Consider the following 57,695-nt stretch of genomic DNA (forward strand, 5'->3'; position numbering starts at 1 on the left):
ACGGGACAAGCCCGAGCTCTCCCCCTCCCTTTTCTTTTTCTTTCGCCGCCAGCCCTCTTCCACCAAAAATTGACGTCGTCCGGCCACCTCCGTGCACACCGCTCACCATGGCATGATCCTCCCTCCCTCCTTTACCTAGATATGTAAGTTTTTCACCTTGGGTATCATTAGTTTTTGAGTTTTGAAGAGAATTTGCAGAAAAGGGGAAAACCGGAGTTTGGCTCCGATCTCGGTTTTCCGGCGGTTTCCGGCCGAATTTCCTTGGGTTTTGGTTGTTGGTGAGTTGCTGAACATGTTGCTAACCTTGTTGCAGCTTGTTTTGAGCTGTGGAGGAAGAATTCAAGGTGATTGGGGACGTGAACAGTAGCATGAACAGTTGCATCCGCGTTCTTGAGTTTGGGTTTGAAATTCCGGCTTTTTCTGCTTGTGTTGGTTGTTGTTGCAGGTATAGAATTGTTGGGTGTGTTGTGGAGATGATTTTGAGCTAAATAGGTTGACCGGAATTGGATTTCACTTTTGAGTTGTGTGTTAAACTTGAGGTTGTTTGGTTTGAGATTTCTTGGAATTTTGGTGTGGTTATTGTTATTTTGGATATTATGGTTTATAAATTTTATGGGTAAATATCTTGATAAACTATTATTAAGGTTATTGTGGAATTGTTCTATTTTGTTGAGGTATTTGGAGTTGAGATTATGATTTGGAAAAGAAAATTTAGAGAGGAGTTGAGATTTAGAGTTGGAATTGTGAATGGGAAATAGGGAAAGTTGGGAAAGAATTTGGAAATTTTGGAGAGGATATTACGTTAGAATTTGGTGATTTAATATGGTTAAGGAATTGTAATTTAATTAGTTAAGTTATCGGAGCGATCCTTGTAAAGGTTAAAGATTAAATGAGGGCGTTGAATTGTAAGAAGATTTCCGTATTCAAGAATTTTAATCCCAAATTGAAGTGTGGGAGTTTTATAACAATTTGTGAATAACGGATGATTATTCCGAGGGAAATGAGTTGTTGTTGAGAGTATTTCGTTATTATGGTTAATTATATCCTATGCAATTGTGACAGGACGTACTGAGCCCTCGAGCGAGGAGGACACAGGCAGGCAGCAGGGTTAGCTGCGGGACTCACTTGTGAGTGGACCTTTATTTTTATTTAAATAATGCATGCAGCATGGTATTATGTTTTGAAATGTGATTTATGGAAAGAAAAGGATTAAAAATGAAACAGTTGATAAGGAGGCCAGTTTGGCACATGCGTATCTTACCTAGTTGGCAGTCCCTTCTAGGTAATAGTCTAGTCGGCAGTCCCGTCCAGACTACAGCTCTGTTGGCAGTCCCATCCGATGCGTCATCTGGTTGGCAGTCCCTTCCAGATGACTTGAGGTAGTTAGTCGGCAGTCCCGTCTACTACCTGTGGCTAGTTGGCAGTCCCAACTAATCACCGCCTCCTACTCCGGTTGGCAGTCCCTTCAGATGCGTCATTGGGTGGCAGTCCCTCCCCGATGGCATGAGATGCCTAGGAAGCATTCCTTCCTAGTCATCAAATGAGTTTCTTGGAAAAGGATTGAGTTGGAAATTTTTCATGAAGTCTCGCTGCATGATGGTTTTGTTAAAAAGAGAAATGGGGAAGCATACCATAAATTGTTTTGAATCTAGTTTCGGTTTTGTCCACTCACTCTAATGGATTTTATATGTTTTCCCCTGGGCCCTTCGTTTTCAAATGCCCAGATTTCAGATTAGCCGAGATTGCGTCCAGGCTCAAGGACTTTGGAAATCAGCGCTTCCGTTTTTGTCCGTAGGTTATTACTTAACCTACCTTGTATGATATCGGCTTAGTTTTAGTGTTGCTCTGATAAACCTTTTCTTTTAAGTTTGATGGATGTTGTCGCTTACGGAGGATTATGTTGGGATTTGAACTTTCCGGATGTAATATATATGCTTGGGTTGTAAATATGATATTGTAGGTTGAGTAGAAGTTAATGTTGTAATCATATCCAGGTTTGTGAAATTTTTTTTGGGTAGCCCATATTTAGGGGAGGTTCTGCCGAATTTTCGGTAGGATTTCGCTTAACGTGGGCCCCGCAGGCTCGTATCCAGGTAATTGGGGTGATTCCTGGGTCGGGTCCTGTCATAAAGCACCTGGAAAATGAAAGTAAGAATTAGATTTTATGAAATCCAAGCCAAATCTAGCTGAGGTAGATTTTGTTATCATTCATCGCTACCCAATCTCATCGCTTCCGTCGCCACAACTAAATCCAATTTGATTAAGCCCTCAAAAGAGATTGATAAGCAATCATTAAAGGAATAGCAGCAAACTGAAGCTGTGGAGAGCACTACAAAGGGGAGCGATTTCAAATGCTACAGTGATGGGAAATTAAATAAAACCAATCTAATTCCAAGTCAAAAATCATGAAATTTTGAAGGCATGGGTGAATTGAGAGAGGCTGAGGGCTTTGACCGCATTATTAATGAGTGATAAATTTGATCACATTCAATCTCTACCCATCAAGTATCTCATTGTTCATGATGAATTAATGCAAAAGAACATGACAAATTGGTATACAAATTACTATGATAGGTTCTACACAGCAACTTTGCCTTGGTATACATTTAACAACTGAGGTATTTGGCTGAGATTAGTGGTCAGAAACCTATTCAAGAAGTAGTTCTCTTGAGTCGCAACAACAGTAGCCAAACTCAACTTTTCCTCTTCTATCAGTCCTTCCACATCAAAACTTTAACGATCGAAAACCTTGGGATGAGTCTCTTCTTAAAACTGTAACACAATTTGTGGATTGAGACGAGTTTGGTAAATTGGGTTCGTTGGAAAACTGGTTTGGTAAATTGGGAGTCGCCGAAAAAGTGCAAGATTGAAACGTTGTGGCGCTTTTTTTTTTTTTTTTTTTTTTGAAAATAAGGGCCGGTGCAGCTGCCATCAAGCTTTCATTAATGAAACTGCTGAATACAATGGGGGGGACGTGAAGCCTAAACCCCGAACAATTAGTAACAAGAGAACATCCCGAATACCAAGAGGAGCCTCCACTAATCCTATGTATTCAAACATGCACCAACTAGCAAGAGTTGACATACCAGACATCTGGGCAACTCCATTTGCTTCACAACGGTGACATACCGGAAAGATAAAGCTCATACAAAGCCATAAAACAATTAAACCTGCTTTCCCACTATGCTGCCGACCAGAACAACCTCCGGCGACACTTCATTTCATCCTATCACTAGGGGGTTGCGTCCATTTGATTATAGATCGTCGTCGCTCCAAGACAGACAAAGCACTTTGAGTGCATACATAGGCATTCAGCCAGACCCTCCCTATAATACCTTGATAGGGACTTATTTTAAGCAAAACTGAAAATAAACTTAAACCAAAACACGTAAAAAATAAAACCCAGAACTGAAAATGAAAGGCAGCCCAACAAGGGCCCAAATATGTAGCCTAGGACCACCAACCAGCCCAACCCAGAAGCTCCCACCAGCCTGCAAGCCTCCAACCCGAGTGCCGCCGGCCCCGTGTCTCCCCCACACCACCGCTACCTCGTCGGCATCTACGACGACTACCGCCCAGAAATTTGAAACGCACTGGACTAGGATAGATTTTGGTTGAGATCGCTTTAACACCAGATCAACGATCGCAGTCCCTTCCATCGCCGCATGCGCATTAGGCTGCCATAAACACCGCCACTCACCGCCCATGTTCCACTAACCCACTCCGAACCACCGGGCACCACCACCTGCAAAGTCGCTCGCCATACAGCAACCCAGATCGAATTCGATCTGAATCGGATCCCCACACCTTCATACCATCATCCTGTTCCTGGTTTCTTCCACCCTCTTTGGACCCAGCGCTCAGCCATTGAGCCGCCCCTTGGCACGAGTCCCGTCCGACCACGCTCATCACCCTCTGTCGAGGCCCACAGGCATGGAGGTGCAACCACGTTGTGGCGCTTTTTTGGAGGAATGGAATTGTAACGTTTTGATTTTGAGAGAGAGGAAATATATGTGGGAAGGAGAGAGATTGATTAATTGCAATTCGTCTGATAAGGAGGGAAGAACGTAAAGAAAAGAACATAAGAAAGAGAAAGGGGAGGAAAAGAAGAATTAGGGGTGGGTTCAGTTTATTTCGGTTCGGTTTTGAGCCAAAATTGAGAACCGAACCAAACTTAAACTTCAGTTCGGTTCGGTTTCGCATTTTTCAGAGTTCCAAACTGAAAACCGAATCAGACCAATAGGTTCGGTTCAGTTCGGTCTAATTTCGTTTTTTTTTAATAAAAATTATTTAAAACTTATGTTCTTTTTTGTTTTGTTTTTTGTTTTTTTTTTTTTCAGCCATGTTTGATAGTTACTATGAGAGACTCACATTAGTTAGTTCTCTTTCTATTTTGACTGGCCATTTAGGCCCCTTGCTCACCAATCCACTTACAAAAATTATTCTGAAAACTAGGAATTTAGAAATCAAGGCCATTGGAGCCTTTTCAACATGGAAAAAAAATCAAGGCCAGGAGCCTTTTCAATATGGAAAAAATCCAGGCCATTGGAGCCTTTTTAATATGGTAAAAAAAAAAAAGGCAAAATAGTCAAATTACCCCCTAACTTTTCTCATAGCTGCCATTTTACCCCCTGACATTTCAATTTTGATTTTTCACACCCTAACTTTTCTAACTCTTGCCGATTCACACCCTACCGTTAATTTTTAGATTTTTCATCCAATTTCTCCGTTAACTTGTTGGGCATTTTCGTCTTTCCAATTGACACCCAAAAAAAAAATATTTAAGCATACGTTAAGTAAGAGTATGAGACTCTTTTTTTTTTCTTTTCTTGTCAAGAGAAATCAAACGACAAAAGCGAAGACATGAAGCTTTCATTGTAGAGATGAAGCGGTCTTTTCTTTTCTTTTCTGAATATGGAATGGAGAAGGTGAAGCTAAGGAATAATGGAGATGTTCCAAACTACTGTAAGTGACTAACCTCTAGATTTTTCCATGTCTTTGAGTTCTAGAGAATTTTAAATTAGGGTTCTCTGAAGACGTTGATTTAGGTGGACTGGTGTATGGATCCAAAACTCTATTCTTTTGTTTGGTTTGTTCAATATCAATTAGGGTTTCTCAATTGTCTTTTGTGTTGATCAAACAATTCAGACCAAAAAAAAAAAAAAATCAAACAGTTATACGAAAGAATATAGAGTTGAGAGTTGTTTATGTAAATTTGTGTGTTTCTTAATCTAAAATATGCATAGGCTTGCAGTCAATAATGCAGGAGAAGACTTGAAGTCGTAAGTGAACTTTGTCATTCAGTTTCCTACTTCAATTGATTTTAGGGCCAGTCAACAACAACTAGACTACTTTATTTTAGGGTTCTGTTCATGCTTTAACAGTTAACTCCTTGGATTACAATTTTATGTTATCTAGGTCATTTAACCATTCAAACTTACCCATAATGTGGGTTGATCAGCATTGCATTCTTGTTCTGCATATATATATAGTCATTCATTGTTATTTAATTAACTAATTAATTTTTTTTTTTTCCTTTTTTGTGTGTGTTTTCTACAGCTGATCCAGACAATTTTACTCTTGAAATTAGACATGGGGGTGTATTTTCTAGTGGAGAGTATGTGGGTGGTTCTGTATGTTGGGCAGACAACTATGACGTTAACTTATTTAGCAAGTGGGACTTGGCAGTAATTGCTAGAAATCTTGGATATGATATTGAGAGAATTCAATACTTTTTCTACCATAAAACTGATGGTTTGGTAGAGATAGATAGTGACATAAGGGTTCTAGAGTGTTCACTAAACCAATCCACTAGATAAGTTTCTGTTGCCTATATTAGTGATTGCATAGTTTTGGATGAAACTCTTGCATTTAATGAAGAATCACAAGTTACTCATCATGTTCAAGCTGACAATGGAGCGGGTGCATATGGGGATGATAAAGCGGATTATGATATAGGACTTGATGTTAATGTCTTGGCAGATAATGATTCGGACGGAGATTCCAGCAATGATGAAGATGTACTAGATCCTGAAGATGCACAGTGGTTTGTGGATGAAGAATATGTTCAGAGCGATGAAGATATGAGGCAGTTCAAGAGTTGTGTTGTAGATGAAATTGAAGTTGATCATCATGTGGAACCTGGAGAGGAGTCTGATGATTGGGCTATGGACAGCGATGATCTTGAGAGCCTTGATGAGAGTTCAAGTGATGAGGAGGTTAATGAGACTGTTAAGTACATGAAGCCTAAGAAAAAGCAACCAAAGTTCAAGCAATATAGAAGAGATACTGACTTACAAGATCCATACTTCAAACTGGGTCTGGAGTTTCCAACTATGACACAATGTAGGGAGGCCATAAGAGAATTGTCTATCAAATCTGGAAGGCCACTAAGTTTTGACAAAAATGATTCTGACAAGGTTATAGTGAAATGTAAAGGACAATGTAAGGGAAGTTGTCCATTCAAAATATATGCATCTATGGTTGGGAATGGTCCTACTGTGAGGGTCAAGACTTATGAGCCATTGCATCACTGCGGGAGGTCAAAAAAAATAAAGCATGCTACTTCTACTTGGATAGCAGACAGGTTTGATGAGGTCTTCAGATCCAATCCCAAAATAAAACCTAGAGACTTTATTCGAATGGTGGCTAAGCAGTACGGGATTGATGTTACACTTGATCAGTTTTATAAGGCCAAGGAAAAAGCTAAGAGGAGGATACAAGGTGGCATTCAGGAGCAATATGCGGTACTAAGAGATTATGGTGAAGAATTAAAGAGACTTAACCCGGGCAGCACTGTTAAAATTAAAACTGAAATGACTGAAGAAGGGCCTGTATTTAAGAGAATATATATTTGTTATGCAGCTCTAAAGAAGGGTTTCATTGAAGGTTGTAGAAAAGTAGTAGGATGTGATGGGTGTCACATTAAGGGTCCATACAAAGGGCAGCTTCTAAGTGCTGTAGGGGTCGATGCAAATAATGGTATGTACCCGATAGCATTTGCCATCGTTGAAGTTGAAAATAGAGAGACTTGGATGTGGTTTCTGGAATACTTTATTAATGATGTGGAGATTTTAAATGCGGGAAATGGTTGGGTCTTTATTAGTGACAAGCAAAAAGGTCTACTTGATGCTATTGAAGAGTTGATGCCTCAAGCGGAACATAGGCATTGTGTTAGACACCTCTACAATAATTTTAAAGGTGCTGGTCACACAGGACTTGCATTGAAGCAAGGTATGTGGGCAGCTTCGAAGTCCACTACTGTTCCTTGGTTTGAAGAAGAAATGGACAAGGTATTAAGGCTGTGTAAAGATGCTCATGACTGGTTGAGAAAAAGGGCTGCAATTCATTGGAGTAGGTCGCATTTTAAAACTGAGGCCAAATGTGATATACTCCTTAACAATCTTTGTGAAGCATTCAATTCTGCCATATTGGAAGCAAGAGATAAACCTATCCTAACAATGCTGGAGAGGTTGAGAATGTACTTAATGCTGAGGATGGCAAAGCAAAGGGAGTTGAATTGGACACAACCTGTTGGACCAAGAATATTTGGTATTATCGAGAAAAACAGAGAACTGAGTAATAATTGCTATGCTGAATCTTCCATTGGAGGCCATTTCGAGGTCACTCATCTTCATGGAAGAAAATTTTATGTTAATATGGAGGATAGAACTTGTTCATGTAGAAAGTGGGACCTTTGTGGTATTCCATGTTCTCATGCAATGACTTGTCTTGGTTGGATGGATGCAAGTCCATATGATTTTGTACATAACCATTACAAGAGGGAGGCTTATGACCGAGCCTATGGTTACTTCTTTTGCCCAATGTCCAGTCAAGACTTGTGGCCTAAAACTGGTGGCATGCCGATTCTTCCACCACTCTATCACAAACAACCAGGAAGGCCCAAAAAGAGAAGAATTTTAGAACCAAATGAGATTCCCAAAGGTGCAAAAAAGCTACAGAGATATCATGCCCCATCTAAGTGCACACTTTGTAAAAATGAAGGTCATAATAAGAGGACATGTCCTCAGGTATGTATTCTAACCTTTCATTTGTAGTATTGTACTATAACTTCAATATTAAATAAAATTTTCATGTAGCTTGTTCAACATTAAATTCCTTATGTTCTCAGAGAGGACAAGCACTAGAACCTCCTCCTCATGTTCCAGCGAGCGAAAATATGTACAAGGCAAGTGGAACAGCAAGAGGAAGGGCTAGAGGAACCGTAAGTTTAAAAGCCTCTTTGTTTAGTTTAATGTAAGTAATGGCTTTGGTGAATGATTTGAGAAATTGTAGTATCCTTACAGGGCACAAATAGAGGAAGAGGTATTGGAAATTCAATTATGATGGAAGAAGCACAATTTGGACAAGGAACAAGAGGACAAGTTAGTCAATTAAGTCTATATACTAGCATACTTAACTTATGTTTGTTTGTTTAAATTTTTTATTTATTAATATTTTTTTAATTTTCACTTTTAAATTTGCAATGTACTGTAGGGAAGACATGGTGTTCAATATGTTAGAGTTGGGGGGACTAGAGGAGGAAGAGGCCAATTTGTTGCTCCAACAAGAGAAAGAGGACAGTTTGAAAGCTTTATTGGAAGGTCACAATCTACAAGTTTCGGTACTAGAGGAGGAGGACAAACATTTGCAAGTGCCGGAAGAGGAAGAAGCCAATTCATTGCTCCAACAAGAGGAAAAGGGCAACCTACAAGCTTTGGTAATGGTGGAGGACAAGCTCTCCCAGGTATTGAAAGAAGAAGGGGACAATATGTAAGTTCATTTAATTATTCAAAGAACTTTTATTTTGCGTTGGATTATGAGTATGACAAGTTTTGGGTTAACATTGTATGTCAAAAATAAGCTAGTCTTTTTTTTTTTTTGGTTACAAAATAAGCTAGTCTTTTGCATTGCGGTATATGCTATGAATCATCCTTAAATTTATGTGGAAACTCTTTTTATTTATTTATTTATTTTTCATTTTTAATACTGTCAAATAACAATATACTGAATTTTACTTTTATTGTCATACTTTGTTTTCTAGGTCAATCGTGCCACTCGTATAACTCAAGTGACAATGCATTCTACAATCAGTACTGAAGCTACCGCATCTCAACCAATTTCTAAAGCTAGTGACAATGCATTCTAATGCATTCTACACTCGTATTACTCCTGCCAACAACAACACACATTGGAAGCTATAGAATATAAATTAGTGGTCTTTGTTAAAATTTCAAGTACGTGGTGAATCTATTAGGATATATAGTTTAACTGATGAAAGAACAGAACATTGTTTTAGTATTTGTCTTACTATTAGTTGAAGTGTTGATTATGCCTTCATTATGGAAAACCAATGTGCTATCAAATTTAGCTCTTTAATTTAAGTGAAGGGATTATGTAAAAATTCTAGCATTGTTTTGTGTGAAAGTTAATCATGACTTGAATATTTGGATTTTAGACTTGATTATTTTGGCTGAGATAGCTCTAATTGTAATGAACTATTGAATGACTTATTATTCAATTGCGTTGAGGAACCAACAATTATGGTTTTGGTGAGAGGGAGTATGATTTACAGTTTTAGGGTTGATATCTTTTTTGTTGGTGTTAAGAGTTAAAAAAAAAATAAAAAAAATAATAAAAAAACCCTCATTTGTATGTATTGATATTCTTGAACAATTGGTTTGTTTAGTGTTTTTTTTTTTTTGGATGATGATTGGAAAGACGAAAACGCCCAGCAAGTTAACAGAAAAATTGGATGGAAAATCTAAAAGTTAACGGTAGGGTGTGAATCGGCAAGAGTTAGAAAAGTTAGGGTGTGAAAAATCAAAATTAAAATGTCAGGGGGTAAAATGACAGCTATGAGAAAAGTTAGGGGGTAATTTGACTATTTTGCCAAAAAAAAAACTAAATACGTTACTAGAAAAAGATGATTCTATTTAGACCTCTAGACTCCACTAATTTTTGTAACGATTTAATTCCTAATTTATAGAAAACTAAATAACAAAAACAAATATAGAAAATCCACAACCAATTTTGTCTCCATCTTCTTCTCCCTCACCCTTTCTCTCACCTGGGTTTCTTATTAGCTATCAAATTAATGGTATGCCTATTCTTATATATATTCATAATCAAGACCCAATTGTTAGAATTTAATTATTGATTAGTAATTTGATATATATGTGACTGATAACTCTTCCCCTGCGTTTGCACCGTTCTTGAAAGTTTCAGCTCTAAGAACCAAGCTTCTTATTGAGGTTTGTGATCTTGTCTTGATTTTTCTCTTTATCTCTGCCACCATTCAAATTCAAGGAATACCCTTCATTTAGACAGTTGGTCATTAGTCCATTGCAATTGAGTTTCAAAAAAAATCATATTCCCATTGAACTTCATACCCAAAGCATGAATTAAATATCTAAACTTGGATTCTTGGAATATAGTACTATATGTCCTTCCTCCAAACGATTAAACAATAGGCTTAGGCTATAAGGATGTAACTAAGGATGTAGCCAGAACCCAGAGAAGTGGTGTGGAGGTCGACAAGAATAAAATAAAATATAAGGGGACAAGACTGGACGACTAAGGGAGAAATATTGAAGAGGATTTCCAAATAGTAAATGAGGAGGTCTAACTAAAACTACCCTACTACAATTATATCCTCTAAACAGCTGCAGATAGAATATAAATTTTGATAATTGGTTCTTGTTGCCTGCAAAGTGAGACAGAAAAATGCTTCAGCCCAAATACATCAGACAAATAGGAAGTTGATACCTGACATGCTTTGAGAGCTATAAGAGCTTGGTACAAAATTGCTTCTTGAAAACCAAGAACATAAATAATTAAAGGAGGGAAACATTACCTCAGAAACTTTATGATTGAGATGGTCCAAATCAACATCATCAGAGTAGGATAGTCTTGCTCCTGCAACTGCACTCCACTTCTGCACATTCAATATATAAATACAATGCTACCATAACCAAACAAATGAAAAGAAAGTTAAGTACCATTATGCGACCAATAAAGCAATTATGTATCCAATTTACTCACAGCACTCATCCATCCAATTCCAACAGCATTGCTTCCAAAATATATGAAGAACTAAAGAAAATGCTAAGCAGCAAGTACACAAGTGAAGACTTACAGTTTTCCAACCATCTCGGTTAAGAAAAAGCTAAGCAACAAGCACTTTTGTATACATCATCAGTTTCAACAGCAATCTGGGATTGATAGATAAGTATTAGAAAGGCAGAAATTTCGTATAAAACAAAACTTCTTTCAGAATAATCTGAGAGCATATAACAAAAATATTGAATGACCTGAACATATAACAAGATGGTTATGGTGTACTGTAAAATGTATCCACCAAGAAAAATTGGGCTATGAACATATAACAACATATTGCAAGTACCATTAGCATCAATACTCCAAATAGCAGAACCCTCAAAATTGAAAACATAATTGAGATCAAATGATTCATAAATCTGAATCAAAGGATATCTGAATCAACACATGAACATAGGTAGAATTCATACCCAGAAATACAACTGAAATACTCAGATCTGGTCCTTAGCCATCTATCTGGTCTTCATTATCTTGGCTATCTCGATAACGTCATCAAGGCAGATGTAATAGATGAGAGCGTGTAAGCAAAATTACACCTGTAATGATGGGCACTATCAATTTTCCAGATTTGTTATTCAAATTGATAGTTCCTTTACCAATAAAAAATTGCAGGGCCAAGCAAATATGATAAAAATGGGACGTTATGAACTCTCAAGAATTATGCTTCAAGAGCTCATCATAATTCCAACAATCAAGCTTAGCAGCAATTGAATACAAAGAGATTACCTGGCTGAAAAGAATATCATAGGTGACAAAGTAAATCAACTCGTCTCTGCAACATTTCCTTCCTTTGATATCACAAACTTGCTCTTAGTTCTTTGGGCCAGAAACAGACTGAACATTGAATACAGACCACTGAAGTACCAGGGTACATTGATGAAAATCTGAACCCAAAAACAAAAAACCCACATCATAAACATCTCAAAAATCAGAGTCCCACAACATAATTAACAACCCAGGGATTTAAACTAGTAGACAAAAAGAAAGAAACTTACAACTGGCACCTCAGTGGCATCATGAAGAATAGGAGTGATAGTCCATTCACCCTTGCCCTAGAGATTAACAAAACACAAAAAAACGTCAATTTCGAACAACAAAGTCAGAGAATCAAACCGTCAAACAAGTAATCTGGGTTATGAAACGGTACTGAATCATGGTCAAGGATAACAGCAAAATCTAAGGACGAGAGCATGATAAAATTAACACACATATGATCTAAAACATCAAAATAACAAAGTAATTCCAAAACATTTCAGATCTGAAACAGAAAATCAATGCAAGCCAGATCTAAGAGGCATACCTAGCTCGAGGTCCGCAGCCACCGGAACAGAGAGCTTCAGTGCGACGGACACTGACACCATGCTGGTGGAGATCAGCACGATCTTCAGAGAGAGTAACCAGTTGTTGCACGAACTCAGTCACATTTTTAGCGGTTGATAGGATCAAGAGCACGACATTTTCCGGCGAGAGTTTTGTTTTGAGAGGTTGGGGATTTGGGAGGCAAAGAGAGAGCGTGGGATTTGAATGAAATTGGAGCTGATGGACCAAGAGGTAGGCTCTGGAGTATGATGAAGAAACTGAACAAAAAAGCTGTGAGAAACTATTTATATCGTGATATTAGAGTTTGGTATCTGACCTAAAGCAAAAACGACGTTGTTTTTACAGGTTCGGTTCGGTTTGGCTCAACTCGGTTTTTGACACCCTAAAACCGAAAACAGAAACGAACCAGTTCGGTTCAGTTCGGTTTTTTTTATTTCGGTGCGGTTTCTTTTCGGCTTATTTTTTTTCGGCTTCGGTTCGACTTTCAGCTCTGTTTTTTTCGGTTTTCGGCTTCGCGAACTCACCCCTAAGAACAGGAGAGAGAAACCAAAGAAACAAAGTGGATGTGAAGGAAAAGAGATCGACCATTAGATCTGAGAAAAACACGTGTCGTCATCTTGTAAAAAACTTAAAAGGTTAGGAGGGGAATTTACTAAGGAGAGGATCCTCTCCCAATTTGATCAGATGGTGGTAGGCTTGAGGGTGCAGTGGAAGACATATGACATGTATGGTCACCTCTGTATATTACTTCAAATGTTAAGGGATCATTGTCAAGCCTCTGAACTTCCTTCTTGGCTGGGCAATTGTATAAGTTTTGGTGGGTACACCTATAGTAGCCCCTAAATTCATTGAAACACATCATACAGTTAATTAATTTTACGCTTTGATAAATTATTCTTTGTGAATTGCGTATATGAAATTAAAAAAATTTACTAAGTAGATGATACTTAAATTTCAAGATTACAAATACATAATTTAACATCAAGTTGACGAATACGTGGAAAGAACTAAACACAATGTATCAAATTGGCTAAGTGCTAAAGAGATCAAAGGCAAGGGACCAAAATGCATGTTACTATCCATTGATCAATTATAAGTTTGGCTATAACCCGGCCAATTGAAGATTTAGATTAAAGAATACATATGATCGACTATGATATTGAGGTAGACATTGTCATTTGACCAATAGAACATTCTCAGGTCAATGCCCATCCTTGGCAGAAGTCTGCCCATTTACCAAGTATCTTGCAACTTTTGGGAATTAAAGATCATTTGACAATTAAGTTCCGGTACAAACTAATTGATGTTGCTGACCAAGTCAATTTCTGGTCAACTCTTGAATATTTCATAAGGTAAAACCTAGCAGGAATAATATGACACTCACCAACTTGAATCAAATTGGTAAGAGCTTAATCTTCTAGGTAATCACTGAAGCTATAGCTAGCACACATAGCTTTCCTGGTAAAACCCAAAAAGTTCTTTGTAAAATGTAGAAGCTTGCTTACTTTTCAATTGAAAATGTCAAATTAATTTTCCATTTTTCAAACCAATACAATAGATGAAAACATAAATATAATCTTCGTTACAAAGTGAATTACATACCTTGGGAAACTGCAGCCCATGATCTCCTTCTGGCCGTATTTTCGCCAAGTGAAGCCATCATCCGGTGGGATTTCAGTACTCCCGATCTGAGGTGCCGGCACGGTCAATTTACGAATTTCCCCACGGTCCCTCCTACATGTTTAAGTAATTAGATGAATGTAAGAACACTAATCCACAGTAGCTCAAACTATAGCCACAAATACAATACATGCACACATGAAGTTGCTAAGCAATTTACAGCTATCTAGCTCGTCTTGTACAGTAAAAGACATATGAACGTAGAAAAATGCATTCTATGTTTAAAGTCGCTATCCCAGAAGCAGAGCTAGCATGGTAATGCTACTCTACTTACCCAACATTTTTCCTCAATTCTTCTTCGCAAAACATACCATGAAACCAGCCAGATATGATTTTTGTATCATAGCAAATGTCAATGCAACTTTGTGGGTGATAATTGAATTCATATCAAAGTAAGCTTTTATATTTAATAAGAAGCTTTTATATATTTATTTATTATGATAACTCTATATTTCCTTGGGGTACTAATACATCTGTAATAACTAACCTTTTATATTTGTTTATTATGGCATGGCCACAATTATATACAAGATCCAAGAAAACCAACATGACTCAGGTGGCGACCCATGTTGATCAGCTTTTCATACTTTGTTAAATAAAAAAGCAAAAGAAGAATGGTCTGTACAGACATACCTTCTCTTTACAATGTCCAATTGTTGTGGATGATTGAATTGGACTTTGTTCCTGCTATGGAAGCCAGACATTGAAAACTGGGGGAACCTCTCCACAGTTTGATCAGATGGTGGTAGGCTTGAGGGTGCAGTGGACGACATATGACATGTATGGTCACCTCTGTTTATTACTTCAAATGTTAAGTGATCATTGTCAAGCCTCTGAACTTGCTTCGTGGCTGGGCAATTGTATGAATTTCGGTGGTTACACCTATAGTAGGCCCTAAATTCATTGAAACACGTCATATAGTTAATTATAGGGTTTGATAAATTATTCTTTGTGAATTACGTAGATGAAATAAAAAAAAATTACTAAATAGATGATACTTAAATTTCAAGATTACAAATACATAATTTAACATCAAGTTGACGAATACGTGGAAAGAACTAAACACAATGTATCAAATTGGCTAAGTGCTAAAGAGATCAAAGGCAAGGGACCAAAATGCATGTTACTATCCATTGATCAATTATAATTTTGGCTATAACCCGGCCAATTGAAGATTTAGACTAAAGAATACATATGATCGACTATGATATTGAGGTAGACATTGTCATTTGACCAATAGAACATTCTCAGGTCAATGCCCATCCTTGGCAGAAGTCTGCCCATTTACCAAGTATCTGCAACTTGTGATCATGGGAATTAAAGATCATTTGCCAATTAAGTTCCGGTCAAAACAATTGATGTTGCTGACCAAGTCAATTTCTGGTCAACTCTTGAATATTTCATAAGGTAAAACCTAGCAGGAATAATATGACACTCACCAACTTGAATCAAATTGGTAACAGCTTAATCTTCTAGGTAATCACTGAAGCTATAGCTAGCACACATAGCTTTCCTGGTAAAACCCAAAAAGTTCTTTGTAAAATGTAGAAGCTTGCTGACTTTTCAATTGAAAATGTCAAATTAATTTTCCATTTTTCAAACCAATACAATAGATGAAAACATAAATATAATCTTCGTTACAAAGTGAATTACGTACCTTGGGAACCTGCAGCCCATGATCTCCTTCTGGCCGTATTTTCGCCAAGTGAAGCCATCATCCGGTGGGATTTCAGTATTCCCGATCTGAGGTGCCGGCACGGTCAATTTACGAATTTCCCCATGGTCCCTCCTACATGTTTAAGTAATTAGATGAATGTAAGAACACTAATCCACAGTAGCTCAAACTATAGCCACAAATACAATACATGCACACATGAAGTTGCTAAGCAATTTACAGCTAGTTAGCTCGTCTTGTACAGTAAAAGACATATGAACGTAGAAAATGCATTCTATGTTTAAAGTCGCTATCCCAGAAACAGAGCTAGCATGGTAATGCTACTCTACGTACCCAACATTTTCCTCAATTCTTCTTCGCAAAACATACCATGAAACCAGCCAGATATGATTTTTGTATCATAGCAAATGTCAATGCAACTTTGTGGGTGATAATTGAATTCATATCAAAGTAAGCTTTTATATTTAATAAGAAGCTTTTATATATTTATTTATTATGATAACTCTATATTTCCTTGGGGTACTAATACATCTGTAATAACTAACCTTTTATATTTGTTTATTATGGCATGGCCACAATTATATACAAGATCTAAGAAAACCAACATGACTCAGGTGGCGACCCATGTTGATCAGCATTTCATACTTTGTTAAATAAAAAAGCAAAAGAAGAATGGTCTGTACAGACATACCTTCTCTGTACAATGTCCAATTGTTGTGGGTGATTGAATTGGACTTTGTTCCTGCTATGGAAGTCAGACGTTGAAAACTGGGGGCACCTCTCCACATACAAGTATTCCAGTAAAGGGCACTCAATAGCATTTCCAGTACTACCACAGAACCTTGTGAACCTTGTGAGTTGTGGAAGCTTTATCAAAGTTAAGTTCTTCAATTCTGGAAAAACAATCATATTGTCTACTGTGTCCTTACTTGCTTCAATAATGCTGTCCAACATTGGGCAAAGCTCGACTGAAAGATCTCCCAAGTGCAAAAAACATTGAGCTACATCAGCTGTGAAGAGAGTCTCCAGTTCAAAGCACCTGGAAACTACCAAACTCTGAAGATTCCGGAAGACTGCACAATGAGCAGGACCATTCCATATCTTTATTAGTTTCCCTAGATTCTCCAATCTCATTTCTATCAATTCGGTCAAAATCAACTGTTTTGGCTCAAGCTCTTCACATCCAAAAATATATTTTAATTCATCCATCTCTTCACAAATCAGTTCTTTCAGATTTTGTAATCTCTGCAGCAACTGTGACGGGAGGAGTGCATCCACCAATTCATAGCAATGTTTCACCTTCAGTAACCTAAGATTGCATAGAGACCCAGGTGGCAATTCACCAACACATAACTCCTTCAGGCAATCCACTTGAATGAGATGCAACTCTTCCAAGTTTTGAAACACTGGTTCATTCCGAAAGCGTGTCACTGTGTTCATCAACACTTTCAAGTTCTCATTGGGCCCAATAACAGATAAATACTTCAGTGCATGTAATCTCCCGCAGTCAAATTCCACAAGAATGTTATCTAATCCCCAACACATTATGTACTGTAGTTTCTCTGCTTTCATTGTCACCACATTGATAAACCAACCCGGTAAGGCATTGATGCTTGTATCAAGAGTCAAGGCTCTTACAAAAGCGGGTGAAGAACTTGAAACCAAGGACCCTTTTCTGATTGATGGGTCTCTGCTGATACAAATATCAAACTTTACCCAGTTTGGCTCAACCTCCACATCTCTAGGCAAACATTTAGCATCAGATATGAAGACCTTCAAAACGTTTAGATATGACAAGCCAGTTAACTCATCAAACGCAACAATAATTTCTTCTCCTGCTCCCTCAACTTTACTCCTCCAGTCTGCAAAATTACACTGCATGTATAGTTCCTCTAACGAAGTAAGGTTGCATATCACTTCAGATGGAACATTATCAACATAATCACCAGTGATGTCTAACATCCTTAGATGGTTCAAATCTCCAATTTCTTTTGGCAGTTCCACAAGAGGAAGTTCTTTCATACTAAGAATCTCAAGTTTTTTCAAGTTTCCGAGTATGGATATGTTATCTATGGTTGACAAGCAACCATCTAGATACAAGGTCTGGAGGTTGATCAAGATATTGAATGATGTGGGTAGTAAAGAAATTCTGGTTTGGCTTAGATCTAATACCCTCAACACATTCAGACTCTGAAAGAAACATTCTGGGATCACATTCAACCAAACATTACTTTGCAGAAACAAAATCAGGAGTTTCGGACATACCAACTCTTCAGGAAGCTTGCAAATTTTATTCCTAATTAGTGAGATAGCAGAGTAGCCGTCATGTGCACTAATACTTGGCCATTCCTTTAACTGACAATCAGCTTGTACAAAAAACAGTGGGCCATCCTCGGATGACGAAACCCGTATGGCCACATCCCGAATGACATCATGCATCTTTACACATCCGTCCCGTTCAGATTTCAAAAGTAAGCCACAATCTTTAAGGTACTTGACCACTGAATATGCACTAGCTCTGGCATCATGCATTGTGCTGGAATCTTGAAACAATCCTTTCCCCATCCCATATTTTAGCAAGTCTTCAATTTGGATATCATAGTCTTCTGGGAATAGGCAACAAAGCAAAAAGCATGACCTGGCATCATCAGATATTAAGTAATCATAGCTTAATTTTATACAATTGAACGCTACTTTCCCATCTTCAAGGTTGGCAGGTTGAGAAGCCTCTAGTCGTCGAGCTGCTTCTGTCCAGTCATCCAAACACTTATCACCAAGTGCCTTCGCAACTGCTATCAACGCAACTGGAAGACCAGCACATGCTCTAGCTACCTTCTTTGCAACATCACAAAAATTGGTTGATTCAAAAGACATTCTTGCTTTGTTCACAAATAAGGTCCAAGAATCTTCTTCTGATAAGACATCAAGAGAAATGTTTGACTGGCACTTCATGGCACAACAGACATTCTGTGTCCTTGTGGTGAGTAGGACTTTGGAATTGCATCTTTGAAGCTCGTGGTAGCTGGGAATTCCAATGTTGGACAAATCTATTCTCTCCCAAATGTCGTCCAAGATTATAAGGATCCTATTTCCTCTCCTTATATTCTGCATCAATCTACGGGATCTTCCAATTTCTGTCTCCTCCTCGAACATAAAACCCAACATATCTGCCAATGTGCCTTGAATTTTTCTCAAGTTGGGGATTTTGGATACAACAGCCGTGATCACATGCTGGAACATCCCATTATTCTGAACTGCTTCACTAACATGTTCAACCATGGTTGTTTTTCCAACACCTCCGATTCCGTAGACCCCAACGGCAGTGACCTTATCATCTGTAAGCGCCTTCATAACCTCATTCATGGCTGTTCTTCTTGATTCAAATGCTTCAAAATCTCCGGTGGACATTGTAAACTCAATTTCAATAGGGTGTACTTTACTGCACACAAAATCCACAATATTGTCCACAAGTTCTCTATCAGTCCTACAAGGAAGGAAGAATCAAAGGTCAAATAATCATCCATTATGAAAATTAATAATATATCTAAAACCTGTAGTCTCATCATGATACTTACTTGTAAAGCTTTGCATGCCACCCAAAGAGACTGGCTACATGGTTTAAAACATCTATCAAGCGCTTCACCTTGTCTGATGTGTGTCGCCTAGAGCTTTCATGCTTATCGAAAGCTTCTCCAAAACTCCTCTTCCGGTACCGTACATCAGAGGGTTCCACATTATAAAAAACTGGAAGAATTCTGCCCTGGTCTTCCATGCACTCACAGATTTTTGTAAGTTCATGCAAACACCAAGTAGAAGAAACGTAGTCTTGCGAGAGAACAACGATTGCAAACCTTGATTTTTCAATTGCCTTTATGGAAGCGCCAGAAATACTATCCCATACTTGAAGATCTAGTTCATCCATGAATGCATTGATTCCTCTCTTTTTTAGACAATCGTATAAATGGGAAGTAAAACCCCTTCCAATATCTACACCCCTGAAACTCAAATACACATCATACTTCCACTCAACAGCTGATGATGAAGAAGACTCCAACGGGTTTTTCAGGGTTATCTTGCCTCCGCCTCCCATCCCGTAGACCCCAACGGCACTGACCTCATCATCATCTGTAAGCCTATCCATGGCTTGTGTTGTTTCTTCAATTACTTCAGGACCTCTCGTATTGATTTCAATAGGTTGTACTTTTTCGATTTCCACACCAGATTGTACTTTGTAGCACACGGATTCCAAAATGGCTTCGACAAAATCTCTGTGAGTCCTACAAGGAAGAATTAAGGGTCAAATAATGGTCAGCTATATTAATAAGCACAAGTATTATAACTCTTTAGTAATTGAGATAGCCAGTCTCATGATGCTTACCTGTAATCCCGTGTATTCAACCCAGGCAAACTGCCCACTTTTCTTAAGGCATCTCTCCACTGCTGGACCTTCTCCGACGTGTATTGCCCATACTTTTCATAAATGGCGAAAGCATCTTGAAATTGCCCCCGTTGATTTCTTACATCAATAGGGTCGACATAATAAACTGGAAGAATTCTGGTGCCGTCCTCCATGATCTGACAAATCTTTGTAAGTTGCTCCAAACACCGAGCAGAAGAAGCATAATTTGAAGTCAGAACAACAATTGCGAGCCTTGATCCTTCAATTGCCTCTAGGAGAGTGGGAGACATATCATCCGCTGCTTCAAGATCTGAGTCATCCATGAATGTTGTGATTCCCCTCTCTTGCAGCTGATAGTATAAATGGGACGGAAAACCCCTTAGAAAGTCAGTACCCCTGAAACTCAAAAACACGTCATACTTCCAGCGACGAGCTGTTGATGATGGTTCAGCTGATGAAGGAAGAGAAGCATCAGTTTTTTTAGGGATCGAGGCCATTGAAAACACCCAGGAAGAAAAAACCGAGGTGTCGAGAACAGGCAAAGAAACCAAAAGCAAGGGGAATAATGGAAGAGAGACGATCTAAAATTCTAGGTCGACTCCGTGAGGCGTGAATACAAAGCCCCAAATTTTATCGCGTCATTGTTTATATTTTCAACCACAGATTTCATCTTATCGTGTCTTCAATATAGTGCAACTAGTCCTTGCTCCTTTTACAGTTTTACTCCAGTAAATATTTTTTCTTATCAGTAATATGACTGCCAATATCTTTAATTTGTTGTAGAGAAACTGAATTTGGGAGGAATTTGCTGTGTATTCTCATTGATAATAGGGGCCACTTTATATAGAGGATTACAATGCATAGAATCTCAATCATACAAGGAAAGTAATTCTACATTGATTAGGATTCTAGATCCTTCTAATTAAATCCTATTACCACTAGGTCAAGTAACCTAGAGTTTGGGCTAAACACAAATTAGGTTTTCCTTGAACACTCCCCCTTGTGTTGCCCAAACGCGGTGCTTCTCTCGTTGCCTCGTTAAAAACCTTGCCGAGTAACAAAAACCCAGTGGGACAAAAATAACCTAGGTCGAAGGGCAAAAAGAGCACAACACACCCTTCACGATTCGAGACGAACATGTAAACATCTCCCCCTGATGACTACGATCATGGGAGTTCAGATAATTTCCGCAAGCCAATTCTTGCCACATGTTTCTCGAACATGGAATTGGGCAATGAATTAGTAAACAAGTCTGCCTCACTGTCCTCAGATCGAACCTAGTTCACTTTGATCTCGAGGAGTGTCTGTTGTTGCTGATTATGCTTGGTGTTGTCGGTTTTGATGTAGCCTTGCCTCATTTGTTCAAAAGAAGTAGCATTATCCTAAATGCTCGTAGGCTCATCTGTGGTAGACTTCAAACCACAATTGTTCCAACATGCGTAATTATGAATCCAATCCATATTCATTCACAAACCACTTCATGAAGAGCAATGATCTCTGCATTGTTCGAAGATATAGTGACTACAGTCTGTTCTGTAGACCTCCAAGATATCACGGTCTTTTCCCATAGTGAACACTTAACCGGATTGGGAATGACCATTGTGTGGGTCAGAGAGATACCCAACATCAGCAAAACCTTCCAAAACACATGTCGTTTTGGGATGGGGATAGAGAACGCAGGCCAGCGTTGGCGGCGTTTTTGGTGTGTTATGGGTCCGAATCCATCATCTCTCTATAGGGATAGAACAAGCCTATATCATTCATACATCTCAAGTATCGAAAGATATCTTTTACACCAATCCAATGGCGTCGCGTTGGCGCAGAGCTATATCTAGCTAACAAGTTCATGGTAAATGGGATGTCCGGTCTTGTGCATTGAGCTAGGTACAATAATGCGCCTATTGTACTTAACTAGTGCATTTCTGCCCCTAGCGCATCTTCGTCATCATCCTTCGAACGAAGAGGATCCTTTTCAGGATCAAGACTACGGACGATCATGGGGGTGCTTGAAGGCTTGACCTTGTCAAAATTCCTAAGCATCTATCGACACGATGCTCAAGTTCCAAACCGAGACATAATCGTATTCTCCCAAAATCCTTCATCTCAAACTCGGATTTCAAGTGTTCAGCGGTTTCCCTTAACTTTTTAAGGGCTTCTAATGAAGATCATGTCCAACATGAACCGCGATAGAATCCGAAACTTGTCATAGAAACACGTGGGCATATCCCTTCCCAATCAAGTAGTCACTTTAGTGAGCGTTTCAACCTCTTTGTAAACGCGCTCCATGGTCTAGAGCCACTTGATTTGGGTAAATGAAGTTCGCCATGAACCTTCATGTATATTCCGTATCTAGATCCCTATAGAGATACGTAGTGACCATATTTGTAAGCTACATGTTCAGTTATTCGGAAACTACCAAACTGACAGGGTAGTGGAGTGCAATGACATCCATTACGAGAGAATATGTCTCATCGTAGTCGATTCCAGGGCGTTTTGTGAGAAGCCTTGCGCCATAAGGCGAGATTACCATCTCTTTTTCTTACTACGCTTTCTAACGAAGACCCATTAGTCAACAGGTTTTATATTAGGAGATGTCGGCATCTCTAGCTCGAAAACCTTCCTCTTCGTTAGAGAATCCATCTTAACCTGGATCGCATCTTTCCATTTAGGCCAAATTTCTCTACGTTGGCATTCATTCATCAACGGAGCGTGGTTCGATATCATCTAACTCAAAAACTCATGCGCAACAGAATACGCAACTATATCATCAATTCTGATGGAGTTTCTATCCCACGTCTCATGTACACTAGTGTAAGTTTCATAGAGCTCTTTATTCTCAGGAATAGGTTCTGACGTTGAGGCATCCCCCAACGATAACCATAACCCGGAAGATACTCATGAGACGGATTTTGAGTCTTGATGATCAAAGGATTGGAATGTGCCAAAGTATCCTTCGAACCCACGGGCCTCTCCACGCATCCTAGCTGGGGCCATGGCCTGTAACGCCAGAGTGCCACTCTCTTTGGCATTGGCGCCATGCCTACCTCCGTGTAGGGTGGCGCTACGTCCTCTCGTCCTTCCTTGCAGGCATATTTGCTGCATATTTGTGTGATCTCGTCACTTTAATAGGGATCAAGATGAGACATAGTGGGGACAGACTACGACAATTCCTGTTGTTTCTGTTGAACATTCGGTGTTCTTATCTCCCCCTAACGACTGGAAGACTGTTTCATCAAAGTGACAACCCGCAAATCTAGCGGTAAAGAGATCGCCTTGCAAGGGCATTAAGTGGCGGACGATTGTTGGAGTCCCAAATCCAACGTAGTTGCCCATTCGTCAGTAAGGACCCATCATAAAGCGTTGTGGCAGCGCAATTGGCACATAAATAGCTCACTCAAATGTGCGTAAGTACAAAATACGTGTACCCAGTCACTAGCTGTAACGCAGAGGTACATTGAGTGGCGGTAGGTCGTAGACGAATTAGCATAGCTGCATGCGATATTGCATCACCCCAAGCGGATGTAAGAAGATTGGTGCGCATTACCAATGTTCGGACTACCATCGTAGTCATGTCCGCGAGACCAATTGGGTGTGTACATGGGAATGTGATGTCCAACATCAAGCCCATTGGAATATCCATCGAAAGTCTTTCGATGTAAACTCTCTAGCATAGTCAAATCCAATTGACTAAAAGCATGATTTGGGGAGTGAGCCCATTGTCATATGATATATGCTAGGAGTGTAGCATAAGCAGCATTTATAGGTGGACAATGGCACAACACGTGACCAGCGTGTTTGCGTGTCAACCAACATCATAAAATATTTAAGCGTTCGCAAGTTGGTTGAATTAATCCACAAAATCCCTATGGATTCTTTGTAAGAACAGAATGAGTAATGTCATATCCTTTGCATAAGACGGTCTCAGTCCTAATTTCCCTAAGAAAAAGGCTTAGTAAAACGAGCGAGAGGCTTTAGAAGCAACCAATGAGAATTTTGGTTAGGCCTGGGCGTCTGAAACGCTATTTTGAAGCAAGTTGGTGATTGCAGCATCACCTAGGGCGCCATCACCATGATGGACGCCATCCATGGAGTCATGGATAGGGACTACGCCAGCCCTAGGCTAGTGGTGGACGGAGGCGGTGCCCTAGGCAGCAGCGTCGGTCACACTTAGTCTAAGAATCAACTTTTGATTCATGCTTCATTTCGCTCGAGAGAAAAGATGTCCGTGTGAAGTCTTTTTGTAGACGGATCATCATATCATGACTAGGATGATCTATCATGTCGTGACAAAGCCAATATGTGTCTAAATCCAAGAGATCTTCTCTCATAACTTTATTGGATTTAATAGCTCGAATAGTGACATAAAGTCCACTAGAGAGACACATAAACTTCTCTAAGATGCGTTTTTGTTCGCAATCGTTAGAGGTAATGCAAAGGAACTCATTTCCGTTCTCTACATGCATTTTCGCATGGAATTCATTGGCTATTCATAGGGTGCTATTTGCCCTAAGAGCGTAGAGAGTTTCTGTGACAAATGTAATCAAGGTGCCATTTGGCAAGTGAAACTTGGGCTATTCCATGTCCTTGAATTAATATTGATGGCCTAGCCATCGTAGTCACAAAGTCATATGCTCATAATCAAAACGGAGTCATAATGAAAAGAACTCGAAATTTTATTCATAAGCCAATGGAATACATCATTGTTTCTATGATCAAAGAAAATCTAATCCAATAAAAAGTAATATGGCAATTGCCTACATCTCTTGGAAAATAAAAAGACTTAATCAAAATCGCCAGTTTCTGGGTCTTGATCCTTGTAGTCTTCCACCCTTAGATCTAGATCACTATCTTGATCTTCTTGTGCCATGTAATTTGCTTCCCTTGCTTCACGATACGTCTTGTATGCGTTTGCAACATTCTGGGGTGCGGTACATGTTTTGGCCCAATTTTCAATTGATCCACATCGAAAACAAACATCATTATGGTCAGGCTCCCTTGATCGAGGCGCCATTGGGGCTCGATTTGGACGACCTATCCTCTTGGTGGCGTTACCACCATGGTCGGAGGCTCCGCCTCTCTCTCTCTTCACACGTTGACCTCCATGGTTTCGTGCACGCCTCTCTTGGCGATTTCCTTCCTCTTTAGGGCGAACATATGGACCAGAATTGTCCCTACTCCTAGGGTTTCACTCCTTGGGTCCTCCATTGGGGGCGCGATTATAGTTAGACTCCGGAATAGGCTTAGTTCCCACGGGTCTAGCATTATAGTTCTTCACAAGAATATTGTCGTGCTTTTCAGCTACGTTCATGGCGCCAATGAGCTCATAAAACCTTGTGATACGTCCTGCATTTACATCAATCCGATAATTCTTTGAAATCATCAGTGCAGAGACGAGGAAGGTAGAGAGAGTCTTCTCGATCAACATCGTATCAGTTATGGCTTGGCCACAAAACTCCATCAGAGACTTGATACGAAGAGCTTCCGAGTTATAATCAAGCACAGACTTGAAATCACAAAAGCGGAGGCTATGCCATCCCACTTCTAAATCAGGAAGCAGGGAGTCACGCACGTTGCCAAATCCCTGCTCAAGTTCTACCCATAGCTTTCTTGGGTCTTCCTCATTGAGGTATTCATTTTGGAGCGCGTCATTCATGTGCCTTGTTATGAGGATTATGGCTTTAGCTTGATTTGCTTCAAAAGCAGTAGCTTGCTCAATGAAGAGCACGTTCTGACTAGGCTCTTGGATGGTTTCCAGAAGTCCTTCAGCCTTAAGATGTTGGCACACATCTCGGACCCACCTATGGTATCCTGCGCCATTTCTCTCGAGTAGAACAAAGTTCAACTTGTTCAGGTAACTCATCCTGAAAAACAACACAAGATTAGGGTTAGTTTCGGAGCGAAAAAGGCTACCACAAAAAACTATTAAATTTCTGAGCGTAGTCGCTTCCAAGAAATTAGGAATTTTCTGAGCGTAGTCACTTCCAAGAAAATCCGATTCCAAGAGGGGTTTTGGATTAGATCGAAACAACGATGTATGTGGTCGATCGTTTTCTTCTCAACAAACTCTAAGTTTGGAGGACTCTACAAGCTCCAAGCTTGGAGTGAGCACGAACCCCCACAGTTCGGCTATTGGTCTCCCCTATGTAGAGAAAGGGGGGTAGAAGAAGGCAGGTTGCAAGTCCCCGAGAAAAGAAGAAAAGAATGAAAAAAAATTTCAAAAACGGGAACTTTTAGAAAAGTTTACCTTAAAAAGATTGCGGAAAAGTGGTTGCCGAAAATTTACTGTAGCTGCCAGAGTTACTGTAGCTGACCGGAAAGTCGCCGGAAGTTGGCCTGAAAAGTCGCCCGAAAAGTGGCTGGAAGTTGGCCGGAAAAGTTGACGGCGGTGGTTGACCGGAGGGTTGACCGGGGTTGACCAGATTGCTGACGTGGCACTTATGCTGACGTGGCAGATGACTGGAGGCTGACGTGGCAGCTGACGTGGATGCGGATGACGCAAGGATGACGTCAGCTGGGTCCGGTTGTTGGGCTTCAGGCTGCTGGGCCTCAGGCAGCGACTTGGGCTCGGCTTGGGCTTCTCCTTTTTTTTTTTTTTTTTTTTTTCTCTCTTCTCTCTCTGCCGGTTCGGTTTCAACCTTTTCTGGTGGCCGGTTCGGATGATTCTAGGCTGGTTCCGGTAGAGGTTTTTCAGGTTCCGGGTTTCTGGGGTGGAGATGCTGCAGGAGGTCAAGTATGGCTACAGGAGGTGGTGAGGAAGACTTTGAACCGGGCAGGGGAACTTTTTGCTTCTTCCGGTGGCCGGTTCGGTGGTTTGCCGGCCGGTTCTGGAGATGGGGCCGCCGGTTTTGGACTCCTGGAGTTGAGATCTTCGAGTTGGGCGGCTGAGGTTTCTGGGATTTGAAGGCTACGAATTTAGGGTTTCAGGGTTAGGGCTCGTGCTGATAACGTGTTGTAGAGAAACTGAATTTGGGAGGAATTTGCTGTGTATTCTCATTGATAATAGGGGCCTCTTTATATAGAGGATTACAATGCATAAAATCTCAATCATACAAGGAAAGTAATTTTACATTGATTAGGATTCTAGATCCTTCTAATTAAATCCTATTACCACTAGGTCAAGTAACCTAGAGTTTGGGCTAAACACAAATTAGGTTTTCCTTGAACATAATTTTAATTTCTTTTACATTATTAACTTTGCCTTGCTTTTGATAAAAAAAAAAAAAAACAACAACTTTGCCTTGCTGGTTTGCAGATTCGGATCCATTCAGGGCATGTTTACTTACTTGGAATGGGAGGGAATGATTACGGGGTAAAAACATTCCTGCGTTTACTAACACATAAAGGAATCAGAATGATTCCGGGTAAAAGAATTCCTGCGTTTACTAACACATGAAGGAATCAGAATGGATGTAGGTCTCACCTCCTTATCAGGAATCGATTCCTGAATACTCAGGAATTCGATTACGAAGGGGGGAGATGGGTTTAGGAATCATTCATCCGGAATCAATAACGATTCCTTTCTTCTCTCATTTCACTTGTCTCCGATTCATGATTATTTTCCATTCCAAGTAAGTAAACGTGCCAGTTTGGTTTGCTATATGAAATGAAGTTTGCCACTTCAAGCTATTTAGCAATTGCTGCTAAAATAGATTTTCTAATAATAACTTTGTGCAGCGATTATTAACCAATTGCAATTGCCTCTTATTTTATTGTCTGTCAAACTCTGTTTATCACTTTGTACCCAAAAAAAAAAAACTCTATTTATCACTGTTAAGGTTGATTGGCATATTTCCAGCACATACCATGTAATGTTCCCAGCAACTTTCTGAAACCATTACTTTAGTTTAATTGTTAGAATATGTGTGAGCCCCGGAAATATTTAAGGTTGTAAAGTGGAGTTATTCGATATTTAATTTATAATTTCGATGATAAGCAAGATGCTTGGGATTATTTTTCGAAAATTTTCACAATGTTACATCTTCGATTTAAGGGATTGATATTAAAGTATGCAATGTCACGAATCAGTGAGTATTTTCAGGAACTTTTTCGGACATGGAAACTATTTGTTATGAATTTCTAAAGTTGGAAAGTTATATAAATTCATTTTTTTAAGTTATGAATTTCAACCAACTCTTCTACTCTATCAACTTGAACTGGCATCCACACAAAATATTAAAAGTAATTATTAAGATGCAGTTTTACTCAACAGAAAGAAGAAGTGCTAATTGAAACTGAAAAAGTTAGCAGTTCATCAAAATGGATTCTTTGTTTGTCTGGCCATTTTGAGGCATTTATCCAAGATGTAGATTACTAACTTAAGGTGCCTTCCAAATGGTTTGGACTTTTATAGTAAATCTTAAAGATACAACCTGGATTAGTAATACAAGGCTAATATGTGAAAGTCGAGCAATGCATTAGCATAGGAGCTACATGTCAACAAGATACAAAAGCAAAATGTGACATCAATCACCGTGAAACCCCCTAATTCTGATTCTTTCTGATCAAATAGAAAAAACTAATAGAAACCCACCAAGAATAGAAACTGTAAGAGCTGACTGATAATGAAATGAAAGGGCGGGTAATCAGAGAAAAAAATGAGAAACACTCCTTTCCCATCAACTAGTAGTGATTAAGTTTACCCTCAATCATTAAATCAAAGAAGCAAATCACTCATCAAACACAATCCACTGCAGAATCATCAAGTATTGGGGTACAACCTTTTGGAGGATTGATAAAATTTTAAACTAGCCTTTATTCTGTCATGGTTATTCCGGTTTATTTTAGCACAACCCTTGATTTTTTATTTTATTTTTCATTTCTCTGCATGTCTCTTAACTGTAAAGGAAAAGCAGAGGAAAATTCAAAGTAAAACCTAAACTAAAATGCAACACCAGACTACAAATATCATGCTAAAGTAAAAAACTAAAAATGGTTTGACTATGTAATGTATCAGATTTCTCCAAGGGTCTACAAATATTCATTACCTCATGTATCATTAGAGTAAAGAAACACAAATTCACTAACTCGCCAAGTGTTCACAGTTCACATGAACATTTTTGTGTTTATATGATCCATCTGCACAAATCCATCTAAGAAAAAGATAATGAGGATCAGTCATGACGAATGATAACAAGCAAAATTAAGAATGAAAAATAAGGTTAGTAACTTAAATTCTTCTTTGGGAGATTGGAGAGACTACTTTCATTCCCTTAATCCCGCATAATAGCATTATAACAGTATTCTTTTTCAGAACCCTTTGGATGATTGGGTTGTATTTGAAACAGAAATTGAGGCTTTTGGAGTTCAATGAATCTTATGAGTTGAATTGAACTATAATATGTCAAAATGAATCTATGAATTGGATCCGATGCTCACTGATCGGTTAAAATTGAAGGTACACTTTTATTCAGAACCAAAAACTGGTCCTTTTAACAAATTTACAGCCAATCTTGTAAGGTGTATAATGGGAATTAGTATTCTAACTTAATCTGCAGACATTTTCATTTGAAACAAGGGAACCAATGAATAGCACTTAGAAAGCTGGATAATTCAGACTAGACGCAGGACAAATGGTATGGCAACAAGTGGACAACACAGCTTTTGGCTCTCAGGGATGGACTCACTTAGATTATTCATTAGGTTGTTCAAACTTTAGGAGTTAGGTTATTGATCAAGATGCAGTTTAAAAGACCGGAAACCCCAGTTAACCTATGAAAAATAGAACTGATAGTAAAAGGGACACTAATATGGGGTGCTCAAGGCTAAATATTTAGGGAAAAACTCTGTCAAAGTTACTGCTACACTTCTGCCTATATTTAACCTTTCTAGAAGATGTTAGGTTAAGCTAATTTTTGCTCATATTAACCTCTTAGATCTTCACCTAAACATTGCCTATCCATAATAAGGAGCAAAAACGTGCTGAAGAAGCTGTAGAAACCGGAGCTATGACATAATTTCGCCTGGCAATGAATATTCAAATCACATTTAGCAAGTGAATTGGAGAATCAAATGTGCAAAATTAAATCTAAAGCTAATATAAAACAGGCACCCAATAGATAATGATCTAACACATACATACTCCAGCTAGAAAATTAAGCTAAAGACCTCTTTTCATTGGCACTTGCATGATTTATGAAGGGGTATTAAAAAGGAAGTGCAACAATCAAACGGTCAAACCATCTCCTATTGTACATTGAGCTTTCACTAGTATTCTAGCTGGTTTTGTTCCGCAGCGTCTGTCAGGTGACTCAGGTCCTTGAATCGAAAGTCCGAGTAAAATAGAATAACTACAATGATGATAGCATGAATTAGTTACTGATGTTACTACAATTTCAGGACAGAGATATACAAAGAGAATTTTTTAGAATAAAATACAGACATTAGACATAATCGTGAGCATATCAACTGATCTCTTCATTGTCAGGAAGTTATGAGATGGCTGTTGGAATCTCTTTAGGCAGTTATTTTTAATGACGTGCTATATTAGCACATCAGCTAGATCAATCAACTATTTCAGCCTCAAATGATAGATCACCAACCTTGAATATGTTGACAAACCAGTCTCAATATCAATGATATCCAAATAGTAACGTAACACTAGCCGCTAAACGCGAGAGAGAGAGGGAAGAAAACCCTAGTTCGAAAACTTCAAAGTTTGACGGCATGGAGGAAGTGGATGAGATGGCTATCCGACTGGCTTCTTCTCTTGGACTGACAAATGTGTGTAGGCCGGTGGATCTTCGGTCGGCTCGTGGAGAAGGTTTGCTGCGTTCGCAGACGTATCTGGTGGGGAAGTTGTTGACGGCTATGGCTTTTAACAAAAGATCGTTCATGGGCATGTTCCATAGTGCATGGTTTTTGATTGGGTGGTACACTGCTCAGGAACATGGAGATTGTTTCCTGTGCACCTTGACAGATCCAACTGACCGCAACCGCATCCTTCGCGGTGGTCCTTGGGGTTTTGATAGAGCTCCGGTTGTCCTAGCACCGTATGATAGGGTGGGAGCGATCAAGGATGTCCCGCTCTCGATCTTAGCCTTTTGGATCAAGGTACGTGGGCTGCCACCAAACTTTCATACCGATCGGTGCTTGCGAAGAATTGGTAGTGCTTTGGGGCGGTATATGCAGAAAGACATAACAGAGTTTGGAGGGGGAAGGATTTGTATCCGGGTTGAGATGGATCTTTTGCAACCTGTGATTTTCCGACGTAGCTTCACTGTGGATGATGGGATTGACGTAGATCTGGATTTCTTCTTTGAAAACCTCTATGGAAGATGTCAAGATTGTGGTTTGATTACTCATGTGGGTTTACCATGTGCTGGGCCGCCCTTGCCGGCGGAGGTTAGGAGTGAACAGTAGCAGGCACGGCGAGACCTTGACAGGGTGTTGAGCCGTGTGGATGTGTCTCCCCATGTTGGACCAATGGTGTTTGGAGCACAGGCGAGTCCACAAGTTGGACTAGAGAGATTTCTGCCAGTAGCTAAACTGAAGGGGAGGAAGGAAATCAAGCGTAAAATTGTTACCGGCGGTGGTGAAGGCAGTTCTGGAGTCCGCAAGGAACCAGTGCCTGAGTTGGTGGAGATTGGCAGTGAACCAACTTCGGGGGGTCCAGGGCAGGAGCTGATTGGCAGTGGTAGTTCTGTGGAGAAGGAGATGTTGGAGGCAGCTTCGAGTTTTGGTATGAGTCGGAAACGTCTGGACGAAGAGGATAGCTCTCCAAAGAAGCTGTGACTGAGTCCAGTAGTAGGTAGGACAAACTTGGATGCTATGACAATGGGATTGTGTCTTGTGAAGCCTATGAAGGAAGTATACAAGAAGAGGCCGGGAAGGCCAAAGGGGGCAAAGAATAAGGCAAAGGAGCTTAAGGTAGTGCATGCTTCCGCTATGAAGAAGTCACCGGCAAAGAAGATCAAGACTCCTAGGAAGGAGGATAAATTGGTGAATGGTTTACCGGAGTTCACCGTGGTGGAAGCAGTTCATGGTTCCGACCCATCAAAGGGTAAGGAGCCAATAGTTGTTTGATAGGTTGATCCTAGTTACTATTGTCTATGCTGGCAGAGATACCTCTATGAGTCTTGTGGAAATACTTAGTTTTTAGCGTACCACAATTGCGTGCTCGGCGTGTGAGACTAAGTAAAATAGATTACCTGCAAGGCCAGATGTTTGTATGTGGCATAGGCTACTCAGAGCATAAGTATCTTATTGGAATAGTCTTGTACTATTTCTTAATTTATGAACGGAGCATACTATTGGTATGACTCAACTTTGATTAAAAAAAAAATATATCAATGATATCCAAATGAAATGACCATAGAAAGTTAGGTTGATAACCATAATGAGTGAAGTATGTGCTGAAATGATATCTTTCATTTTGAGCAGCATAACAAGTCTATATACATACTTTTGTTATACGCAAAGGGAAAAAGAAATTAATTTGAAAACACAACTGACATGCAGTTGCAATTATATATATGAATCGAGTACTAGATTGAATGCTAAACAGAAGCTTCATTTCAAATTAGCTGAGTTCTAGGACACAATGTGCCAGACAGAAGCTACCACAAAAAGATCTAGATTAGAAAAGAATGAAAAACATAATAATGTAGCAATGAAACCTTCTGGACTAAAATCTTCACTCGAATGAGGCAGTAATCTATCTGATTAAAGTCACAATCAACCAACTTGCACCGCGCACAAGTTCATCAACTTGCACCCACACCCATACAAAATTAAAAGAGAGGAACTCATCAAAATGGCCTTCTTTTCTTCTCTTGCCAATCTGTGGTGTTTAACCAAGCAATGTTTAATTGTTTACTATACGGTTGATTCGGAGCTTCATACTAAAACTCTAAGATACAAGGATTTGTAATACAAGTCTCAAATCAAAAAGTGAAGCAATGTCAATATAAGCATATATAGGAGCCAGATGCCAACAAAATACCATCAGTCAATTTCATCCACCAAATTCTGTGTACTTTGACACCAATAGAAAGAAGAACTCAACCCAAGTTTGTAAATTTTGGTATAACAGAAATACACAGAAGCAAATGTAAAGGAGCATAATTGTATAGAGTAAACAAGTGACAGTAGTGAGAGGAGCTTGCCGGATTTTCAAATGAGAGAGGGAGGAAGGAGACAACCACAAGCCACCGGAGTCAGCGTTCAGTAGAGCTGAGCAGCCACTTCTTCAAATGTGTCTGCGCGGTCTTTTCTCGGTTAGCACTTGGAGCTGTTAAATTGGGTTGGTCGGGTTTCTCGAATAACCCGACCCATGCAGATGCCATGGGCCTTGGTTGGAATGGGTTGGCTCTGCTTCTTGAACACTCACGTTCACCTATTTAGTAAACTGTGTTCATCTGCGTGTGGATTTAAATTTGATAGTGAAAAAGCATGAGAGAAATAAAGTTGTTTCAATTGCTAATCACAAAACACATTTACTTGATCTTTTTACATATAATGATATTTCCGCATCGCAGTTTGAAATCTTTTCAAAAAGTACAATATTAGCTAATGCTGTATTAGAAATGCGTAAATGTCATGACAGATTTCTTATGACACGATGGCCACAGTATTGCGGCTTGCCAGCGACAGTGGGAGCCGAGTTGAAGGCATGGGTGCCCAGACCATATTTCCATGGGCATGGGCTTCTGGTGTGATTCGTAGTGCCCTTGTTTCGGCTTTAATTATCAGGCCCGCACACTATTTGGTCCTTATTTGAAATTTAGGAGGTTTCTACTTAAAAAGCTGGGTTCCGGCCCGTCTTTAGATTGAGACCCGAATTTATGATTCTTGTTCTTAAACGTTCGGTCTGTTGACATCCAAATTTTTGACACCCTTGGTCGCCTTTGTTCTCTCCGGAGCCCCACCTTAGTCTGGTATTGCAAAATTCTTTTACAGTGTATCTCTTTAGTTACAATTGCGATTATGGTTACTATTTCATTTACACTGCTCACATGACATATGCATTGCATTTCGAATACTTTAGGCATTTAATCATGTTCTAGTTACTTTCATCTTAGATGCATTTGTACATCTTATTTCATTTTATTGCCTTTCTTTTGAGAGTTTTTTATTGGAATCTCCAAATTTACTCACTTGACCTCTATGTTTTTTACACCTCTTATCACATTTTTAAATCCTAAATTTACTCACTAAACCTCACTAAACTTCCTCAAATAACCTCTCTTATATAATTTGCAAACAAATTATTATCTTTAAAATAAAAAATTTAGTCATTTAAATGATTTAATCACTCTATAAATCTTAACTAAATATACATTTCTTAATCAAACTTGAGTTTCATAAATAAATGTCTAATCAATAAGAAAATGCCATGAACTATTTTTTTTTTTTAAGAATTAAACTTTTAGCTGTGCAAAAAAAATAATTCATTCTTTTTTTAATGTTTTTTTTCCATATTTTTTGTACCACATGATTAATTATTAAATTTTTTTATTTTTTTTTTTGCAAATATAATGGATTGACTTAGATTTAGGACATAAATCATAAGAGGATTTATTTTGTTTTCCCTCACCAATATGTGTTCAACATATATATATATAATACATTTTTATGTCACATTATCTTAATCATATTTTTAATTCTTATTAAATATATATGAATGCTTTAATGAGTATGTAGTGAAATTAAAAAATGAAAAAAAATAAGGAAAATAATTAGAAATACAATCTAATATTATTGAATTGGAAAGTCTACATAAAATAAATATAATATTTTTTTAGTATAATTATTGTCCTTAATAGTCATTTTATAGTAAGTTATATATGTCATTTAATAATTCATAATAAAATGAGGTCAAGTGAGCAGATTTGGAGATCCCAATAGAAACTCTATTCTTTTGATGTTTGCATTGCTCTTTATACTCAGTTTCATTTAATATAGACAGTCGTCTTTCATTCAGGAAAAAAAAAAAGTACTGAGCTACTCATTAATTTGGTTAATTATTGACAGCATCTATGCATAATATAATAATATATAGCAATCAACTAAAATAGTTTCTTTTAACATCTACTCATCTAGTTCTCGAAGCATTGGTATTGGCCGTATTGTGTCCCCAAACGATGTTTGTCCTCACTTCTTAGGCTCCCAGTTTATTATTTATCTTGAAAGAGCGGAATTTAAAATTGAAACCTCATTCACACTTGTGAAAAGAAATATAATCCGGCGAACTACATCCCAGTTTCTAGTTAGATTTTTGATAAAAAATAATGATAATAAAAGAGAAATTTTGATAAATGACCTTTTTTGGGTCTTCAAAATGGTTTATAACGTTATTTTCTAATTTAATTGAAAAATGACCATTTGAGAAGGTAAAAAGTCATCTAAACCCTTATTAAATCTCCGGAACAAAAACTTGAAAATTTTTAAGAAATCTTTTCTCATTCGGTGAGTGGAAGATTTTGAACTTTTAAACTCTGAAAATTTTCTCCTCTTCAATTTACATATTATTGACCTGCACAAACCAATCTGCTATATTTTTGCTTTGACCCGTGGAATACAATTGCTCTGCTTTGCTTTAATTGAAAAGGGGAATATCATTTTCATAAATTTTTTTTTAATATGGTTGATTTTATTAATAATCAAGCCATGTAAACATGCCAGAGTCTAACAGAACTTACATAAGGTTCTGGAACAAACCAGATAACCTATCTAAGCCACACCTAAACTCATTAAGATCTAAAGGGACGCTCGCTGAACAACAAACCTAAAACTACGCAAGAATAATCTCGCCCTCTAAGGAAAAAATATTCATCTAGTATAATCTTCCAAGCACGCAATTGTGGTACAAATATCAACTAGAAACGTCTTAGAAAAACATATAGAAATTACCCCTATTGCAAAAGCTTGCGTCCAGAATGTCTTGTTTTGATTGAACCCTAAACAAGTTCTTTCTCTGTCCCCGTAGGGTCGGAGTTAGTACCTGCATCAGAGTCCTCAACATCTAACAACCTCGGCCTCAGGTTGGTCTTTCTACTACCCAATTCTCCATCACGAACCTTGGGCTTGTTCTTGTGGCCCTTAGGGCGACCCTTCTTCTTCGGGATCTTCTCAATAGTAACCGGGACATCCACAAGGTCACCAAGATGAAATTCACGAGGTATCACCGCCAAGCTAGGCTTGAACCTCTTCTCCAAGCTCCACTCACCTTGGCACCATTTGCGCACCCCCAGAACTGTGCTTTCTGCTGCCGCAGGCCCAATAGCAGATGCAGGTTTGGCATCACGCCCCACCAATCTATCTGCCACCTCAGATAAAGGCCTTAGCTCCAAGCTCACAGCCATCTTAGACCCCAACAGTCCACCTACAACCCCAGATCCAAAAAGCCCAAGCTCCAGGCCCACAACCAATTCCCTCCCAGACCCAGGCCCGCTGCAAACCGGCCCTGCAGAGAGCCCTAATTTCAAACTAGGGTTTCCCGCCGAGAAACCCGGAGCAGCAGCATACCCCGACCAGAGTTCCGCCGCTGAGCCCTCAGCCTCCCCACCTTCCGTCCAGACCTGAGCCATTCCGAGCGCCGGCACCTCCTCAGACCGGCTGGACACCCCATTTCCGAGCCCTTCCACCGCCACCATTGCTGCCTCCACTGGTGGAGCAGTGTTCCCCAAAACCATTATCGCTGTCAGCATACCATCGCAGCCACCCATGCCATGGTCGAAAAAACCACAGCCCCTGCATATACCGTGGCGTTTCTCATACCTCAGTTCGAGTTCGACCTCCACCGCCGCTGAGAAGGAGTACGTACGTCGAGCCCATATGCTCCGGCGAACGTCGTGCACAATCCGGACTCGTTGTACGGGATCTTTTCTCTGCAACGCCCCTTGATCATACCGCACAAATACCCCCAATTTGTTCCCAAGCAGGGTTAGGGCACGATCATTGTGCATAGCCATGCGCAGCCCTCTCACCACCACCCAAACAGCCATAGAATTCAACGGAACCTTTGCCAGATCCCGGATACCATCATAATCCGCCAAGAGAAGCATCGAATTATTGAAGAACCATGGTCCACCATTGAGGACGTGATCCTTCGTCTCTTGTTCCTTGAACTGGAAGACATAGATCCCTTCTCCCTTCTCACGAATCAACATGCGTTCTTTCAACCCCCAGATGCCGGAAATCGCCGCCGAAAACGACAGTAGGAAGACCTGTTTCTGGGAAAGCAATCGGCCACAAACATAGAAAAAAGGATCTTGGATTGCTTCCTCGCCCCCAACCAAATGCACGGTAACCTCCTCTGCCGCCATGCTCTATCAGTTCTCCTACTAGAGAAAAAACCTAGCGGAGAGAAAGTCGACTTTTTCCCGTCTGATAAAATTAGAATCTAGCTCTTCTCTTTTATCATTTTCATACTTTGTTTGAATAGCCAAAAAAAAACCAACAGTAGCAATGTACAAGGTTCCAGAGACTAAATGACTTCTTAATGTCAAGCTTAGTGAAGAAGTAAAATGCAGCATATAGAAAAAATTACAACGCTGAAACTTAAGTACATAGAATTAAAGTGTTGTAATTTAGAACACAACATTAATAGGAAGATCGCATTCCATCAAACAAGTGGAATTGGATTTTGGCAAGTTGCACGGTTATGATCTCCTCCACCACATCTTATACACTTTTTTCTAATTGCATCTTCTCCTACAGATGGAATTCGTACCGTCTTACGTCTTCCAGGTACTGCTTGTCTTATTGGTGGTAAGAAAATTTTGTTCTGCACGTCTTCAGGCACATCCCACTCACTTTTATTCCCAACTGGCCAAATAGGCTCCGCATACGCTAACATAAGTGCATTGGTCGTGTGGTGACCAGAAAGGGGGGTCCCACAGCGTCGCGACCCCGAGCCAATGAGAAACCGACATGTCATGAATAACATCCCGATAACTCATCAACCCGAAATCGCAAGGCCTTTTGGGTTTAGATTGTTGATTTCTGGTCACCACAGGTTGTGTAAAATTGGGAGCACATGCTATACACTGATATTCCTTTAGTTCTACATGCAACAGTTGCATGGGCACAAGGAAGTCGATCAAGATCAAACTCTCCACATGTACAAGTCATGTTATTTAAGTCCACCGTAAATGTTTGACTTTGTTCATGTATTTGAAATGCATAGAGATCAATTGGAGACACCTAATGTATAATGAAACCAAAGTTAGCATGTTTCCGAATCGAAAATCAAATAATATAGTATAACAAGTACAAAATATTATGACACTAATTTTTAGAATACATACCCGCATATGCGAACCACTATTGTTGTTTTTGCGCACTTTGTCTTCTGCCCATTTCGTTAAGTGTGTATTAAGGGAGCTTGCTGCATCACGTCGTTCAACAAACCATTGTTGAAGCACCTCTCTTAGGTGATCCACTAAAGCAGTAATTGGTAGTTTTCTAGCATCTTTAAGCTTCGAGTTCATAAATTCAGCAATATTGGATGTCATCATGTTGTATCTGTACCCCATAAAATGAGCTCGTGCCCACTTATGACACCCAATGTCTTCAAGATATTTACAGACTTCTCCATCTTTTATTTTTCGAATGTCATCCATCAATGTATTGAACTCGGATACTTGGTACTTCTTTGCTGCTGTGTAATATAACTGAAGGATCTTCATTTTTTTTGCCAAACTTTGATTGCAGGTTGTTAGCTATATGAAAGATGCAGGCTCCATGATGTGATTTAGGAAAAACATTATCCATAGCTTTGGCAATGCTTCCATGTCGATCAGATATAAAAACCAAGTTCTCTACAACTCCAATGGCCCCTCTCAATTTTGTCAAAAACCATGACCATGAGGCATCATTTTCCGAGTCTACCACCCCAAATGCCAAAGGATATATTTGATTCTCTCCATCTTGGCATGCAGCCACAAACATGGTTCCAAAGTACTTTCCTTTCAAAAATGTACCATCTATAGCGATCACTGGCCTCATAGAATCACAAAATCCTCTAAATGAGGCTCCAATTGCCATGAAAAAGTATAGAAGGTGATTTTGTTCATCAGTTTCTATGTGTGTTATTGTACCTTGATTTTTGCGCTCTAACATAGCACAATATGTTGGAAGTATAGCAAATGATTCCTCTGGTGATCCCCTTGCGATTTCTAGTGCTACTTCTCTTGCCCTCCAAGCTTTATTATAGCTCATATTAACTCCGAGTTGGACACGCGCATCATCAATGATATCTCTAGGTTTGTATATACGCGAGCTTCCTCCCTCAAACTTTGACTTGACATATTGACCAATTAGGGAGCTGCTTGCTTGTCGATGATCACGATGAATAATATCCAACGAACAAGAATGTTCATTATGAAACTTTCTTACTTCAAAATAGGCCAAGTCTTGTAGCTTTATTGCACGGAGTTGCCACTTACAGTTATGATCCACACACCTAACTTCAAACTGATCACTAGCAGATTTGTTCACTTTAAACTAGTAATTCTTTCTTAATACGGGCATGTCCAAATGTTGTTTCAAGGCTTTCTTACTCGGATATAACTGACCTACCAAAATATCTTCATTGGTGTCCACAAATGCAACATTGTCATAATCTTCTATGCGCCTTCTCTTGCTACAATAAGAAGATGATGGAGCAAAGTTAGCATTCGTACGTAGGTTGCTCAGTTTCAATTTCTACATCCTCCATTGGACTCTCATTATCCCAATTGGCATGTGGAAACTCATCTTCCTCTCTATTTTCGTATGAGACATTATCACCATTATCCAACTCAGAGTTTACTACTATTGGCTCATGCGGGGAACTCAATGCAATTGGACTCTGATCTTCGAGCTCAGTAGAGAACATTGTTGAGACAACATCATCATACTGCAAAGATGGGTTAGGTCTACTATTCATGTCTTGATTACTTCCACTTACAGATCTTGATAAGCTGCCTTAATCTAATAGGTCTAATTCGTTAACTTTCTGATGTGGGTTCCAGTTATAGTTGAGCTTTTTGTTTAAAAACTTTTTATTTGATAGATTTCTAATAGTGGGACCCACTCCTAAACTGACTATGCATACCACCTCAACACCACATCATAAAACATAGGCCCCATATGAGCCACGTCAGCAAGTTAACGGACTCAATTAATGGAAAACTAACAGATTGGACATATTAGATCAAAATTGAAAGTGCAGGGGTGTTTTTGATGAAATTAGAAGTTCAAGGACGGAATTGATTTTGGACTCAAACAACAGGGTAGTAATCAGTTTTAGCCCTTATAAAAATAACAACAGCAAAGCTATTTGAAATGTAGACTTAAACTATACGAAGTGGAGGCTATTAAACAAGCAGACTATAGGGAGACATAAATCTTCTAGGCTAAACTCCTTAAACTATTGTTCAATACAGAAACACAAGGAAGCGTGAAGGCAACAATTATTAACCAGGCAAGTATGTCACTAAATATATATTCTGGAACAACAATGCATATATATATATATATATATATATATATTTGTTAAATCAAATATCCCCAACAAGGAGGGAGATCATCAATATCAGTTCAGATAGTTGCACGTCCTATTTGACTCAATCAACAATGTCTGCATAGATTTTTATGCAAAACGAGATGCAAGCATGTAACAATGTAAATAGAGGATTGGTACATAAACTTTCATCCAAGTGTGAAAGTTAAAACTAATAGTTGTACTCTGACCATTGTCTCTTCAGTGATTGCATAAATTAGAAGATCAAACTACAAGTAAGCATGAGTCCATAGAAATCAATTCTCATAAAATCAAATTACTAGGAATATAAATCAAATTACGAGGACAAAACTCATAAGATCATGATCTTCAAAGAGAATATAATGAAAAGTAGTAAACTAGAAAGCATAACTAGACTAGTGATAGGAAACCTAGATAACATGATCAATAAGTAACAAGTCTAGCATCCTCCGATTACAATCAAATATATCTTTATGTTGGCAATCCACAATCATGATTAGCTTCTTCCTCTAAGACAGCAACCATCAATTATTAGGACTCTTAAACATATAGGAATGCAGACATAGAATATTGGACTCAAGTAGTTATAGCTAAACGTGTATATTGGATTCGAGTAGGAATACTCAATCTTAGAACTCTTGAAGGACCCTAAATTAAACCCTAAATCTTCAAGAACATAATTAAAATAGCAAGCGTTGGACCTTTATTTGACCACGAAATTATAATCCAATTCTTGAAAAGAAAAATAAAGAGATTATTGATATACATACCTTGAACACACAACAGTTTTGAACTTTTGATTGTGTTCCAAATAAGTAAGATAGTGTTTAGGTTTTGACTATAAGAGAAATTGGTTGTCGTGGTAAAATAGAAGCAGGAACGATAGAAAAGAAAAGGAAGAGGCAAGGGTAGAGAAGTAAGTGGTTCATTAAGGATAATAAAGACATTCTATACTATCATATGGTTATCTTTCAACTAAATTAGAAAACATGGTTATAAATCATTTTGAAGACCCAAAAAGGGTCATTTTTCAAAATTTCTCATAATAGAACATATTTTATTCTCCGGCCACCAATAGGAAGCGCGGAACTCAAACTGTTTCATTAATTAAAAAAACCTGAGGGCGCCAGAAGAACTCGTTTGAAGTCCGCGACTTCCCTCCGGACCCCTCCAATCTCCAAATCCCCACTCTCTTTTTTTCCACCCCTAAACTTTTGAAAATTGTAATTCCGCCCCCAATCTAGAACAAGTATTCCAAATCCCCAATCCTCCCCCATCAACCCTAATCGATCGCCCTCTCCACCACTCGCCGAGCCGATAATTCAACTTCTCCGAGCTCACGGAACCCTACTGGTCGTGAATTTGGGTCCAATTTTGACGAATTGGCATGGTTTCTGCGGTACCTCTATGTACCAGTTCGAGTTCTTGACGGGATTGATCGAATTTCCGAGGAGTCTGAGTGAATTCGACGTGGGTTTGATTTAGAATTAGTGAAAGGTTGAGTCTTGAGAGGCTGTGATGGCCTACGAGCTCTCGGATAGCAGTGGTGAGTTGAATTTTGTTATAAAGATTTGTGTTTTGTGGTTTTTATTGAGCTCCAATTCTTGAATTTATGTTACTGTGATTGAATTTGGGTTGAATGATTGGTTTGGGTTGTTTGATTATAGCTGTTCAAGTAGTGATTTTGATGGCATTTGGTTAAGTTTTGAGTTTCTTTGTTTTATTATGATTGGATTGAAGCAAAGTTCATGATATGCATTCTAGGTAGAAAGATAATAAAGATTGAGGGTGATGGTTTGTGGTAAGGATTAAAGTCATTGTTATGTTTCTTGTGTTGAATTTGGTTACTAGAAGCCAGGTTTTTATATTCTAGCCATGGTTGATGTGTAGGGAAAGGAGCCCTAATGTGAGAAACAAGAAACATAATAGCATTGAGAATTTCGATATAGTGATTAAAATACATGTACTTGTTGATGGGTTTTTTTCAGATACACCAGAGAAGTTGGTAATTGGAGAATTTAATGTAGGAATAGCGATAGTAGTCAGAAGGTGTATTTTAAGAATGAAATTTCTGTTTCTTTTTATGTTTTTAACCTGCAAAACCCGATGTAGAGTGATGACTATTGGAGAAGCGTTTCTCTTTCAATTTTTCTAGTTTGTTTAACATTGATGCCGCAGTTGGATGCTAAAAGTAAAGTTTTTAATAGACTGTATGGTTTTAGAACTCTTTCTTCTGTACAAAGTGTTTCTCATAGACTGTTGGTATTGTCTGCATTGCATATTCCATGAGTCGCCTACACATTTGAGGAAGAACGTATTTTATCTGCAATAAAAGATCCCTGTTTGTTCTTTATACATATGTTTTATGCCTGTGTTATGAGAGTCAGAACAAAGGAGTGTCCCCTTTTGTATTTTGCATGCAGTTATTGACATGTATTTAATTAAATGAGGTGATTTTATGATGGGCATGAATGAGGATTTTATGTTTTGCTATGCAGCTCCTTTCTAAGTTATGCAATATCTAAGGGCCATGTCTCTAGAAAACAATAGTTGTCAATAATCTGTGTGACCTTTACAGGAACGGATGATGACCTTCCCCCATCTCATCAAAACCGCTTTCAAAGAGGAGGCCGAAGTTCTGGGAATGGAAGATCTGCAGCTGTTGGTTCTGCTCCATTACCTAGGATGCATGGTGATATGGAAACACAGATCCACCACATTGAGCAAGAAGCATACTGTTCAGTCCTGCGGGCATTTAAAGCCCAATCTGATGCCATCACCTGGGTAGGTGTCTGTTTGATCATGTTATTGTTTCTTATTTTTCTTCAACTGTTATTTTGACTTATATATCCAGTAGATTTGAAAGTCGGTCATCTTATGTAATTTTCAGGAGAAGGAAAGTTTAATAACGGAACTTAGAAAGGAGCTGAGAGTATCGGATGAGGAACACAGAGAACTTTTGTCCAGGGTCAATGCCGATGACATGATCCGAAGAATAAGGTTTGATTATATGGGCGGCATATTTCTCTGAGCAGCAACTCTGTATTACTTTTGCTCCGTTCTGAATTTTTTTCATGTGAAATATCATAATAGGGAGTGGAGAAAAACCAGTGGGCCTCAGCCCGGTACACATAATGCTGCTCAGCCTGTTCATGACCCCATACCTAGTCCAACTGTTTCGGCATCACGTAAGAAACAGAAAACGTCACAGTCTGTGGCTTCTTTATCACATGGTGGTGCTCCATCTCCAGTGCTGCCTCCATCCATGCAACCTTCCTCATCAGCCTTGAGACGTGGTCCTCCTCCAGGAGCTCGGAGCAAGAAGTCAAAATCAGTACGTTGAAATAACTTTAATTAAGAAATGTGGGTATGAAGTTTATGTTATAGGATCTATTAATCTGTTTTTGCTAAACAAAGTATGTTGCTTCTTCCCTATGAAGTCCACACAGTTCCCTTCTACAAGTATTACCGGAAGGCCCCAAGCCCCAAATCGAGGTTCTTCAGGTGGCTTTGTGGCAACTGAGCCTACTGAGGCAACAACTTATGATCCATTAATAGGAAGAAAAGTATGGACAAGGTGGCCTGCGGACAACCATTTCTATGAGGCTGTAATAACTGATTACAACCATATTCAGGTATATGCCCTTGCATTGACTGAATTCATCTAAACTTAGATTAAGCTTAGTAATTGGCAGCTTTGATCACGCGATACTCCAACCGAATCTTTTCCTAATCTTATAATTGTCGAAATTTGACAGGGCCGACATGCTTTGGTTTATGATATCAATACAGCAGATGAAACATGGGAATGGGTCAACCTAAAAGAGGTAAAACCTGCTGCTTATCCTAGCGTTTTATGTATTGTTGTAACCATTTCCTTTAATAATAGATCCATGTCTCATAATTTGGAAAAGTTAAGAGTCCAAATTTTGTTAATTTTCCTTTTTTGCACATTTTGACAAATGAATGACATCTCCTCGTAATCTGATTCTGGGTTATATTTCTCGTATCTGTCCTCGTACTTTGTCTATGCCAAAAAATAGAATTTAATGTAGCAATAGGTCTTTTACGCTTGCCAGTTTCGTCATGGCTTCTATATGTACATTAACTTGTAGTCTTATTAGTGTTAATTTTGCAATTCATTTTGATATGTAAATAACATTGGGTCGGCTTTGCTTTGCCAGAACTACTGGTGGCATCGTGCTATTACTTGTCAAGGTTTTAACTGAATGGATGTTTAAAATTGCTATCTGATGTTGAGTTTTCTCATTTACTTCATTATTTTGGTACATATTTATTTGAGTTACCTCTATATCAGCACGAATCTCTTTCATAGATAAAATCCTTGCTCTTTGGCCCTGAGCACTACTTCACAAAATTTAATATAATATTGTAGACTTTTCCGCAGACACATGGAGTCCTTCCCCGTGAACGAAATCAATATGTGTGTGTGGAGACACAATGATAATGGGAATCATTAAAACATCATATTTGATGTGTTGTCAACATGGGGTACATTGGTGAATATGGAATTGTGATGGCTGTATCAATATGGAAATAAGATGTTACTACTTGAAAGGTTTGAATAATCAATTTTGCATCATTGTCACAATCCAGTGTTTGGCATTTTCTTCTGCCTGTAGCTATAATAACATAGCTGGGCAGCAGAGGCCAAGTGGTGAAAATAGAATGGAAAAGGTATACTAACATGGTTGGCTTGCTTCCATGAAATAATGAAAAACTATATTAAAAGGGGTAGCTGCACACTTAATAAAATGGGAGGACTTTTTTGTTCCATCTATACACAATGGGCAGCTGCACACTTGACCCAGTGAGGAAGCAACTAAAAAAAGTAATGAAATTTTTTCTGCAGAATGGGCTAGCTGCACACTAGGTTTCTCCATCCTTAATTATTTCTGTATGCTGTGTATTCCTAAGAGAGGACTAGCTGAATGTATAGTATTGGATCAATTCTATTCTTGCTACTAGGTTCTAAAAAAACACCCGATACTTGACTAATTTGTTAACTCTGAGATCCAAGCCTATTTTCCCAACCTTTCTTACTAATTGATGTCCTTCAAATGTTAGATATCTCCTGAAGATATTCGGTGGGAAGGTGATGATCCTGGGTTTTCTCGTAGGGGTGGTCGACCTGGATCTGGCCGAGGGACTAAGAAGTCCATTGGACGTGGTGGTGCAGTTTCAGGTGCAGGAAGGGGTAGAGGGACCACAAAAGGTCAGCCTAAGAAGGATTTGCCTCCACAACAAAATGGCATTGGCAGGAAGGTCATGAGCGACATTGAAATACTTCATACAGACTCGTTGATTAAAGAGGTATGAGGAAACTTGTAGAGAGTTTTTCCATGTTCCCCAATTAGCTGGTGGTCACTTATTTTTCCCTCTTTGCTTGAAACTACAGGTGGAAAAGGTCTTCAGTGCTAGCCATCCTGACCCGATGGAGATTGAGAAAGCTAAGAAAGTTCTCAAAGTAAGAACCAATAAACTTTAATTCTTTTATTTGCATTACATCAAACTTTTCATTGCTGGGATAATGATGGATTCTTTAAAATGCAGGAGCATGAACAGTCATTGATCGATGCAATTGCAACGCTTGAAGATGCATCAGATGGTGAAAGTGGTAATAACTAATTATATATAACCCATGTCCTCTAATACATAATAAAGCCCCCCTGCCTTTATTGTATCTTTAGTCATGGTTAGTCAGATTTGACTGTTACTGGGTACAACTTTTTCTATTAAAATTTGTTTGCGAGGCTCCCAAAATGGGTGTCTAGTTGTGTGCCTTTGTGTTAGCAATCTTTTCTCATCTTTTTCCATTTTAACACAAGGGTGAATGCAAACACCCATTTTCTGTCATAGTAAGGAGGAATACTTGAATTACACTAGCTCGTCCACGAATTTCAATGGATGCATATTGTTGCAGTGAAAGTATCTAGGTGGCAGCAGAGCTGCACAAGGGCTTATTAAGTTTTGTAGATGACCACTACAATTTTTCTAATATTGGCTTTCAAAACAGATGAACATACATTCTCTCAAAGACAACCAATGGACCAAGAACGAGGATGGAGAAAACGGCAATATGATGAAATGGCAGAAGGTCAGGCAGTTGACGGTTCAAATGGTACTAAAATCATGAGAGATGGTAGAATTGCATCTGATGACCAACGTTTTGAAGGCGATGGCATATGATCTTCTGAGCTTTGTAGTGCTCAGTTGTAATCCTGCTTGTAATGTAGCGTTGTGCCATATTCTAACTCCATGACCAGCCAAGTGAATGTTACTCGGCTTTTCTGTTTATTGGTTAGTGGTAAGCTTCAGGTGTCATTTCATTCTAGTGTAACCTTAAGCCCAGATATAATCTTCCTCAATCGCCCTTTACCTTTTATTTTCTTTTTGGTGCAATGAATGACACTTGACCATGTAAAGAATGTTTTAGTGATGGCACTCTCTAATATTCATTGTTTTGCCAATGATATTTGGTCATGAGCAAATACAAAATTTACTGTGATGTTAATACTGATGACATGGAGCATGCAAAGCAACTATGCTCCTGCATATTACACATGATATCAAGTTAGCATATGCACAACAACATTCAGCAGCTCAATGCTAAGAGCAGAATCTGATGAATTTCAACACAGCACGACCCCATTCAATATGGTTGATTATCTACAACGACACAATAAATTCAAGGATAAGATTCACCATCTGTGTATCATAAGCTGCGCCTTCCATTTGGAAGTGGCTAACTCCTTCAATAAGGTGTGTTTCAACACGCCCTGCTGCAGAACTTAGCTTGTTCTTCAGTTGCTTCACACTTGTAAACCCATCTCGAGTCCCCATTACAAAAAGTTTTGGTTTCGGGGATTGTAGGATGGCTTTGTGGTGTCTCCCAAAAAGGATCGAGGCAGTCATGCCAAAAGGATACCCCAGACTCACATATCCTACAACTTGTTCAATCTGATCAACCGCTGAGCCTGCAATCGGGGCACCTACACCAGAACATGAGGGGAAGTTATACACATATGAGCATCGGATTTATTCTGCTAATAATAATGAAATTGGCTTCAGTGATACATAAAACTGACAAACAAACAAAAGTGGACTACTGGACTAGGCTCTATATCAAGTATTATATCTGAGGTTCAAATAATATGTCCACTTCTACAATGCTGCAGATACAGTCCAGAACAATCCTAAAGCAAGTCCTTATCACACGAATGATAAAGTTTGGGCACCATATTCTCCAAGGCAAAGCCATTTATTTCTCAGTGTTTTACCCATTAATTATTTTCTCCTATCAATGAGCTTTGCTGGTTGATATCACGCAAGAGTATAACCAAGACATGGATAACCAAGAATTATGGAAAGTTTATGTAAGGCAGCAGTAAGAAGTACATACAAAGTTAAGCCCTAAGACTAAATATCTAACTTTTAGCCAAATTTACTCAGTAGTTCCCAAACCAAAACTACTGAACATTTATTTTATTAGATCATGCATTCAGTCCATCTTCTACTATTAAGTAAATTGCACAATGAGTGTGCATCATACTCATTAGCTCACAGCTATTTGAATGTCAGGCTTCTCAATAACATGCCATTTTTAATTCAGACACGTTTACTCAGCCGTGACTCAACTCTTCATATTCTGTTTTATTTCCTTTTAAATTTTCTGGGGTCTAAGTGGCAGTATGTGATTCACTGATAATTGTATGCAAGGCATTAGAATGAGAAAATTTAGTAACTCATTTCAGTAGTGGAACTGCTTTTATATGTCCTTTTAATAAGTCTCTAGATTCAGAAACATGAATCAAAACCAATGCTTCTATGGAATAGTATAATTTTGAAGTAACAAATAAAATCTAAAATGTTTCGCTTAGAATGAGGACATAACCTTCATTTAACCCCACCTCATGCCACTTGTGGTAATATTATGGGCAGAATCCACAAAAGTTTTTTTTATCTAGAGTTAATCCTCCTAACTAATGTAATGCAAAGTACTTCTAGAGCTAATCTGAAAACCAGAGAGAAAATTCACTAAAGTTGCAGAAAATTCACTAAAATTCACTTATTTTCACTCTTACATCATCAAAATCCCAACTTTGGATGATTAAAGGACAGTTGAGTTGAGCAAAGCAGAATTATAAAAACTCTAAAATCAGCAAAGTAAAACAAAATACGAGTTATTCGATAATGTTAACAAATCACATCTCAGACACAAACCATCAAATTTCCTTGATAACCAAAGGATATACTCACACACACACACACACACCAACTTCTATTTGAAGACGAGTTACATCACTTCTACTAGCAACAACACTCAACTCATCGATCCGCATCATTCAAAGAATCAATTTCGTAACTACACCTAAACAAGAACTATGATTGTTCCTAGCACACAATTCACAGATCCACAGAATAAACCGCCTAAACCAACTATACAACCAAATCCAGAAACTACCCACATAAAAAAAAAACCTGTCCTTTATTTAACCACACACTTGATCCAACAAAAATGCAGCAGCACACACATTGTCTATACAACTCTCAAACATAAACACACTTGATCGACCAAAACGAACTAAACACGAAATCTAATCACTACCCACATATACAAAACAAACACATACAAGAATCCCATACCTGCAGAAGAACCCACAAGCAAAATTCTATTAGCAGACAAATTCTCCGAGACCCATTTGCAGACAGCAATCACATCCTTGATTTCTGCAAACCCAGTAAGAGAAGCCTTCCCAGTTGACCTCCCAACTCCTCTCATGTCAAAAGTGACAGCTTTGAAGCCTTTCTCAGCTAACCCTGCTGCCATGCCTCTCAAAAGTCCCTGACAGCCACCAAGGACAGAGTAGGGATGCACCAGAACCACCACAAGATCATTGCCCTCCTTCATTTGATGTTGTTGTTGGGCTTCTCTAGGTCTGAAGAGCCTTGTGTTGAGCTTGGCTCCATCACTGGTCTCAACTGTGCAGGTCTCGACCGTACAGTTTGACATTAGAAAAATGGGGTTCTGGGTGTTTTTTGGGAACTGAGAGTTCAAAGTTGTGTTGGGCTGGTGGCGTTGTTGGGAATCAGAGTGAAAATGTCGTTGGGAATTTTTTTATTTTATTTTTTTATTACGGGTTGGTAATAATTGTTAAATTCGAAATATGTAAATTAGGGGCATGATCTTTGTCGACGAAAATTTTTTGGTAGTGAACCGACGAAAATTCATCTGCAATAATTGTTATATTCAAAATAATAAATTAAAGGAGTGACTATACTACTATAGTAGACAGAATTTCGTTGGCAATAAATCTATACAAAGAAAATTTCATTTGTAATGATTCGTCAAATTTGAAAAATTAAATTAGTGGAATGACTTTTGCCACGGAAAAATTGGACAGTGATTTTTCTTTAAGTAATCATGATAAATCATGATTTTTAAGAAATTTTAGAACTAACAAACTTAATAAATATGGACCTAATTTTCTTTTTACGAGTTTTTAAATTTAGAAAACTGAAAAAATTATAAAAATGAATTGGGTCAAGATTTTTGAAGTCTGTGATTTGGAGAAGCTTCTAAAAATCATTATTTACCAGTGGTGAATTTTAATTAAAAAAAATGGTTTGACAATCCACATGTGCAAGAGCACCTTGAAAGCCATGACAACACTCTTATCTCTTGAAATTATCTCACAATTGATAAAACATGATGAAAACGAACTTTAAAACTCTCATCCTGTTTTTCACAATTTTCTCAATTTTTTGAATTTGAAAAATTATAAAAGAATAAAAATAGAAGTCGAGCTGAGAAATTCTTTTTTTGTTACTCTGGAAAAGTCTTTAAAATCATGTCTTACCATTGGTGGTTTTATCACGATTATGACATGAAATAATATCTTACCATTGGTTGTTTTATCACTATTATGACGCGAAATAATATCAATAAAAAATGATGTTTACAAAGTTTGGCATGTTTCAAAATGCTACAACGGATTCAAACATGTCAAACCATGCCAAGATAACTTTTTATTCAGACTATCCTATGCCATAATTTCATCATTGGTGAAGTATGACTTTTCGTACGTAATTCAAGTGACGGAAAAATAGAAAGAAAAAGGATTAAATACTGCTTACTCGCTATACTTATAGGGTTTCGTCGTTTCAGTCCCTCACATTCGAATTTCACCTAAAAACTCCTTGAACTCTCAATTTCCTCCCAATTAGTCCCTGCCGTCAACCTCCGTCCAAATTATCAGTTACATTGTTGACGTGACATTCTTTTTATGCAAAAATGTCTATTATACCCTCACCTATTATTTTTTTAATATTTATTTATTTTCTTTTCTCTTTATTTTTCTTGTTCTATTTTTCTTCCATCTCTCTCCTCTGTTTATCTTCATCTTCTTCTTCCAAAAACAAACCTAGCTCTCTCTCCATTTCCAGACCTTTGACAACACCAACGTCAGGTTAAAGATTTGAATTCAACCCATTTGAATTCAATATCAGGCTAAAGATTTCAATCAACCCAAACAAACTAAAACTCAAAATTGACAAAACAAACAAGCAACATGGCTTCTCGGCAACAACAGAAGCTAGATACAGAGCAATTGCAAGAGGCTACCATTTAATCACAAATTCAAAAGCTGAATTCAATCACAAATTTGAACATCAATACCATTTACCATCCTAAACCCAAATTAGCGACAAGGTTAGATTATCATAAAACTCAGATCGGACTGTTACTGGTTTTTTTGCAGAAGCACTCGAAGATCCCAATCCAAAAGAACCAGAATTGAAACCTTAAATCCCCAAATCAACCACAAAAGAATCAAACTTTGGGAATCAGCAATTATTTAGATCAAGAAATGCAACTCGAAAAAGAAGAAGAAAGACTTGCCAAGTTGTCGAGATTAGAGGAGTCTCCGGTTGGGGAAGTGAAGATGAAAGTGATGGAGAAGAAGAAGAAGAAGATGGAAGTGAACATGACTGACCATCAATTCAACCTCCACACTATTACTGCCCAAAACCGAAAATTCATCATGTAAAGGAATCCAATTCAACCAACAGATATAGCAATGAGAGAAAGCAACAATACCTTTCATATTGGGGGCTGCTACTAGCTTCAAACCCAGTTAACAAATCATCAAAAGCCGCCGGCACACCCTTGCTAGAGCTTTTCGACGACGCCGGCTCAGCCTTGTCATCAAACCCACTTACCCGCCGCGGCGGCGACGCCACTGTCGAGAAGAAAATATCGTTTGCAGTGGAGCTCTTCAGCCCCGCTCCGCCAGGCCAGAATCGGCGACCTTGGAGGAGGAATCAGTGGGCCCACCACCACCTTACACGGAATCCAAGTTCAAAGCTTCGAAATTGATGGAGAACCTAGCCGAGCCGTCGAAGATCTTCTCAAAGTCTTGGGCTTTCAGGGCTTCAAAGATCTGGTCGTGATCGTCGGAGAAGGACTCGTCAAAGGAATTTGAGGTGCGAGTTGATCTAGAGGAGGGTCCAATCGAGTAGGAAGACGATGACGACCGAGTCGCCGGTGAGTTCGGGGCTGAGTTGGCAGGCAAGTTGGAGGAGAGGGACGGTTGGGTAAGTGGGGTGGTGGGAGCGGAGGGGATTCCACTCAGCGTCGAGGGCAATGATGGCGGACCAAATCAAGGAGGTGGTTAGGTGAGTGAACTCGGAAGAATCGATAGAGGAGACGAAGTGGGTTTTCAGGGGCATTGGGTCATGCGGATCCATGGAAGAAGAAGAGGTCAAAAGGAAAAAGAACAAAAAAGAAAAAGAGAGAAAGATAAAAAAAAATTAAAAGAAAAAAAATTAATTGAGGGTAAAATAGACATTTCAGCATAAACTAGATGCCACGTCAGCAATTTAACGGTCAATTTGGACGGAGATTGACGGCAGGGACGAAATGGGAGGAAATTGAGAGTTCAGAGACTTTTTAGGTGAAATTCGAAGGTCAGGGACTGAAACGATGAAACCCTATAAGTATAATGAGTAAACAGTAATTAACTCAAAGAAAAATATAAGAGTAATTTATATTTCACTAACACACATTGTTCATTAAAAACGTGACTTTTGAGTTTTTTATGCTTTTTTAAAACTACAGTATCTTCAATTTGGAAATTGATTGTATGTCAATTTCCTTCATCGTGTAAGTGAATGAAAATGCTTTGCAGTCCTTGCCAAGGTCATTGTAAGCCCTTTTAGTCAACATTTCTAAATAAAATGCTACCAACCGAATGTAAACATGTTCAATTAAGAATTTAAAATGCTTGTTTCTTCGAGTAACGTCCGTTCTTACTGAAGCCATCAAAATCAGTAGAACAAGAATTCAAATTAAAAACGAAAAAAGCTCCGATCCTATTTGAGCCCAAAAGTATTTTTGGCAAGATCTTTAGTGGATTTAGCATAGCGGGCCGATACCTGCGGCCCAAAAATAAACTTACTCGGGTATGGGTTACATCTTCGCTCATTCCGGGGTCCATGAGGAAGACAAATCCTTAAAGGATTTAATTAGCAGAGATTGAATAGGAAACTTCAATCTATATTCCTTACATAGTAAGGAGCAGTCGAAACCCTGAGTATAAATACCAGGTTTCAAGGACAAATTAAGGACCTCTCTCAATTACAATCAATCCTAACGATTACAAGCCTCCCCGGAGCAAACCTTCAACCCTGTTGAAACCCGGTGACCTTGCGCCAGTCCTAGTCTCTCTTAGAGCCGACTGTCAGCATCACCAGACCAACCCGGCGACCGCGCTTCCAGTCCCAGTCTCCCCGTGAGCCGACTGCCAGTGCAACCGCCACCGTTACTACCAGTGAAGCAAGGGTAACGCCCTCGCAACCCAGCGAAGCTAAGGTCACGCCTTAGTAACACCCGTGCTTCTCCAAACTTCCCAATAGTTGCTCTGCTCAGCCTACAACGTTGAGTATCGATTAGGTGAACAAAGAGACCACAGGCAAAGCCCTTACCCGCGTAAGGCAAGAAGTCCTTTTCCGGAAGGCAAGGAAAAGAACCTAGCGACGAGGTTGGTGCTCTCCTCGTCCACAACGCTTGAAGAAGAAGTCAGGTCAAGGGACGACCCCGACGACTGCACCTCACGGTGCTGGCACGCCTGCGCACACACCCAAAAGAGACAGTTTGCACGCCAGCTGGTTTTGGAGCCAAACATTTTGGCACGCCCAGTGGGACACAAACATAGTGTTTCTTTGTGAACGTAGCCATTAGGAAGTCAAGCGAGAACCCCTACAAAAAGGTTTACGCTAACTGCCCAAAGCACCAGACCTCCAGTTACAGACCGCATTCTCGCGCGGACTGTCGTGGTCTATCTGAAGAACAAATAGCTCAAAGATTTTCTCTGCACCTACAGTCGTCCGACATGGCAACTAGAGAAAATCACCTGACCGCTTCTGAGGGTCAGGATGTTACTATCAACCAGGCCAGCGAGCCTGTTGTTACTGCCGCTGTCTCCAACACAGGAGGAAGCGAGGAAAGTGAGGCTTTCGTTGAGAAGCCTATTCCAGATGGAGCGACCCTAGAGGAAAGGTTCGCGATCCTCCTGGAGAACATTGAGAATCATGGGAAGAAAATCGCCGCTGATGTTGAAAGGGAAAACGCGAAAACTGAACAGTGCATACGCGAGATCAACCAGCGCATTAACCAGCAGGCTAAGGAAACTACTCAACAGATTGCCCGATCGGAAATAGCCTTGAGGAATCATGCTGCAGGTATCGCTAGCGATCAGAATCAGTGGCAGAAGAAACTCATGGATGCTGTCATAACTCAGGCCAGAGATGTGGCAGAGTTTCGCAAAGAGGGCGCTAATCTTGCAGTAGAAGTGGCTATGCAGAGAGCCGAACTGAACCAGGCAAGAGAAGTGCTGAACAAAGCTCTAGGTGATCCTAACGCCATCCTTGGCTCCATTGGCCAATCATCTGGTTCGAGCAAGTATGTGCCACCGAATCAGCGTGAGAAGTCTGTTACGCCTCCCATAGCTGCTGCTGCTACACCATTGAAGAGTAAAGAGCAGGCGCTAGTTATAGGCGGAAACAAGGAGAATGCCACTTCGTCTGGTGGACAGACCGCCAGGCAGAAGCATCAGATGCCAAAGGGTAGTGGAACCTCTTCCGATTCCGCCGCTTTCAATCAATATGATAGCTATGGAGCGGAGAACATATACCAGGAACTGCCAGGTGGCTATTATGGGATCGACTCGTCAGGTAACCCAATCGCGATAACAACCCTGGCAAAAGAGATGGCTGTGCCTGTAGTGACCCTGCAGCAACCGGCTCCAACTCGCACTGTGCGGGTAGGAGAAGCGGCAGCTAATGTGAACCAAGCAGCGCCTTTGCAGGCTCCTCGCTATATTGCTGCACCTCCTCCTCCTCCAGGCCCTGAGTATGTAAGACGCGAAGAGGTAGAGGAGATGATTAGACAGGGTAATCCTAAGGTTCAAATGGATGGAGCCTATGAGGGACCTTTCCCACCGCATATAATGCTCGCGCCATTTACCAGAGGTTATAAAAATATCCTGTTTTCTCCTTTTTCAGGGGAAGATGCCGAGAATGCGGCAACCCATCTGGCCAGGTTCAGGATACAATGCGGCCAGTATCAGAATGATGACGTCCTCAAGTGCAGGATATTTGGTTCTTCTCTGACGGGAGCTGCCTTTAAGTGGTATTCTAAGCTCCGGCCAGGGACAGTAGCTGATTGGTCCACGATGGAAAAGCTTTTCCGAGAGACTTTTGGGGCCATAGAACCAGAGGTGGACTTGGCTTCTCTTACTCAGATGGCCCAACAGCCTACGGAGTCCGCTGTTGCCTATCTGCAGTGCTTCCATATTCAAAAGGCCAAGCTGAACGTTGTCCTGCCTGAGAGGGAGATAGTCAAGCTGGCGATCAAGGGCTTGGAGCCCCGCCAGAGGAAGAAGCAGCACGGCAACATGATCCAGTCAATGGGAGAACTCATCACAGAGGTGGGTAGTTTTGAGCATCTTCTCAGAGAAACTGATGCAAGAAAGAATGCGTCCAAGGGGACATATGTGCTAGGAAAGCATCGTACTATAGCGGCTCTGAGCTACCAGCCAGCTACTTATGACCCTTACTACCATCACCACAGCGAAGAAGTGGTTCAGGATGATAGTAAGGAAGAGGAGAATGACATCGCTACTTTTGAGCTGACAGGGAAGAAGGACTCAGCGTTGAAGCAATTGAAAATATCCAAGGAACCTGTCAAGCTCAAGTCAGTAGCTTTCACTAAACCTGAATTCGCGACATATACTTATGATGCCAACAAGGCCCATGAAATTTTGGATGAGATGATCGCCGCGAAGATGGTGAAAACTGACTTTGGACCCTTCCCGCGACCTGATCAGCTAAAAGGAAGGAAGTACTGCAAGTTCCACAATCTGTGGAATCATAACACCGCTGACTGTGTGAAGCTCAAAGACCAGATCCAGGTATGGCTTAATAATGGTAGTTTGCGGGTGGAAGCTCCAGCAACAGCGGCGGCGCTTGTGGACCTGAATCCTTTCCCTGACACTGGAGTCAACATGGTTGACGTAAACTGGGCCAGACAGAACCGCAGGAAACCCACCTTGGACTTAAACACGAAGGGGGAAGGAGGACAATCAGATGAAGAAGAGACCCCTGCTAAGAAAAAGGCTAAGCCAATGGGTCAGGCCTCGCCTGTGGTCCTGTGCTAGCGATGCAAAGAAGAATGCGGCATCCAAGTGTTGCATGAAGAAGTCGAGCACACGTTTCATTTTGGTTCTGTCCCGCCTATCAAGTGGGCTTCACCATCACGCAACTATCAGCCGGCTAGCCCAAGAGGAAAAGAGAAAGCGGAAGCACCACCATCCCCAAAGGACTCTAATCTGTTCAAGCGGTTGAAAGCGGCTGCGGTCGATCAGAAGCAAGAGGAGAAGGCTGTGAGTAAGAACAAAGACCTTCTGACCAAGCCCTATATCCCACCTGCTCCAGCGGCTACCATCAAGGAAGGGAAGTGGTACACTAGGGAAAACGGAAAAGCAGTGGAGATAAGCCCTTCCAAGAAGAGGGAGCTGCAGCGCTGGTTTGGGGCAGCAAAGCGAACGCTAGAGGCTCTGGGCCAGGGCCTGATTAAGCCTTCGCAACTGGTCAAATCGCCTGAGCAGTATCAGAAGGAGATGGAGGCATTAATTGCTAAGCCTTTAGTGGCTCCCCGCAACCTTCAAAAGCAAGCGAGCTCAGTGAGAGAGGAATATAAGCCCAGTGTCTTTTGCAGGATCACTGAAGAAAGGACAGCTCCACCAGCTCGAAAGGAGAGTTCGTCGACTAGGCGACCGCATGTCAAGTGCAAGTTGTCTAGAGAGAAACCAGAAGCCAAACCCTCAGTTTTCGAGAGAGTGGGGGGCAAGGACAAGACTGATGACACTCTACAGTGGAGACCTAAAAAAGTCCAGAGCATGGTTGTCACCGCATCAGAGGTGAACACAGCAAGGGAGCAGAAGTCATACTCCTTGGAACAAGCTCCTGAGGTAGAAGAGCAGAAGTAGAGTAAGGCAGAAGACCCTATAGAGGAATCCCTGGTAGACCGGATGGTTAAGCAATTCAACACTACCATCCCTGCTGACGAACCTAAGCTTAACCTAGAAGATGACATGGATGAGGAAAATGTGGTTGACACGTCTTGCAACATGGTCTACGTGCTCCCTGCGAGGTATGCACTGCCGGTCGCCGCGCAGGAATGCGCAGAGGTTGAGAATGGTGGGGTACCACCCCTGCAGATTACATCAGCGATCACGGCACCTGGGGAAGAAGCGGTCTTCCTCGAAACAGAGGACATCAACAGTAAGGGGTTCTTCATGAGCTTCTCTAGGCCAACACCTACTATGGTCCAACACATGCGACCATTATACATCACAGCAGAAATTGGTGGTGCCAAAGTTAGCAAGATCATGGTTGATACTGGAGCTGCAGTGAACGTCATCACCACTAGGACCATGCACTTGATCGGAATAAAG

The 57,695-nt window shown here is 39.7% G+C and overlaps 4 protein-coding genes across 10 annotated transcripts; 2 read left to right on the forward strand and 2 right to left on the reverse strand.

Moving 5' to 3' along the window:
- Positions 1 to 6,314: 6,314 nt before the first annotated feature.
- On the forward strand, positions 6,315 to 10,193 carry LOC121049626. 4 transcript variants are annotated; one of them, XM_040507463.1, is made up of 4 exons: positions 6,315 to 8,224; positions 8,307 to 8,384; positions 8,497 to 8,772; positions 9,044 to 10,193. In XM_040507463.1, exons 1-4 carry the CDS (start codon positions 8,180 to 8,182, stop codon positions 9,146 to 9,148), a joined length of 504 nt encoding a protein of 167 aa, XP_040363397.1. In that variant the 5' UTR covers positions 6,315 to 8,179; the 3' UTR covers positions 9,149 to 10,193. The 4 variants fall into 4 exon arrangements, 1 of the variants encoding a protein (XP_040363397.1); XR_005800942.1 differs by having other exon boundaries at positions 8,497 to 10,193; XR_005800940.1 differs by having other exon boundaries at positions 6,315 to 8,772.
- A 109-nt stretch (positions 10,194 to 10,302) lies between these two features.
- On the reverse strand, positions 10,303 to 20,823 carry LOC112164583 (disease resistance-like protein DSC2). Of its 4 annotated transcripts, none has more exons than XM_024300819.2 (12): positions 20,172 to 20,823; positions 19,369 to 20,070; positions 16,485 to 19,277; positions 15,776 to 15,907; positions 14,752 to 15,012; positions 14,041 to 14,172; positions 12,114 to 12,170; positions 11,845 to 12,002; positions 11,529 to 11,654; positions 11,138 to 11,213; positions 10,856 to 10,933; positions 10,303 to 10,705 (listed from the first exon to the last, which is right to left on the reverse strand). In XM_024300819.2, the coding sequence occupies exons 1-8, from the start codon at positions 20,687 to 20,689 to the stop codon at positions 11,915 to 11,917; spliced, it is 4,683 nt and encodes a 1,560-aa protein (XP_024156587.1). In that variant the 5' UTR covers positions 20,690 to 20,823; the 3' UTR covers positions 10,303 to 10,705; positions 10,856 to 10,933; positions 11,138 to 11,213; positions 11,529 to 11,654; positions 11,845 to 11,914. The 4 variants fall into 4 exon arrangements, with proteins under 4 accessions (XP_024156587.1, XP_024156586.1, XP_040363396.1 ...); XM_024300818.2 differs by having other exon boundaries at positions 10,856 to 10,936; XM_040507462.1 differs by having other exon boundaries at positions 10,856 to 10,963.
- Positions 20,824 to 41,827: 21,004 nt separating this feature from the next.
- LOC112165116 (protein EMSY-LIKE 3) lies at positions 41,828 to 47,150 on the forward strand. The gene is made up of 10 exons (XM_024301544.2): positions 41,828 to 42,205; positions 43,238 to 43,443; positions 43,550 to 43,659; positions 43,753 to 43,993; positions 44,100 to 44,294; positions 44,418 to 44,486; positions 45,748 to 45,993; positions 46,079 to 46,147; positions 46,234 to 46,297; positions 46,697 to 47,150. The coding sequence occupies exons 1-10, from the start codon at positions 42,178 to 42,180 to the stop codon at positions 46,867 to 46,869; spliced, it is 1,401 nt and encodes a 466-aa protein (XP_024157312.1). The 5' UTR covers positions 41,828 to 42,177; the 3' UTR covers positions 46,870 to 47,150.
- Positions 47,151 to 47,190: 40 nt separating this feature from the next.
- On the reverse strand, positions 47,191 to 49,780 carry LOC112165117. The gene is made up of 2 exons (XM_024301545.2): positions 49,327 to 49,780; positions 47,191 to 47,672 (listed from the first exon to the last, which is right to left on the reverse strand). The coding sequence occupies exons 1-2, from the start codon at positions 49,691 to 49,693 to the stop codon at positions 47,350 to 47,352; spliced, it is 690 nt and encodes a 229-aa protein (XP_024157313.1). The 5' UTR covers positions 49,694 to 49,780; the 3' UTR covers positions 47,191 to 47,349.
- Between the last annotated feature and the right edge of the window lie 7,915 nt (positions 49,781 to 57,695).

This window comes from Rosa chinensis, chromosome 5 (assembly GCF_002994745.2).
Source record: "Rosa chinensis cultivar Old Blush chromosome 5, RchiOBHm-V2, whole genome shotgun sequence".
Classification (NCBI taxonomy): domain Eukaryota; kingdom Viridiplantae; phylum Streptophyta; class Magnoliopsida; order Rosales; family Rosaceae; genus Rosa; species Rosa chinensis.

Excerpts from the sequence above, each read along its gene's own strand:
- LOC121049626 (XM_040507463.1), top strand. The coding sequence starts at position 8,180 with ATGTACAAGGCAAGTGGAACAGCAAGAGGAAGGGCTAGAGGAACC. Across the intron at positions 8,385-8,496 it reads GACAAGGAACAAGAGGACAA|GGAAGACATGGTGTTCAATA; the intron begins GTTAGTCAATTA and ends AATGTACTGTAG. Across the intron at positions 8,773-9,043 it reads AAAGAAGAAGGGGACAATAT|GTCAATCGTGCCACTCGTAT; the intron begins GTAAGTTCATTT and ends TTTGTTTTCTAG.
- LOC112164583 (XM_024300816.2), bottom strand. The coding sequence starts at position 20,689 with ATGGCCTCGATCCCTAAAAAAACTGATGCTTCTCTTCCTTCATCAGCT. Across the intron at positions 15,908-16,484 it reads TTGGACATTGTACAGAGAAG|GAGGGACCATGGGGAAATTC; the intron begins GTATGTCTGTAC and ends TTAAACATGTAG. Across the intron at positions 15,013-15,775 it reads ATGGGCTGCAGGTTCCCAAG|GGCCTACTATAGGTGTAACC; the intron begins GTACGTAATTCA and ends CAATGAATTTAG.
- LOC112165116 (XM_024301544.2), top strand. The coding sequence starts at position 42,178 with ATGGCCTACGAGCTCTCGGATAGCAGTG. Across the intron at positions 43,444-43,549 it reads AATCTGATGCCATCACCTGG|GAGAAGGAAAGTTTAATAAC; the intron begins GTAGGTGTCTGT and ends TGTAATTTTCAG. Across the intron at positions 46,298-46,696 it reads TGCATCAGATGGTGAAAGTG|ATGAACATACATTCTCTCAA; the intron begins GTAATAACTAAT and ends CTTTCAAAACAG.
- LOC112165117 (XM_024301545.2), bottom strand. The coding sequence starts at position 49,693 with ATGTCAAACTGTACGGTCGAGACCTGCACAGTTGAGACCAGTGATGGA. Across the intron at positions 47,673-49,326 it reads GCTTGTGGGTTCTTCTGCAG|GTGCCCCGATTGCAGGCTCA; the intron begins GTATGGGATTCT and ends GTTCTGGTGTAG.